This window comes from Balaenoptera ricei, chromosome 20, assembly GCF_028023285.1.
Source record: "Balaenoptera ricei isolate mBalRic1 chromosome 20, mBalRic1.hap2, whole genome shotgun sequence".
Lineage (NCBI taxonomy): Eukaryota > Metazoa > Chordata > Mammalia > Artiodactyla > Balaenopteridae > Balaenoptera > Balaenoptera ricei.
Genome location: NC_082658.1, coordinates 30,510,115 through 30,579,870, shown reverse-complemented (window position 1 = coordinate 30,579,870; position 69,756 = coordinate 30,510,115).

The window sequence follows — 69,756 nt, the reverse complement described above, 5'->3', positions numbered from 1 at the left end:
TTTCAGAGCTGACGCTATCCCTGGGCTGCCGAAGCAAAGAGGCATAGCGGCCTTTCACACTGAAGGCATGGGCTTGTTTCCCATTCAGCGAGTGTATGTGGCCCCTCCCAGGCTGGAGGCGCGTCAGGTGACACCATTTGCGCTGTGCCCCTGGAAAATGCAAGTGGCTGTACCCGATTTGGGCTGCCTGGTGAAACAACTTGCAGTCACCAGCACCCTGAGTACCCTTCCTGAAGTGTGAGTCCTAGCTAGGTAAACTCGGCCTTCGGAGGCTAGAGGGGAGCAAACATGTTCAACTGGTGGGGAAAGTCTTTGACCGATGACCAATATGCTTGTGCTTGGGCGAGGGTTAGGCAAGAACTTTCCAACACAGGGTTTTTACCTCACCGTAAGCCGTCCCTTTGGGCTGAAGCAGGCGGCGGGTCTGTCTGTATCACAGTCTGGGAAGGAGGGCCTCAGGTGAGTCTGCCCACTGACTGCCCTCCATCATAGCCAGCTGAGGAAATATGGCAAGGCTGATGGAACCCACTGACAGCGGAATGTTTCTCTTCAGAAGAGTAGGTTTTGCAACCAAACGTCAGCAGCTCCTCAGAGTGCTGTTCTGGTGTAGACTAGGGCAAGCTCCCACGGTCCGAAGATTATGAACGGCTCTTTTCCAGTTGCTTCATCCAAGAGAGAGCCAGAAGGGCTGATCTCAACAAATAGGGCGGCACACCGTGAGTGCTTCGGGCAGGGCAGTCCTGAGCCAGTGTGCCACCTAAGGAATGAAAGCCAAGTTTCCTAGCCACAGGAAAGCAGACCGAGGCCTGCTGTTTTCTCTAGGCGATTGACGTGAGCTTGAGGGTGAGGCCTATACTACGTTGTGGAAAAGCTCGGGGTCACGGCTGTCTTCCTCCCTCTCTCGGTCCCATGCCCTGGGCTCAGCCATGGGGGAATGCGGAGTGGGAGAGACTGCCTCTCTGCCGGACTCAGAAGGCTTCCTCCCTTTAGGGCAATTCCGTTTGTGTCTTACTTCGTGGAGGAGGAATGAGGGCGCCCAGAGATCTTCTGACATGAAATGGCTAACGACAGAGGACCCGGAGGAGCTGGTTTGTCAGTGGAAGGAGCCAAGAAGCCTGCATTCCTAAGGTCTCTCTGAGAACTGCCAGACGCTCTGCCGTCATAGGCCTAAGAAGTGGAAATTGTGACGGCAAGGCAACACCTGGAATCCTAGGAGGCAGTGGAAGTGCGGCTCTCAAACTGGATGGAAGAAGCTTCCAAGCATAGTGTTCTTTCATGTCCCAAAGAGAACCCAAGTGTCTGAGGCTGCTAGCCTTGTGGCTGGAGAGAACTGGCATCCCCGTGGGCCTGTCGGCTCATTTCCTCTTTCTGACCCGCGAAGGAAAGTCTTCCAAAAAGCCTTTGGGACCCGCTTAGAGAGAACAGCTGCGAAGCTGATGCACAGAACATCGACATAGAGACTAGCCCTGGGTCCCAAGCAGCCACCTATCTCTGGAGGGTACGTACCCCACCCGGGGATTCAAGCAGGGAGTTTGCCTTGTACAGCTTAGGCAGGAAACCGGGAGGAGATGGAGGGCCACTCTACCTGCGCTCACACTACCTGGCCCGGAGAAGTTATCTCGCAGCAGAATTCCACACCCTCCCACTACACGTGTGTAGCCAAAAGAGGCGCTGGGCAGTGGGTGTTCTCAGCCCAAGAGCAGTCCTTGTTCTGGGCCGCACCTGCTCCGTGGTTCAAAGGGTCTCTGAGTCTGCTCCTTTGGAGGCATTTCAGAGCTGACGCTATCCCTGGGCTGCCGAAGCAAAGAGGCATAGCGGCCTTTCACACTGAAGCCATGGGCTTGTTTCCCATTCAGCGAGTGTATGTGGTCCCTCCCAGGCTGGAGGCGCGTCAGGTGACACCATTTGCGCTGCCCCTGGAAAATGCAAGTGGCTGTACCCGATGTGGGCTGCCTGGTGAAACAACTTGCAGTCACCAGCACCCTGAGTACCTTTCCTGAAGTGTGAGTCCTAGCTAGGTAAACTCGGCCTTCGGAGGCTAGAGGGGAGCAAACATGTTCAACTGGTGGGGAAAGTCTTTGACCGATGACCAATATGCTTGTGCTTGGGCGAGGGTTAGGCAGGAACTTTCCAACACAGGGTTTTTACCTCACCGTAAGCCGTCCCTTTGGGCTGAAGCAGGCGGCGGGTCTGTCTGTATCACAGTCTGGGAAGGAGGGCCTCAGGTGAGTCTGAGTCTGCCCACTGACTGCCCTCCATCATAGCCAGCTGAGGAAATATGGCAAGGCTGATGGAACCCACTGACAGCGGAATGTTTCTCTTCAGAAGAGTAGGTTTTGCAACCAAACGTCAGCAGCTCCTCAGAGTGCTGTTCTGGTGTAGACTAGGGCAAGCTCCCACGGTCCGAAGATTATGAACGGCTCTTTTCCAGTTGCTTCATCCAAGAGAGAGCCAGAAGGGCTGATCTCAACAAATAGGGCGGCACACCGTGAGTGCTTCGGGCAGGGCAGTCCTGAGCCAGTGTGCCACCTAAGGAATGAAAGCCAAGTTTCCTAGCCACAGGAAAGCAGACCGAGGCCTGCTGTTTTCTCTAGGCGATTGACGTGAGCTTGAGGGTGAGGCCTATACTACGTTGTGGAAAAGCTCGGGGTCACGGCTGTCTTCCTCCCTCTCTCGGTCCCATGCCCTGGGCTCAGCCATGGGGGAATGCGGAGTGGGAGAGACTGCCTCTCTGCCGGACTCAGAAGGCTTCCTCCCTTTAGGGCAATTCCGTTTGTGTCTTACTTCGTGGAGGAGGAATGAGGGCGCCCAGAGATCTTCTGACATGAAATGGCTAACGACAGAGGACCCGGAGGAGCTGGTTTGTCAGTGGAAGGAGCCAAGAAGCCTGCATTCCTAAGGTCTCTCTGAGAACTGCCAGACGCTCTGCCGTCATAGGCCTAAGAAGTGGAAATTGTGACGGCAAGGCAACACCTGGAATCCTAGGAGGCAGTGGAAGTGCGGCTCTCAAACTGGATGGAAGAAGCTTCCAAGCATAGTGTTCTTTCATGTCCCAAAGAGAACCCGCGTGTCTGAGGCTGCTAGCCTTGTGGCTGGAGAGAACTGGCATCCCCGTGGGCCTGTCGGCTCATTTCCTCTTTCTGACCCGCGAAGGAAAGTCTTCCAAAAAGCCTTTGGGACCCGCTTAGAGAGAACAGCTGCGAAGCTGATGCACAGAACATCGACATAGAGACTAGCCCTGGGTCCCAAGCAGCCACCTATCTCTGGAGGGTACGTACCCCACCCGGGGATTCAAGCAGGGAGTTTGCCTTGTACAGCTTAGGCAGGAAACCGGGAGGAGATGGAGGGCCACTCTACCTGCGCTCACACTACCTGGCCCGGAGAAGTTATCTCGCAGCAGAATTCCACACCCTCCCACTACACGTGTGTAGCCAAAAGAGGCGCTGGGCAGTGGGTGTTCTCAGCCCAAGAGCAGTCCTTGTTCTGGGCCGCACCTGCTCCGTGGTTCAAAGGGTCTCTGAGTCTGCTCCTTTGGAGGCATTTCAGAGCTGACGCTATCCCTGGGCTGCCGAAGCAAAGAGGCATAGCGGCCTTTCACACTGAAGGCATGGGCTTGTTTCCCATTCAGCGAGTGTATGTGGTCCCTCCCAGGCTGGAGGCGCGTCAGGTGACACCATTTGCGCTGCCCCTGGAAAATGCAAGTGGCTGTACCCGATGTGGGCTGCCTGGTGAAACAACTTGCAGTCACCAGCACCCTGAGTACCTTTCCTGAAGTGTGAGTCCTAGCTAGGTAAACTCGGCCTTCGGAGGCTAGAGGGGAGCAAACATGTTCAACTGGTGGGGAAAGTCTTTGACCGATGACCAATATTCTTGTGCTTGGGCGAGGGTTAGGCAGGAACTTTCCAACACAGGGTTTTTACCTCACCGTAAGCCGTCCCTTTGGGCTGAAGCAGGCGGCGGGTCTGTCTGTATCACAGTCTGGGAAGGAGGGCCTCAGGTGAGTCTGCCCACTGACTGCCCTCCATCATAGCCAGCTGAGGAAATATGGCAAGGCTGATGGAACCCACTGACAGCGAAATGTTTCTCTTCAGAAGAGGAGATTTTGCAGCCAAACGTCAGCAGCTCCTCAGAGTGCTGTTCTGGTGTAGACGAGGGCAAGCTCCCACGGTCCGAAGATTATGAACGGCTCTTTTCCAGTTGCTTCATCCGAGAGAGAACCAGAAGGGCTGATCTCAACAAATAGGGCGGCACACCGTGAGTGCTTCGGGCAGGGCAGGGCAGTCCTGAGCCAGTGTGCCACCTAAGGAATGAAAGCCAAGTTTCCTAGCCACAGGAAAGCAGACCGAGGCCTGCTGTTTTCTCTAGGCGATTGACGTGAGCTTGAGGGTGAGGCCTATACTACGTTGTGGAAAAGCTCGGGGTCACGGCTGTCTTCCTCCCTCTCTCGGTCCCATGCCCTGGGCTCAGCCATGGGGGAATGCGGAGTGGGAGAGACTGCCTCTCTGCCGGACTCAGAAGGCTTCCTCCCTTTAGGGCAATTCCGTTTGTGTCTTACTTCGTGGAGGAGGAATGAGGGCGCCCAGAGATCTTCTGACATGAAATGGCTAACGACAGAGGACCTGGAGGAGCTGGTTTGTCAGTGGAAGGAGCCAAGAAGCCTGCATTCCTAAGGTCTCTCTGAGAACTGCCAGACACTCTGCCGTCATAGGCCTAAGAATTGGAAATTGTGACGGCAAGGCAACACCTGGAATCCTAGGAGGCAGTGGAAGTGCGGCTCTCAAACTGGATGGAAGAAGCTTCCAAGCATAGTGTTCTTTCATGTCCCAAAGAGAACCCAAGTGTCTGAGGCTGCTAGCCTTGTGGCTGGAGAGAACTGGCATCTCCGTGGGCCTGTCGGCTCATTTCCTCTTTCTGACCCGCGAAGGAAAGTCTTCCAAAAAGCCTTTGGGACCCGCTTAGAGAGAACAGCTGCGAAGCTGATGCACAGAACATCGACATAGAGACTAGCCCTGGGTCCCAAGCAGCCACCTATCTCTGGAGGGTACGTACCCCACCCGGGGATTCAAGCAGGGAGTTTGCCTTGTACAGCTTAGGCAGGAAACCGGGAGGAGATGGAGGGCCACTCTACCTGCGCTCACACTACCTGGCCCGGAGAAGTTATCTCGCAGCAGAATTCCACACCCTCCCACTACACGTGTGTAGCCAAAAGAGGCGCTGGGCAGTGGGTGTTCTCAGCCCAAGAGCAGTCCTTGTTCTGGGCCGCACCTGCTCCGTGGTTCAAAGGGTCTCTGAGTCTGCTCCTTTGGAGGCATTTCAGAGCTGACGCTATCCCTGGGCTGCCGAAGCAAAGAGGCATAGCGGCCTTTCACACTGAAGCCATGGGCTTGTTTCCCATTCAGCGAGTGTATGTGGCCCCTCCCAGGCTGGAGGCGCGTCAGGTGACACCATTTGCGCTGTGCCCCTGGAAAATGCAAGTGGCTGTACCCGATTTGGGCTGCCTGGTGAAACAACTTGCAGTCACCAGCACCCTGAGTACCCTTCCTGAAGTGTGAGTCCTAGCTAGGTAAACTCGGCCTTCGGAGGCTAGAGGGGAGCAAACATGTTCAACTGGTGGGGAAAGTCTTTGACCGATGACCAATATGCTTGTGCTTGGGCGAGGGTTAGGCAGGAACTTTCCAACACAGGGTTTTTACCTCACCGTAAGCCGTCCCTTTGGGCTGAAGCAGGCGGCGGGTCTGTCTGTATCACAGTCTGGGAAGGAGGGCCTCAGGTGAGTCTGCCCACTGACTGCCCTCCATCATAGCCAGCTGAGGAAATATGGCAAGGCTGATGGAACCCACTTACAGCGAAATGTTTCTCTTCAGAAGAGGAGATTTTGCAGCCAAACGTCAGCAGCTCCTCAGAGTGCTGTTCTGGTGTAGACGAGGGCAAGCTCCCACGGTCCGAAGATTATGAACGGCTCTTTTCCAGTTGCTTCATCCGAGAGAGAGCCAGAAGGGCTGATCTCAACAAATAGGGCGGCACACCGTGAGTGCTTCGGGCAGGGCAGTCCTGAGCCAGTGTGCCACCTAAGGAATGAAAGCCAAGTTTCCTAGCCACAGGAAAGCAGACCGAGGCCTGCTGTTTTCTCTAGGCGATTGACGTGAGCCTGAGGGTGAGGCCTATACTACGTTGTGGAAAAGCTCGGGGTCACGGCTGTCTTCCTCCCTCTCTCGGTCCCATGCCCTGGGCTCAGCCATGGGGGAATGCGGAGTGGGAGAGACTGCCTCTCTGCCGGACTCAGAAGGCTTCCTCCCTTTAGGGCAATTCCGTTTGTGTCTTACTTCGTGGAGGAGGAATGAGGGCGCCCAGAGATCTTCTGACATGAAATGGCTAACGACAGAGGACCTGGAGGAGCTGGTTTGTCAGTGGAAGGAGCCAAGAAGCCTGCATTCCTAAGGTCTCTCTGAGGACTGCCAGACACTCTGCCGTCATAGGCCTAAGAATTGGAAATTGTGACGGCAAGGCAACACCTGGAATCCTAGGAGGCAGTGGAAGTGCGGCTCTCAAACTGGATGGAAGAAGCTTCCAAGCATAGGGTTCTTTCATGTCCCAAAGAGAACCCAAGTGTCTGAGGCTGCTAGCCTTGTGGCTGGAGAGAACTGGCATCCCCGTGGGCCTGTCGGCTCATTTCCTCTTTCTGACCCGCGAAGGAAAGTCTTCCAAAAAGCCTTTGGGACCCGCTTAGAGAGAACAGCTGCGAAGCTGATGCACAGAACATCGACATAGAGACTAGCCCTGGGTCCCAAGCAGCCACCTATCTCTGGAGGGTACGTACCCCACCCGGGGATTCAAGCAGGGAGTTTGCCTTGTACAGCTTAGGCAGGAAACCGGGAGGAGATGGAGGGCCACTCTACCTGCGCTCACACTACCTGGCCCGGAGAAGTTATCTCGCAGCAGAATTCCACACCCTCCCACTACACGTGTGTAGCCAAAAGAGGCGCCGGGCAGTGGGTGTTCTCAGCCCAAGAGCAGTCCTTGTTCTGGGCCGCACCTGCTCCGTGGTTCAAAGGGTCTCTGAGTCTGCTCCTTTGGAGGCATTTCAGAGCTGACGCTATCCCTGGGCTGCCGAAGCAAAGAGGCATAGCGGCCTTTCACACTGAAGCCATGGGCTTGTTTCCCATTCAGCGAGTGTATGTGGCCCCTCCCAGGCTGGAGGCGCGTCAGGTGACACCATTTGCGCTGTGCCCCTGGAAAATGCAAGTGGCTGTACCCGATTTGGGCTGCCTGGTGAAACAACTTGCAGTCACCAGCACCCTGAGTACCCTTCCTGAAGTGTGAGTCCTAGCTAGGTAAACTCGGCCTTCGGAGGCTAGAGGGGAGCAAACATGTTCAACTGGTGGGGAAAGTCTTTGACCGATGACCAATATGCTTGTGCTTGGGCGAGGGTTAGGCAGGAACTTTCCAACACAGGGTTTTTACCTCACCGTAAGCCGTCCCTTTGGGCTGAAGCAGGCGGCGGGTCTGTCTGTATCACAGTCTGGGAAGGAGGGCCTCAGGTGAGTCTGAGTCTGCCCACTGACTGCCCTCCATCATAGCCGGCTGAGGAAATATGGCAAGGCTGATGGAACCCACTGACAGCGAAATGTTTCTCTTCAGAAGAGGAGGTTTTGCAACCAAACGTCAGCAGCTCCTCAGAGTGCTGTTCTGGTGTAGACGAGGGCAAGCTCCCACGGTCCGAAGATTATGAACGGCTCTTTTCCAGTTGCTTCATCCGAGAGAGAGCCAGAAGGGCTGATCTCAACAAATAGGGCGGCACACCGTGAGTGCTTCGGGCAGGGCAGTCCTGAGCCAGTGTGCCACCTAAGGAATGAAAGCCAAGTTTCCTAGCCACAGGAAAGCAGACCGAGGCCTGCTGTTTTCTCTAGGCGATTGACGTGAGCTTGAGGGTGAGGCCTATACTACGTTGTGGAAAAGCTCGGGGTCACGGCTGTCTTCCTCCCTCTCTCGGTCCCATGCCCTGGGCTCAGCCATGGGGGAATGCGGAGTGGGAGAGACTGCCTCTCTGCCGGACTCAGAAGGCTTCCTCCCTTTAGGGCAATTCCGTTTGTGTCTTACTTCGTGGAGGAGGAATGAGGGCGCCCAGAGATCTTCTGACATGAAATGGCTAACGACAGAGGACCTGGAGGAGCTGGTTTGTCAGTGGAAGGAGCCAAGAAGCCTGCATTCCTAAGGTCTCTCTGAGAACTGCCAGACGCTCTGCCGTCATAGGCCTACGAAGTGGAAATTGTGACGGCAAGGCAACACCTGGAATCCTAGGAGGCAGTGGAAGTGCGGCTCTCAAACTGGATGGAAGAAGCTTCCAAGCATAGTGTTCTTTCATGTCCCAAAGAGAACCCAAGTGTCTGAGGCTGCTAGCCTTGTGGCTGGAGAGAACTGGCATCCCCGTGGGCCTGTCGGCTCATTTCCTCTTTCTGACCCGCGAAGGAAAGTCTTCCAAAAAGCCTTTGGGACCCGCTTAGAGAGAACAGCTGCGAAGCTGATGCACAGATCATCGACATAGAGACTAGCCCTGGGTCCCAAGCAGCCACCTATCTCTGGAGGGTACGTACCCCACCCGGGGATTCAAGCAGGGAGTTTGCCTTGTACAGCTTAGGCAGGAAACCGGGAGGAGATGGAGGGCCACTCTACCTGCGCTCACACTACCTGGCCCGGAGAAGTTATCTCGCAGCAGAATTCCACACCCTCCCACTACACGTGTGTAGCCAAAAGAGGCGCTGGGCAGTGGGTGTTCTCAGCCCAAGAGCAGTCCTTGTTCTGGGCCGCACCTGCTCCGTGGTTCAAAGGGTCTCTGAGTCTGCTCCTTTGGAGGCATTTCAGAGCTGACGCTATCCCTGGGCTGCCGAAGCAAAGAGGCATAGCGGCCTTTCACACTGAAGCCATGGGCTTGTTTCCCATTCAGCGAGTGTATGTGGCCCCTCCCAGGCTGGAGGCGCGTCAGGTGACACCATTTGCGCTGTGCCCCTGGAAAATGCAAGTGGCTGTACCCGATTTGGGCTGCCTGGTGAAACAACTTGCAGTCACCAGCACCCTGAGTACCCTTCCTGAAGTGTGAGTCCTAGCTAGGTAAACTCGGCCTTCGGAGGCTAGAGGGGAGCAAACATGTTCAACTGGTGGGGAAAGTCTTTGACCGATGACCAATATGCTTGTGCTTGGGCGAGTGTTAGGCAGGAACTTTCCAACACAGGGTTTTTACCTCACCGTAAGCCGTCCCTTTGGGCTGAAGCAGGCGGCGGGTCTGTCTGTATCACAGTCTGGGAAGGAGGGCCTCAGGTGAGTCTGAGTCTGCCCACTGACTGCCCTCCATCATAGCCAGCTGAGGAAATATGGCAAGGCTGATGGAACCCACTGACAGCGAAATGTTTCTCTTCAGAAGAGGAGGTTTTGCAACCAAACGTCAGCAGCTCCTCAGAGTGCTGTTCTGGTGTAGACGAGGGCAAGCTCCCACGGTCCGAAGATTATGAACGGCTCTTTTCCAGTTGCTTCATCCGAGAGAGAGCCAGAAGGGCTGATCTCAACAAATAGGGCGGCACACCGTGAGTGCTTCGGGCAGGGCAGGGCAGTCCTGAGCCAGTGTGCCACCTAAGGAATGAAAGCCAAGTTTCCTAGCCACAGGAAAGCAGACCGAGGCCTGCTGTTTTCTCTAGGCGATTGACGTGAGCCTGAGGGTGAGGCCTATACTACGTTGTGGAAAAGCTCGGGGTCACGGCTGTCTTCCTCCCTCTCTCGGTCCCATGCCCTGGGCTCAGCCATGGGGGAATGCGGAGTGGGAGAGACTGCCTCTCTGCCGGACTCAGAAGGCCTCCTCCCTTTAGGGCAATTCCGTTTGTGTCTTACTTCGTGGAGGAGGAATGAGGGCGCCCAGAGATCTTCTGACATGAAATGGCTAACGACAGAGGACCTGGAGGAGCTGGTTTGTCAGTGGAAGGAGCCAAGAAGCCTGCATTCCTAAGGTCTCTCTGAGGACTGCCAGACACTCTGCCGTCATAGGCCTAAGAATTGGAAATTGTGACGGCAAGGCAACACCTGGAATCCTAGGAGGCAGTGGAAGTGCGGCTCTCAAACTGGATGGAAGAATCTTCCAAGCATAGGGTTCTTTCATGTCCCAAAGAGAACCCAAGTGTCTGAGGCTGCTAGCCTTGTGGCTGGAGAGAACTGGCATCCCCGTGGGCCTGTCGGCTCATTTCCTCTTTCTGACCCGCGAAGGAAAGTCTTCCAAAAAGCCTTTGGGACCCGCTTAGAGAGAACAGCTGCGAAGCTGATGCACAGAACATCGACATAGAGACTAGCCCTGGGTCCCAAGCAGCCACCTATCTCTGGAGGGTACGTACCCCACCCGGGGATTCAAGCAGGGAGTTTGCCTTGTACAGCTTAGGCAGGAAACCGGGAGGAGATGGAGGGCCACTCTACCTGCGCTCACACTACCTGGCCCGGAGAAGTTATCTCGCAGCAGAATTCCACACCCTCCCACTACACGTGTGTAGCCAAAAGAGGCGCTGGGCAGTGGGTGTTCTCAGCCCAAGAGCAGTCCTTGTTCTGGGCCGCACCTGCTCCGTGGTTCAAAGGGTCTCTGAGTCTGCTCCTTTGGAGGCATTTCAGAGCTGACGCTATCCCTGGGCTGCCGAAGCAAAGAGGCATAGCGGCCTTTCACACTGAAGGCATGGGCTTGTTTCCCATTCAGCGAGTGTATGTGGCCCCTCCCAGGCTGGAGGCGCGTCAGGTGACACCATTTGCGCTGCCCCTGGAAAATGCAAGTGGCTGTACCCGATGTGGGCTGCCTGGTGAAACAACTTGCAGTCACCAGCACCCTGAGTACCTTTCCTGAAGTGTGAGTCCTAGCTAGGTAAACTCGGCCTTCGGAGGCTAGAGGGGAGCAAACATGTTCAACTGGTGGGGAAAGTCTTTGACCGATGACCAATATGCTTGTGCTTGGGCGAGGGTTAGGCAGGAACTTTCCAACACAGGGTTTTTACCTCACCGTAAGCCGTCCCTTTGGGCTGAAGCAGGCGGCGGGTCTGTCTGTATCACAGTCTGGGAAGGAGGGCCTCAGGTGAGTCTGCCCACTGACTGCCCTCCATCATAGCCAGCTGAGGAAATATGGCAAGGCTGATGGAACCCACTTACAGCGAAATGTTTCTCTTCAGAAGAGGAGATTTTGCAGCCAAACGTCAGCAGCTCCTCAGAGTGCTGTTCTGGTGTAGACGAGGGCAAGCTCCCACGGTCCGAAGATTATGAACGGCTCTTTTCCAGTTGCTTCATCCGAGAGAGAGCCAGAAGGGCTGATCTCAACAAATAGGGCGGCACACCGTGAGTGCTTCGGGCAGGGCAGGGCAGTCCTGAGCCAGTGTGCCACCTAAGGAATGAAAGCCAAGTTTCCTAGCCACAGGAAAGCAGACCGAGGCCTGCTGTTTTCTCTAGGCGATTGACGTGAGCCTGAGGGTGAGGCCTATACTACGTTGTGGAAAAGCTCGGGGTCACGGCTGTCTTCCTCCCTCTCTCGGTCCCATGCCCTGGGCTCAGCCATGGGGGAATGCGGAGTGGGAGAGACTGCCTCTCTGCCGGACTCAGAAGGCCTCCTCCCTTTAGGGCAATTCCGTTTGTGTCTTACTTCGTGGAGGAGGAATGAGGGCGCCCAGAGATCTTCTGACATGAAATGGCTAACGACAGAGGACCTGGAGGAGCTGGTTTGTCAGTGGAAGGAGCCAAGAAGCCTGCATTCCTAAGGTCTCTCTGAGGACTGCCAGACACTCTGCCGTCATAGGCCTAAGAATTGGAAATTGTGACGGCAAGGCAACACCTGGAATCCTAGGAGGCAGTGGAAGTGCGGCTCTCAAACTGGATGGAAGAATCTTCCAAGCATAGGGTTCTTTCATGTCCCAAAGAGAACCCAAGTGTCTGAGGCTGCTAGCCTTGTGGCTGGAGAGAACTGGCATCCCCGTGGGCCTGTCGGCTCATTTCCTCTTTCTGACCCGCGAAGGAAAGTCTTCCAAAAAGCCTTTGGGACCCGCTTAGAGAGAACAGCTGCGAAGCTGATGCACAGAACATCGACATAGAGACTAGCCCTGGGTCCCAAGCAGCCACCTATCTCTGGAGGGTACGTACCCCACCCGGGGATTCAAGCAGGGAGTTTGCCTTGTACAGCTTAGGCAGGAAACCGGGAGGAGATGGAGGGCCACTCTACCTGCGCTCACACTACCTGGCCCGGAGAAGTTATCTCGCAGCAGAATTCCACACCCTCCCACTACACGTGTGTAGCCAAAAGAGGCGCTGGGCAGTGGGTGTTCTCAGCCCAAGAGCAGTCCTTGTTCTGGGCCGCACCTGCTCCGAGGTTCAAAGGGTCTCTGAGTCTGCTCCTTTGGAGGCATTTCAGAGCTGACGCTATCCCTGGGCTGCCGAAGCAAAGAGGCATAGCGGCCTTTCACACTGAAGGCATGGGCTTGTTTCCCATTCAGCGAGTGTATGTGGCCCCTCCCAGGCTGGAGGCGCGTCAGGTGACACCATTTGCGCTGCCCCTGGAAAATGCAAGTGGCTGTACCCGATGTGGGCTGCCTGGTGAAACAACTTGCAGTCACCAGCACCCTGAGTACCTTTCCTGAAGTGTGAGTCCTAGCTAGGTAAACTCGGCCTTCGGAGGCTAGAGGGGAGCAAACATGTTCAACTGGTGGGGAAAGTCTTTGACCGATGACCAATAGGCTTGTGCTTGGGCGAGGGTTAGGCAGGAACTTTCCAACACAGGGTTTTTACCTCACCGTAAGCCGTCCCTTTGGGCTGAAGCAGGCGGCGGGTCTGTCTGTATCACAGTCTGGGAAGGAGGGCCTCAGGTGAGTCTGAGTCTGCCCACTGACTGCCCTCCATCATAGCCAGCTGAGGAAATATGGCAAGGCTGATGGAACCCAATGACAGCGGAATGTTTCTCTTCAGAAGAGTAGGTTTTGCAACCAAACGTCAGCAGCTCCTCAGAGTGCTGTTCTGGTGTAGACTAGGGCAAGCTCCCACGGTCCGAAGATTATGAACGGCTCTTTTCCAGTTGCTTCATCCAAGAGAGAGCCAGAAGGGCTGATCTCAACAAATAGGGCGGCACACCGTGAGTGCTTCGGGCAGGGCAGTCCTGAGCCAGTGTGCCACCTAAGGAATGAAAGCCAAGTTTCCTAGCCACAGGAAAGCAGACCGAGGCCTGCTGTTTTCTCTAGGCGATTGACGTGAGCCTGAGGGTGAGGCCTATACTACGTTGTGGAAAAGCTCGGGGTCACGGCTGTCTTCCTCCCTCTCTCGGTCCCATGCCCTGGGCTCAGCCATGGGGGAATGCGGAGTGGGAGAGACTGCCTCTCTGCCGGACTCAGAAGGCTTCCTCCCTTTAGGGCAATTCCGTTTGTGTCTTACTTCGTGGAGGAGGAATGAGGGCGCCCAGAGATCTTCTGACATGAAATGGCTAACGACAGAGGACCCGGAGGAGCTGGTTTGTCAGTGGAAGGAGCCAAGAAGCCTGCATTCCTAAGGTCTCTCTGAGAACTGCCAGACGCTCTGCCGTCATAGGCCTAAGAAGTGGAAATTGTGACGGCAAGGCAACACCTGGAATCCTAGGAGGCAGTGGAAGTGCGGCTCTCAAACTGGATGGAAGAAGCTTCCAAGCATAGTGTTCTTTCATGTCCCAAAGAGAACCCAAGTGTCTGAGGCTGCTAGCCTTGTGGCTGGAGAGAACTGGCATCCCCGTGGGCCTGTCGGCTCATTTCCTCTTTCTGACCCGCGAAGGAAAGTCTTCCAAAAAGCCTTTGGGACCCGCTTAGAGAGAACAGCTGCGAAGCTGATGCACAGATCATCGACATAGAGACTAGCCCTGGGTCCCAAGCAGCCACCTATCTCTGGAGGGTACGTACCCCACCCGGGGATTCAAGCAGGGAGTTTGCCTTGTACAGCTTAGGCAGGAAACCGGGAGGAGATGGAGGGCCACTCTACCTGCGCTCACACTACCTGGCCCGGAGAAGTTATCTCGCAGCAGAATTCCACACCCTCCCACTACACGTGTGTAGCCAAAAGAGGCGCTGGGCAGTGGGTGTTCTCAGCCCAAGAGCAGTCCTTGTTCTGGGCCGCACCTGCTCCGTGGTTCAAAGGGTCTCTGAGTCTGCTCCTTTGGAGGCATTTCAGAGCTGACGCTATCCCTGGGCTGCCGAAGCAAAGAGGCATAGCGGCCTTTCACACTGAAGCCATGGGCTTGTTTCCCATTCAGCGAGTGTATGTGGCCCCTCCCAGGCTGGAGGCGCGTCAGGTGACACCATTTGCGCTGTGCCCCTGGAAAATGCAAGTGGCTGTACCCGATTTGGGCTGCCTGGTGAAACAACTTGCAGTCACCAGCACCCTGAGTACCCTTCCTGAAGTGTGAGTCCTAGCTAGGTAAACTCGGCCTTCGGAGGCTAGAGGGGAGCAAACATGTTCAACTGGTGGGGAAAGTCTTTGACCGATGACCAATATGCTTGTGCTTGGGCGAGGGTTAGGCAGGAACTTTCCAACACAGGGTTTTTACCTCACCGTAAGCCGTCCCTTTGGGCTGAAGCAGGCGGCGGGTCTGTCTGTATCACAGTCTGGGAAGGAGGGCCTCAGGTGAGTCTGAGTCTGCCCACTGACTGCCCTCCATCATAGCCAGCTGAGGAAATATGGCAAGGCTGATGGAACCCACTGACAGCGAAATGTTTCTCTTCAGAAGAGGAGGTTTTGCAACCAAACGTCAGCAGCTCCTCAGAGTGCTGTTCTGGTGTAGACGAGGGCAAGCTCCCACGGTCCGAAGATTATGAACGGCTCTTTTCCAGTTGCTTCATCCGAGAGAGAGCCAGAAGGGCTGATCTCAACAAATAGGGCGGCACACCGTGAGTGCTTCGGGCAGGGCAGGGCAGTCCTGAGCCAGTGTGCCACCTAAGGAATGAAAGCCAAGTTTCCTAGCCACAGGAAAGCAGACCGAGGCCTGCTGTTTTCTCTAGGCGATTGACGTGAGCCTGAGGGTGAGGCCTATACTACGTTGTGGAAAAGCTCGGGGTCACGGCTGTCTTCCTCCCTCTCTCGGTCCCATGCCCTGGGCTCAGCCATGGGGGAATGCGGAGTGGGAGAGACTGCCTCTCTGCCGGACTCAGAAGGCCTCCTCCCTTTAGGGCAATTCCGTTTGTGTCTTACTTCGTGGAGGAGGAATGAGGGCGCCCAGAGATCTTCTGACATGAAATGGCTAACGACAGAGGACCTGGAGGAGCTGGTTTGTCAGTGGAAGGAGCCAAGAAGCCTGCATTCCTAAGGTCTCTCTGAGGACTGCCAGACACTCTGCCGTCATAGGCCTAAGAATTGGAAATTGTGACGGCAAGGCAACACCTGGAATCCTAGGAGGCAGTGGAAGTGCGGCTCTCAAACTGGATGGAAGAATCTTCCAAGCATAGGGTTCTTTCATGTCCCAAAGAGAACCCAAGTGTCTGAGGCTGCTAGCCTTGTGGCTGGAGAGAACTGGCATCCCCGTGGGCCTGTCGGCTCATTTCCTCTTTCTGACCCGCGAAGGAAAGTCTTCCAAAAAGCCTTTGGGACCCGCTTAGAGAGAACAGCTGCGAAGCTGATGCACAGAACATCGACATAGAGACTAGCCCTGGGTCCCAAGCAGCCACCTATCTCTGGAGGGTACGTACCCCACCCGGGGATTCAAGCAGGGAGTTTGCCTTGTACAGCTTAGGCAGGAAACCGGGAGGAGATGGAGGGCCACTCTACCTGCGCTCACACTACCTGGCCCGGAGAAGTTATCTCGCAGCAGAATTCCACACCCTCCCACTACACGTGTGTAGCCAAAAGAGGCGCTGGGCAGTGGGTGTTCTCAGCCCAAGAGCAGTCCTTGTTCTGGGCCGCACCTGCTCCGTGGTTCAAAGGGTCTCTGAGTCTGCTCCTTTGGAGGCATTTCAGAGCTGACGCTATCCCTGGGCTGCCGAAGCAAAGAGGCATAGCGGCCTTTCACACTGAAGGCATGGGCTTGTTTCCCATTCAGCGAGTGTATGTGGCCCCTCCCAGGCTGGAGGCGCGTCAGGTGACACCATTTGCGCTGCCCCTGGAAAATGCAAGTGGCTGTACCCGATGTGGGCTGCCTGGTGAAACAACTTGCAGTCACCAGCACCCTGAGTACCTTTCCTGAAGTGTGAGTCCTAGCTAGGTAAACTCGGCCTTCGGAGGCTAGAGGGGAGCAAACATGTTCAACTGGTGGGGAAAGTCTTTGACCGATGACCAATATGCTTGTGCTTGGGCGAGGGTTAGGCAGGAACTTTCCAACACAGGGTTTTTACCTCACCGTAAGCCGTCCCTTTGGGCTGAAGCAGGCGGCGGGTCTGTCTGTATCACAGTCTGGGAAGGAGGGCCTCAGGTGAGTCTGCCCACTGACTGCCCTCCATCATAGCCAGCTGAGGAAATATGGCAAGGCTGATGGAACCCACTTACAGCGAAATGTTTCTCTTCAGAAGAGGAGATTTTGCAGCCAAACGTCAGCAGCTCCTCAGAGTGCTGTTCTGGTGTAGACGAGGGCAAGCTCCCACGGTCCGAAGATTATGAACGGCTCTTTTCCAGTTGCTTCATCCGAGAGAGAGCCAGAAGGGCTGATCTCAACAAATAGGGCGGCACACCGTGAGTGCTTCGGGCAGGGCAGGGCAGTCCTGAGCCAGTGTGCCACCTAAGGAATGAAAGCCAAGTTTCCTAGCCACAGGAAAGCAGACCGAGGCCTGCTGTTTTCTCTAGGCGATTGACGTGAGCCTGAGGGTGAGGCCTATACTACGTTGTGGAAAAGCTCGGGGTCACGGCTGTCTTCCTCCCTCTCTCGGTCCCATGCCCTGGGCTCAGCCATGGGGGAATGCGGAGTGGGAGAGACTGCCTCTCTGCCGGACTCAGAAGGCCTCCTCCCTTTAGGGCAATTCCGTTTGTGTCTTACTTCGTGGAGGAGGAATGAGGGCGCCCAGAGATCTTCTGACATGAAATGGCTAACGACAGAGGACCTGGAGGAGCTGGTTTGTCAGTGGAAGGAGCCAAGAAGCCTGCATTCCTAAGGTCTCTCTGAGGACTGCCAGACACTCTGCCGTCATAGGCCTAAGAATTGGAAATTGTGACGGCAAGGCAACACCTGGAATCCTAGGAGGCAGTGGAAGTGCGGCTCTCAAACTGGATGGAAGAATCTTCCAAGCATAGGGTTCTTTCATGTCCCAAAGAGAACCCAAGTGTCTGAGGCTGCTAGCCTTGTGGCTGGAGAGAACTGGCATCCCCGTGGGCCTGTCGGCTCATTTCCTCTTTCTGACCCGCGAAGGAAAGTCTTCCAAAAAGCCTTTGGGACCCGCTTAGAGAGAACAGCTGCGAAGCTGATGCACAGAACATCGACATAGAGACTAGCCCTGGGTCCCAAGCAGCCACCTATCTCTGGAGGGTACGTACCCCACCCGGGGATTCAAGCAGGGAGTTTGCCTTGTACAGCTTAGGCAGGAAACCGGGAGGAGATGGAGGGCCACTCTACCTGCGCTCACACTACCTGGCCCGGAGAAGTTATCTCGCAGCAGAATTCCACACCCTCCCACTACACGTGTGTAGCCAAAAGAGGCGCTGGGCAGTGGGTGTTCTCAGCCCAAGAGCAGTCCTTGTTCTGGGCCGCACCTGCTCCGTGGTTCAAAGGGTCTCTGAGTCTGCTCCTTTGGAGGCATTTCAGAGCTGACGCTATCCCTGGGCTGCCGAAGCAAAGAGGCATAGCGGCCTTTCACACTGAAGGCATGGGCTTGTTTCCCATTCAGCGAGTGTATGTGGCCCCTCCCAGGCTGGAGGCGCGTCAGGTGACACCATTTGCGCTGCCCCTGGAAAATGCAAGTGGCTGTACCCGATGTGGGCTGCCTGGTGAAACAACTTGCAGTCACCAGCACCCTGAGTACCTTTCCTGAAGTGTGAGTCCTAGCTAGGTAAACTCGGCCTTCGGAGGCTAGAGGGGAGCAAACATGTTCAACTGGTGGGGAAAGTCTTTGACCGATGACCAATAGGCTTGTGCTTGGGCGAGGGTTAGGCAGGAACTTTCCAACACAGGGTTTTTACCTCACCGTAAGCCGTCCCTTTGGGCTGAAGCAGGCGGCGGGTCTGTCTGTATCACAGTCTGGGAAGGAGGGCCTCAGGTGAGTCTGAGTCTGCCCACTGACTGCCCTCCATCATAGCCAGCTGAGGAAATATGGCAAGGCTGATGGAACCCACTGACAGCGGAATGTTTCTCTTCAGAAGAGTAGGTTTTGCAACCAAACGTCAGCAGCTCCTCAGAGTGCTGTTCTGGTGTAGACGAGGGCAAGCTCCCACGGTCCGAAGATTATGAACGGCTCTTTTCCAGTTGCTTCATCCAAGAGAGAGCCAGAAGGGCTGATCTCAACAAATAGGGCGGCACACCGTGAGTGCTTCGGGCAGGGCAGTCCTGAGCCAGTGTGCCACCTAAGGAATGAAAGCCAAGTTTCCTAGCCACAGGAAAGCAGACCGAGGCCTGCTGTTTTCTCTAGGCGATTGACGTGAGCCTGAGGGTGAGGCCTATACTACGTTGTGGAAAAGCTCGGGGTCACGGCTGTCTTCCTCCCTCTCTCGGTCCCATGCCCTGGGCTCAGCCATGGGGGAATGCGGAGTGGGAGAGACTGCCTCTCTGCCGGACTCAGAAGGCTTCCTCCCTTTAGGGCAATTCCGTTTGTGTCTTACTTCGTGGAGGAGGAATGAGGGCGCCCAGAGATCTTCTGACATGAAATGGCTAACGACAGAGGACCCGGAGGAGCTGGTTTGTCAGTGGAAGGAGCCAAGAAGCCTGCATTCCTAAGGTCTCTCTGAGAACTGCCAGACGCTCTGCCGTCATAGGCCTAAGAAGTGGAAATTGTGACGGCAAGGCAACACCTGGAATCCTAGGAGGCAGTGGAAGTGCGGCTCTCAAACTGGATGGAAGAAGCTTCCAAGCATAGTGTTCTTTCATGTCCCAAAGAGAACCCGCGTGTCTGAGGCTGCTAGCCTTGTGGCTGGAGAGAACTGGCATCCCCGTGGGCCTGTCGGCTCATTTCCTCTTTCTGACCCGCGAAGGAAAGTCTTCCAAAAAGCCTTTGGGACCCGCTTAGAGAGAACAGCTGGAAGCTGATGCACAGAACATCGACATAGAGACTAGCCCTGGGTCCCAAGCAGCCACCTATCTCTGGAGGGTACGTACCCCACCCGGGGATTCAAGCAGGGAGTTTGCCTTGTACAGCTTAGGCAGGAAACCGGGAGGAGATGGAGGGCCACTCTACCTGCGCTCACACTACCTGGCCCGGAGAAGTTATCTCGCAGCAGAATTCCACACCCTCCCACTACACGTGTGTAGCCAAAAGAGGTGCTGGGCAGTGGGTGTTCTCAGCCCAAGAGCAGTCCTTGTTCTGGGCCGCACCTGCTCCGTGGTTCAAAGGGTCTCTGAGTCTGCTCCTTTGGAGGCATTTCAGAGCTGACGCTATCCCTGGGCTGCCGAAGCAAAGAGGCATAGCGGCCTTTCACACTGAAGCCATGGGCTTGTTTCCCATTCAGCGAGTGTATGTGGTCCCTCCCAGGCTGGAGGCGCGTCAGGTGACACCATTTGCGCTGCCCCTGGAAAATGCAAGTGGCTGTACCCGATGTGGGCTGCCTGGTGAAACAACTTGCAGTCACCAGCACCCTGAGTACCTTTCCTGAAGTGTGAGTCCTAGCTAGGTAAACTCGGCCTTCGGAGGCTAGAGGGGAGCAAACATGTTCAACTGGTGGGGAAAGTCTTTGACCGATGACCAATATGCTTGTGCTTGGGCGAGGGTTAGGCAGGAACTTTCCAACACAGGGTTTTTACCTCACCGTAAGCCGTCCCTTTGGGCTGAAGCAGGCGGCGGGTCTGTCTGTATCACAGTCTGGGAAGGAGGGCCTCAGGTGAGTCTGCCCACTGACTGCCCTCCATCATAGCCAGCTGAGGAAATATGGCAAGGCTGATGGAACCCACTTACAGCGAAATGTTTCTCTTCAGAAGAGGAGATTTTGCAGCCAAACGTCAGCAGCTCCTCAGAGTGCTGTTCTGGTGTAGACGAGGGCAAGCTCCCACGGTCCGAAGATTATGAACGGCTCTTTTCCAGTTGCTTCATCCGAGAGAGAGCCAGAAGGGCTGATCTCAACAAATAGGGCGGCACACCGTGAGTGCTTCGGGCAGGGCAGTCCTGAGCCAGTGTGCCACCTAAGGAATGAAAGCCAAGTTTCCTAGCCACAGGAAAGCAGACCGAGGCCTGCTGTTTTCTCTAGGCGATTGACGTGAGCCTGAGGGTGAGGCCTATACTACGTTGTGGAAAAGCTCGGGGTCACGGCTGTCTTCCTCCCTCTCTCGGTCCCATGCCCTGGGCTCAGCCATGGGGGAATGCGGAGTGGGAGAGACTGCCTCTCTGCCGGACTCAGAAGGCCTCCTCCCTTTAGGGCAATTCCGTTTGTGTCTTACTTCGTGGAGGAGGAATGAGGGCGCCCAGAGATCTTCTGACATGAAATGGCTAACGACAGAGGACCTGGAGGAGCTGGTTTGTCAGTGGAAGGAGCCAAGAAGCCTGCATTCCTAAGGTCTCTCTGAGGACTGCCAGACACTCTGCCGTCATAGGCCTAAGAATTGGAAATTGTGACGGCAAGGCAACACCTGGAATCCTAGGAGGCAGTGGAAGTGCGGCTCTCAAACTGGATGGAAGAATCTTCCAAGCATAGGGTTCTTTCATGTCCCAAAGAGAACCCAAGTGTCTGAGGCTGCTAGCCTTGTGGCTGGAGAGAACTGGCATCCCCGTGGGCCTGTCGGCTCATTTCCTCTTTCTGACCCGCGAAGGAAAGTCTTCCAAAAAGCCTTTGGGACCCGCTTAGAGAGAACAGCTGCGAAGCTGATGCACAGAACATCGACATAGAGACTAGCCCTGGGTCCCAAGCAGCCACCTATCTCTGGAGGGTACGTACCCCACCCGGGGATTCAAGCAGGGAGTTTGCCTTGTACAGCTTAGGCAGGAAACCGGGAGGAGATGGAGGGCCACTCTACCTGCGCTCACACTACCTGGCCCGGAGAAGTTATCTCGCAGCAGAATTCCACACCCTCCCACTACACGTGTGTAGCCAAAAGAGGCGCTGGGCAGTGGGTGTTCTCAGCCCAAGAGCAGTCCTTGTTCTGGGCCGCACCTGCTCCGTGGTTCAAAGGGTCTCTGAGTCTGCTCCTTTGGAGGCATTTCAGAGCTGACGCTATCCCTGGGCTGCCGAAGCAAAGAGGCATAGCGGCCTTTCACACTGAAGGCATGGGCTTGTTTCCCATTCAGCGAGTGTATGTGGCCCCTCCCAGGCTGGAGGCGCGTCAGGTGACACCATTTGCGCTGCCCCTGGAAAATGCAAGTGGCTGTACCCGATGTGGGCTGCCTGGTGAAACAACTTGCAGTCACCAGCACCCTGAGTACCTTTCCTGAAGTGTGAGTCCTAGCTAGGTAAACTCGGCCTTCGGAGGCTAGAGGGGAGCAAACATGTTCAACTGGTGGGGAAAGTCTTTGACCGATGACCAATAGGCTTGTGCTTGGGCGAGGGTTAGGCAGGAACTTTCCAACACAGGGTTTTTACCTCACCGTAAGCCGTCCCTTTGGGCTGAAGCAGGCGGCGGGTCTGTCTGTATCACAGTCTGGGAAGGAGGGCCTCAGGTGAGTCTGAGTCTGCCCACTGACTGCCCTCCATCATAGCCAGCTGAGGAAATATGGCAAGGCTGATGGAACCCACTGACAGCGGAATGTTTCTCTTCAGAAGAGTAGGTTTTGCAACCAAACGTCAGCAGCTCCTCAGAGTGCTGTTCTGGTGTAGACTAGGGCAAGCTCCCACGGTCCGAAGATTATGAACGGCTCTTTTCCAGTTGCTTCATCCAAGAGAGAGCCAGAAGGGCTGATCTCAACAAATAGGGCGGCACACCGTGAGTGCTTCGGGCAGGGCAGTCCTGAGCCAGTGTGCCACCTAAGGAATGAAAGCCAAGTTTCCTAGCCACAGGAAAGCAGACCGAGGCCTGCTGTTTTCTCTAGGCGATTGACGTGAGCTTGAGGGTGAGGCCTATACTACGTTGTGGAAAAGCTCGGGGTCACGGCTGTCTTCCTCCCTCTCTCGGTCCCATGCCCTGGGCTCAGCCATGGGGGAATGCGGAGTGGGAGAGACTGCCTCTCTGCCGGACTCAGAAGGCTTCCTCCCTTTAGGGCAATTCCGTTTGTGTCTTACTTCGTGGAGGAGGAATGAGGGCGCCCAGAGATCTTCTGACATGAAATGGCTAACGACAGAGGACCCGGAGGAGCTGGTTTGTCAGTGGAAGGAGCCAAGAAGCCTGCATTCCTAAGGTCTCTCTGAGAACTGCCAGACGCTCTGCCGTCATAGGCCTAAGAAGTGGAAATTGTGACGGCAAGGCAACACCTGGAATCCTAGGAGGCAGTGGAAGTGCGGCTCTCAAACTGGATGGAAGAAGCTTCCAAGCATAGTGTTCTTTCATGTCCCAAAGAGAACCCAAGTGTCTGAGGCTGCTAGCCTTGTGGCTGGAGAGAACTGGCATCCCCGTGGGCCTGTCGGCTCATTTCCTCTTTCTGACCCGCGAAGGAAAGTCTTCCAAAAAGCCTTTGGGACCCGCTTAGAGAGAACAGCTGCGAAGCTGATGCACAGAACATCGACATAGAGACTAGCCCTGGGTCCCAAGCAGCCACCTATCTCTGGAGGGTACGTACCCCACCCGGGGATTCAAGCAGGGAGTTTGCCTTGTACAGCTTAGGCAGGAAACCGGGAGGAGATGGAGGGCCACTCTACCTGCGCTCACACTACCTGGCCCGGAGAAGTTATCTCGCAGCAGAATTCCACACCCTCCCACTACACGTGTGTAGCCAAAAGAGGCGCTGGGCAGTGGGTGTTCTCAGCCCAAGAGCAGTCCTTGTTCTGGGCCGCACCTGCTCCGTGGTTCAAAGGGTCTCTGAGTCTGCTCCTTTGGAGGCATTTCAGAGCTGACGCTATCCCTGGGCTGCCGAAGCAAAGAGGCATAGCGGCCTTTCACACTGAAGCCATGGGCTTGTTTCCCATTCAGCGAGTGTATGTGGTCCCTCCCAGGCTGGAGGCGCGTCAGGTGACACCATTTGCGCTGCCCCTGGAAAATGCAAGTGGCTGTACCCGATGTGGGCTGCCTGGTGAAACAACTTGCAGTCACCAGCACCCTGAGTACCTTTCCTGAAGTGTGAGTCCTAGCTAGGTAAACTCGGCCTTCGGAGGCTAGAGGGGAGCAAACATGTTCAACTGGTGGGGAAAGTCTTTGACCGATGACCAATATGCTTGTGCTTGGGCGAGGGTTAGGCAGGAACTTTCCAACACAGGGTTTTTACCTCACCGTAAGCCGTCCCTTTGGGCTGAAGCAGGCGGCGGGTCTGTCTGTATCACAGTCTGGGAAGGAGGGCCTCAGGTGAGTCTGCCCACTGACTGCCCTCCATCATAGCCAGCTGAGGAAATATGGCAAGGCTGATGGAACCCACTTACAGCGAAATGTTTCTCTTCAGAAGAGGAGATTTTGCAGCCAAACGTCAGCAGCTCCTCAGAGTGCTGTTCTGGTGTAGACGAGGGCAAGCTCCCACGGTCCGAAGATTATGAACGGCTCTTTTCCAGTTGCTTCATCCGAGAGAGAGCCAGAAGGGCTGATCTCAACAAATAGGGCGGCACACCGTGAGTGCTTCGGGCAGGGCAGGGCAGTCCTGAGCCAGTGTGCCACCTAAGGAATGAAAGCCAAGTTTCCTAGCCACAGGAAAGCAGACCGAGGCCTGCTGTTTTCTCTAGGCGATTGACGTGAGCTTGAGGGTGAGGCCTATACTACGTTGTGGAAAAGCTCGGGGTCACGGCTGTCTTCCTCCCTCTCTCGGTCCCATGCCCTGGGCTCAGCCATGGGGGAATGCGGAGTGGGAGAGACTGCCTCTCTGCCGGACTCTGAAGGCTTCCTCCCTTTAGGGCAATTCCGTTTGTGTCTTACTTCGTGGAGGAGGAATGAGGGCGCCCAGAGATCTTCTGACATGAAATGGCTAACGACAGAGGACCTGGAGGAGCTGGTTTGTCAGTGGAAGGAGCCAAGAAGCCTGCATTCCTAAGGTCTCTCTGAGAACTGCCAGACACTCTGCCGTCATAGGCCTAAGAATTGGAAATTGTGACGGCAAGGCAACACCTGGAATCCTAGGAGGCAGTGGAAGTGCGGCTCTCAAACTGGATGGAAGAAGCTTCCAAGCATAGTGTTCTTTCATGTCCCAAAGAGAACCCAAGTGTCTGAGGCTGCTAGCCTTGTGGCTGGAGAGAACTGGCATCTCCGTGGGCCTGTCGGCTCATTTCCTCTTTCTGACCCGCGAAGGAAAGTCTTCCAAAAAGCCTTTGGGACCCGCTTAGAGAGAACAGCTGCGAAGCTGATGCACAGAACATCGACATAGAGACTAGCCCTGGGTCCCAAGCAGCCACCTATCTCTGGAGGGTACGTACCCCACCCGGGGATTCAAGCAGGGAGTTTGCCTTGTACAGCTTAGGCAGGAAACCGGGAGGAGATGGAGGGCCACTCTACCTGCGCTCACACTACCTGGCCCGGAGAAGTTATCTCGCAGCAGAATTCCACACCCTCCCACTACACGTGTGTAGCCAAAAGAGGCGCTGGGCAGTGGGTGTTCTCAGCCCAAGAGCAGTCCTTGTTCTGGGCCGCACCTGCTCCGTGGTTCAAAGGGTCTCTGAGTCTGCTCCTTTGGAGGCATTTCAGAGCTGACGCTATCCCTGGGCTGCCGAAGCAAAGAGGCATAGCGGCCTTTCACACTGAAGCCATGGGCTTGTTTCCCATTCAGCGAGTGTATGTGGCCCCTCCCAGGCTGGAGGCGCGTCAGGTGACACCATTTGCGCTGTGCCCCTGGAAAATGCAAGTGGCTGTACCCGATTTGGGCTGCCTGGTGAAACAACTTGCAGTCACCAGCACCCTGAGTACCCTTCCTGAAGTGTGAGTCCTAGCTAGGTAAACTCGGCCTTCGGAGGCTAGAGGGGAGCAAACATGTTCAACTGGTGGGGAAAGTCTTTGACCGATGACCAATATGCTTGTGCTTGGGCGAGGGTTAGGCAGGAACTTTCCAACACAGGGTTTTTACCTCACCGTAAGCCGTCCCTTTGGGCTGAAGCAGGCGGCGGGTCTGTCTGTATCACAGTCTGGGAAGGAGGGCCTCAGGTGAGTCTGCCCACTGACTGCCCTCCATCATAGCCAGCTGAGGAAATATGGCAAGGCTGATGGAACCCACTTACAGCGAAATGTTTCTCTTCAGAAGAGGAGATTTTGCAGCCAAACGTCAGCAGCTCCTCAGAGTGCTGTTCTGGTGTAGACGAGGGCAAGCTCCCACGGTCCGAAGATTATGAACGGCTCTTTTCCAGTTGCTTCATCCGAGAGAGAGCCAGAAGGGCTGATCTCAACAAATAGGGCGGCACACCGTGAGTGCTTCGGGCAGGGCAGTCCTGAGCCAGTGTGCCACCTAAGGAATGAAAGCCAAGTTTCCTAGCCACAGGAAAGCAGACCGAGGCCTGCTGTTTTCTCTAGGCGATTGACGTGAGCCTGAGGGTGAGGCCTATACTACGTTGTGGAAAAGCTCGGGGTCACGGCTGTCTTCCTCCCTCTCTCGGTCCCATGCCCTGGGCTCAGCCATGGGGGAATGCGGAGTGGGAGAGACTGCCTCTCTGCCGGACTCAGAAGGCTTCCTCCCTTTAGGGCAATTCCGTTTGTGTCTTACTTCGTGGAGGAGGAATGAGGGCGCCCAGAGATCTTCTGACATGAAATGGCTAACGACAGAGGACCTGGAGGAGCTGGTTTGTCAGTGGAAGGAGCCAAGAAGCCTGCATTCCTAAGGTCTCTCTGAGGACTGCCAGACACTCTGCCGTCATAGGCCTAAGAATTGGAAATTGTGACGGCAAGGCAACACCTGGAATCCTAGGAGGCAGTGGAAGTGCGGCTCTCAAACTGGATGGAAGAAGCTTCCAAGCATAGGGTTCTTTCATGTCCCAAAGAGAACCCAAGTGTCTGAGGCTGCTAGCCTTGTGGCTGGAGAGAACTGGCATCCCCGTGGGCCTGTCGGCTCATTTCCTCTTTCTGACCCGCGAAGGAAAGTCTTCCAAAAAGCCTTTGGGACCCGCTTAGAGAGAACAGCTGCGAAGCTGATGCACAGAACATCGACATAGAGACTAGCCCTGGGTCCCAAGCAGCCACCTATCTCTGGAGGGTACGTACCCCACCCGGGGATTCAAGCAGGGAGTTTGCCTTGTACAGCTTAGGCAGGAAACCGGGAGGAGATGGAGGGCCACTCTACCTGCGCTCACACTACCTGGCCCGGAGAAGTTATCTCGCAGCAGAATTCCACACCCTCCCACTACACGTGTGTAGCCAAAAGAGGCGCCGGGCAGTGGGTGTTCTCAGCCCAAGAGCAGTCCTTGTTCTGGGCCGCACCTGCTCCGTGGTTCAAAGGGTCTCTGAGTCTGCTCCTTTGGAGGCATTTCAGAGCTGACGCTATCCCTGGGCTGCCGAAGCAAAGAGGCATAGCGGCCTTTCACACTGAAGCCATGGGCTTGTTTCCCATTCAGCGAGTGTATGTGGCCCCTCCCAGGCTGGAGGCGCGTCAGGTGACACCATTTGCGCTGTGCCCCTGGAAAATGCAAGTGGCTGTACCCGATTTGGGCTGCCTGGTGAAACAACTTGCAGTCACCAGCACCCTGAGTACCCTTCCTGAAGTGTGAGTCCTAGCTAGGTAAACTCGGCCTTCGGAGGCTAGAGGGGAGCAAACATGTTCAACTGGTGGGGAAAGTCTTTGACCGATGACCAATATGCTTGTGCTTGGGCGAGGGTTAGGCAGGAACTTTCCAACACAGGGTTTTTACCTCACCGTAAGCCGTCCCTTTGGGCTGAAGCAGGCGGCGGGTCTGTCTGTATCACAGTCTGGGAAGGAGGGCCTCAGGTGAGTCTGAGTCTGCCCACTGACTGCCCTCCATCATAGCCAGCTGAGGAAATATGGCAAGGCTGATGGAACCCACTGACAGCGAAATGTTTCTCTTCAGAAGAGGAGGTTTTGCAACCAAACGTCAGCAGCTCCTCAGAGTGCTGTTCTGGTGTAGACGAGGGCAAGCTCCCACGGTCCGAAGATTATGAACGGCTCTTTTCCAGTTGCTTCATCCGAGAGAGAGCCAGAAGGGCTGATCTCAACAAATAGGGCGGCACACCGTGAGTGCTTCGGGCAGGGCAGTCCTGACCCAGTGTGCCACCTAAGGAATGAAAGCCAAGTTTCCTAGCCACAGGAAAGCAGACCGAGGCCTGCTGTTTTCTCTAGGCGATTGACGTGAGCCTGAGGGTGAGGCCTATACTACGTTGTGGAAAAGCTCGGGGTCACGGCTGTCTTCCTCCCTCTCTCGGTCCCATGCCCTGGGCTCAGCCATGGGGGAATGCGGAGTGGGAGAGACTGCCTCTCTGCCGGACTCAGAAGGCCTCCTCCCTTTAGGGCAATTCCGTTTGTGTCTTACTTCGTGGAGGAGGAATGAGGGCGCCCAGAGATCTTCTGACATGAAATGGCTAACGACAGAGGACCTGGAGGAGCTGGTTTGTCAGTGGAAGGAGCCAAGAAGCCTGCATTCCTAAGGTCTCTCTGAGGACTGCCAGACACTCTGCCGTCATAGGCCTAAGAATTGGAAATTGTGACGGCAAGGCAACACCTGGAATCCTAGGAGGCAGTGGAAGTGCGGCTCTCAAACTGGATGGAAGAATCTTCCAAGCATAGGGTTCTTTCATGTCCCAAAGAGAACCCAAGTGTCTGAGGCTGCTAGCCTTGTGGCTGGAGAGAACTGGCATCCCCGTGGGCCTGTCGGCTCATTTCCTCTTTCTGACCCGCGAAGGAAAGTCTTCCAAAAAGCCTTTGGGACCCGCTTAGAGAGAACAGCTGCGAAGCTGATGCACAGAACATCGACATAGAGACTAGCCCTGGGTCCCAAGCAGCCACCTATCTCTGGAGGGTACGTACCCCACCCGGGGATTCAAGCAGGGAGTTTGCCTTGTACAGCTTAGGCAGGAAACCGGGAGGAGATGGAGGGCCACTCTACCTGCGCTCACACTACCTGGCCCGGAGAAGTTATCTCGCAGCAGAATTCCACACCCTCCCACTACACGTGTGTAGCCAAAAGAGGCGCTGGGCAGTGGGTGTTCTCAGCCCAAGAGCAGTCCTTGTTCTGGGCCGCACCTGCTCCGTGGTTCAAAGGGTCTCTGAGTCTGCTCCTTTGGAGGCATTTCAGAGCTGACGCTATCCCTGGGCTGCCGAAGCAAAGAGGCATAGCGGCCTTTCACACTGAAGGCATGGGCTTGTTTCCCATTCAGCGAGTGTATGTGGCCCCTCCCAGGCTGGAGGCGCGTCAGGTGACACCATTTGCGCTGCCCCTGGAAAATGCAAGTGGCTGTACCCGATGTGGGCTGCCTGGTGAAACAACTTGCAGTCACCAGCACCCTGAGTACCTTTCCTGAAGTGTGAGTCCTAGCTAGGTAAACTCGGCCTTCGGAGGCTAGAGGGGAGCAAACATGTTCAACTGGTGGGGAAAGTCTTTGACCGATGACCAATAGGCTTGTGCTTGGGCGAGGGTTAGGCAGGAACTTTCCAACACAGGGTTTTTACCTCACCGTAAGCCGTCCCTTTGGGCTGAAGCAGGCGGCGGGTCTGTCTGTATCACAGTCTGGGAAGGAGGGCCTCAGGTGAGTCTGAGTCTGCCCACTGACTGCCCTCCATCATAGCCAGCTGAGGAAATATGGCAAGGCTGATGGAACCCACTGACAGCGGAATGTTTCTCTTCAGAAGAGTAGGTTTTGCAACCAAACGTCAGCAGCTCCTCAGAGTGCTGTTCTGGTGTAGACTAGGGCAAGCTCCCACGGTCCGAAGATTATGAACGGCTCTTTTCCAGTTGCTTCATCCAAGAGAGAGCCAGAAGGGCTGATCTCAACAAATAGGGCGGCACACCGTGAGTGCTTCGGGCAGGGCAGTCCTGAGCCAGTGTGCCACCTAAGGAATGAAAGCCAAGTTTCCTAGCCACAGGAAAGCAGACCGAGGCCTGCTGTTTTCTCTAGGCGATTGACGTGAGCTTGAGGGTGAGGCCTATACTACGTTGTGGAAAAGCTCGGGGTCACGGCTGTCTTCCTCCCTCTCTCGGTCCCATGCCCTGGGCTCAGCCATGGGGGAATGCGGAGTGGGAGAGACTGCCTCTCTGCCGGACTCAGAAGGCTTCCTCCCTTTAGGGCAATTCCGTTTGTGTCTTACTTCGTGGAGGAGGAATGAGGGCGCCCAGAGATCTTCTGACATGAAATGGCTAACGACAGAGGACCCGGAGGAACTGGTTTGTCAGTGGAAGGAGCCAAGAAGCCTGCATTCCTAAGGTCTCTCTGAGAACTGCCAGACGCTCTGCCGTCATAGGCCTAAGAAGTGGAAATTGTGACGGCAAGGCAACACCTGGAATCCTAGGAGGCAGTGGAAGTGCGGCTCTCAAACTGGATGGAAGAAGCTTCCAAGCATAGTGTTCTTTCATGTCCCAAAGAGAACCCAAGTGTCTGAGGCTGCTAGCCTTGTGGCTGGAGAGAACTGGCATCCCCGTGGGCCTGTCGGCTCATTTCCTCTTTCTGACCCGCGAAGGAAAGTCTTCCAAAAAGCCTTTGGGACCCGCTTAGAGAGAACAGCTGCGAAGCTGATGCACAGAACATCGACATAGAGACTAGCCCTGGGTCCCAAGCAGCCACCTATCTCTGGAGGGTACGTACCCCACCCGGGGATTCAAGCAGGGAGTTTGCCTTGTACAGCTTAGGCAGGAAACCGGGAGGAGATGGAGGGCCACTCTACCTGCGCTCACACTACCTGGCCCGGAGAAGTTATCTCGCAGCAGAATTCCACACCCTCCCACTACACGTGTGTAGCCAAAAGAGGCGCTGGGCAGTGGGTGTTCTCAGCCCAAGAGCAGTCCTTGTTCTGGGCCGCACCTGCTCCGTGGTTCAAAGGGTCTCTGAGTCTGCTCCTTTGGAGGCATTTCAGAGCTGACGCTATCCCTGGGCTGCCGAAGCAAAGAGGCATAGCGGCCTTTCACACTGAAGCCATGGGCTTGTTTCCCATTCAGCGAGTGTATGTGGTCCCTCCCAGGCTGGAGGCGCGTCAGGTGACACCATTTGCGCTGCCCCTGGAAAATGCAAGTGGCTGTACCCGATGTGGGCTGCCTGGTGAAACAACTTGCAGTCACCAGCACCCTGAGTACCTTTCCTGAAGTGTGAGTCCTAGCTAGGTAAACTCGGCCTTCGGAGGCTAGAGGGGAGCAAACATGTTCAACTGGTGGGGAAAGTCTTTGACCGATGACCAATATGCTTGTGCTTGGGCGAGGGTTAGGCAGGAACTTTCCAACACAGGGTTTTTACCTCACCGTAAGCCGTCCCTTTGGGCTGAAGCAGGCGGCGGGTCTGTCTGTATCACAGTCTGGGAAGGAGGGCCTCAGGTGAGTCTGCCCACTGACTGCCCTCCATCATAGCCAGCTGAGGAAATATGGCAAGGCTGATGGAACCCACTGACAGCGAAATGTTTCTCTTCAAAAGAGGAGATTTTGCAGCCAAACGTCAGCAGCTCCTCAGAGTGCTGTTCTGGTGTAGACGAGGGCAAGCTCCCACGGTCCGAAGATTATGAACGGCTCTTTTCCAGTTGCTTCATCCGAGAGAGAGCCAGAAGGGCTGATCTCAACAAATAGGGCGGCACACCGTGAGTGCTTCGGGCAGGGCAGGGCAGTCCTGAGCCAGTGTGCCACCTAAGGAATGAAAGCCAAGTTTCCTAGCCACAGGAAAGCAGACCGAGGCCTGCTGTTTTCTCTAGGCGATTGACGTGAGCCTGAGGGTGAGGCCTATACTACGTTGTGGAAAAGCTCGGGGTCACGGCTGTCTTCCTCCCTCTCTCGGTCCCATGCCCTGGGCTCAGCCATGGGGGAATGCGGAGTGGGAGAGACTGCCTCTCTGCCGGACTCAGAAGGCCTCCTCCCTTTAGGGCAATTCCGTTTGTGTCTTACTTCGTGGAGGAGGAATGAGGGCGCCCAGAGATCTTCTGACATGAAATGGCTAACGACAGAGGACCTGGAGGAGCTGGTTTGTCAGTGGAAGGAGCCAAGAAGCCTGCATTCCTAAGGTCTCTCTGAGGACTGCCAGACACTCTGCCGTCATAGGCCTAAGAATTGGAAATTGTGACGGCAAGGCAACACCTGGAATCCTAGGAGGCAGTGGAAGTGCGGCTCTCAAACTGGATGGAAGAATCTTCCAAGCATAGGGTTCTTTCATGTCCCAAAGAGAACCCAAGTGTCTGAGGCTGCTAGCCTTGTGGCTGGAGAGAACTGGCATCCCCGTGGGCCTGTCGGCTCATTTCCTCTTTCTGACCCGCGAAGGAAAGTCTTCCAAAAAGCCTTTGGGACCCGCTTAGAGAGAACAGCTGCGAAGCTGATGCACAGAACATCGACATAGAGACTAGCCCTGGGTCCCAAGCAGCCACCTATCTCTGGAGGGTACGTACCCCACCCGGGGATTCAAGCAGGGAGTTTGCCTTGTACAGCTTAGGCAGGAAACCGGGAGGAGATGGAGGGCCACTCTACCTGCGCTCACACTACCTGGCCCGGAGAAGTTATCTCGCAGCAGAATTCCACACCCTCCCACTACACGTGTGTAGCCAAAAGAGGCGCCGGGCAGTGGGTGTTCTCAGCCCAAGAGCAGTCCTTGTTCTGGGCCGCACCTGCTCCGTGGTTCAAAGGGTCTCTGAGTCTGCTCCTTTGGAGGCATTTCAGAGCTGACGCTATCCCTGGGCTGCCGAAGCAAAGAGGCATAGCGGCCTTTCACACTGAAGCCATGGGCTTGTTTCCCATTCAGCGAGTGTATGTGGCCCCTCCCAGGCTGGAGGCGCGTCAGGTGACACCATTTGCGCTGTGCCCCTGGAAAATGCAAGTGGCTGTACCCGATTTGGGCTGCCTGGTGAAACAACTTGCAGTCACCAGCACCCTGAGTACCCTTCCTGAAGTGTGAGTCCTAGCTAGGTAAACTCGGCCTTCGGAGGCTAGAGGGGAGCAAACATGTTCAACTGGTGGGGAAAGTCTTTGACCGATGACCAATATGCTTGTGCTTGGGCGAGGGTTAGGCAGGAACTTTCCAACACAGGGTTTTTACCTCACCGTAAGCCGTCCCTTTGGGCTGAAGCAGGCGGCGGGTCTGTCTGTATCACAGTCTGGGAAGGAGGGCCTCAGGTGAGTCTGAGTCTGCCCACTGACTGCCCTCCATCATAGCCAGCTGAGGAAATATGGCAAGGCTGATGGAACCCACTGACAGCGAAATGTTTCTCTTCAGAAGAGGAGGTTTTGCAACCAAACGTCAGCAGCTCCTCAGAGTGCTGTTCTGGTGTAGACGAGGGCAAGCTCCCACGGTCCGAAGATTATGAACGGCTCTTTTCCAGTTGCTTCATCCGAGAGAGAGCCAGAAGGGCTGATCTCAACAAATAGGGCGGCACACCGTGAGTGCTTCGGGCAGGGCAGTCCTGAGCCAGTGTGCCACCTAAGGAATGAAAGCCAAGTTTCCTAGCCACAGGAAAGCAGACCGAGGCCTGCTGTTTTCTCTAGGCGATTGACGTGAGCTTGAGGGTGAGGCCTATACTACGTTGTGGAAAAGCTCGGGGTCACGGCTGTCTTCCTCCCTCTCTCGGTCCCATGCCCTGGGCTCAGCCATGGGGGAATGCGGAGTGGGAGAGACTGCCTCTCTGCCGGACTCAGAAGGCTTCCTCCCTTTAGGGCAATTCCGTTTGTGTCTTACTTCGTGGAGGAGGAATGAGGGCGCCCAGAGATCTTCTGACATGAAATGGCTAACGACAGAGGACCTGGAGGAGCTGGTTTGTCAGTGGAAGGAGCCAAGAAGCCTGCATTCCTAAGGTCTCTCTGAGAACTGCCAGACGCTCTGCCGTCATAGGCCTACGAAGTGGAAATTGTGACGGCAAGGCAACACCTGGAATCCTAGGAGGCAGTGGAAGTGCGGCTCTCAAACTGGATGGAAGAAGCTTCCAAGCATAGTGTTCTTTCATGTCCCAAAGAGAACCCAAGTGTCTGAGGCTGCTAGCCTTGTGGCTGGAGAGAACTGGCATCCCCGTGGGCCTGTCGGCTCATTTCCTCTTTCTGACCCGCGAAGGAAAGTCTTCCAAAAAGCCTTTGGGACCCGCTTAGAGAGAACAGCTGCGAAGCTGATGCACAGATCATCGACATAGAGACTAGCCCTGGGTCCCAAGCAGCCACCTATCTCTGGAGGGTACGTACCCCACCCGGGGATTCAAGCAGGGAGTTTGCCTTGTACAGCTTAGGCAGGAAACCGGGAGGAGATGGAGGGCCACTCTACCTGCGCTCACACTACCTGGCCCGGAGAAGTTATCTCGCAGCAGAATTCCACACCCTCCCACTACACGTGTGTAGCCAAAAGAGGCGCTGGGCAGTGGGTGTTCTCAGCCCAAGAGCAGTCCTTGTTCTGGGCCGCACCTGCTCCGTGGTTCAAAGGGTCTCTGAGTCTGCTCCTTTGGAGGCATTTCAGAGCTGACGCTATCCCTGGGCTGCCGAAGCAAAGAGGCATAGCGGCCTTTCACACTGAAGCCATGGGCTTGTTTCCCATTCAGCGAGTGTATGTGGTCCCTCCCAGGCTGGAGGCGCGTCAGGTGACACCATTTGCGCTGCCCCTGGAAAATGCAAGTGGCTGTACCCGATGTGGGCTGCCTGGTGAAACAATATGCAGTCACCAGCACCCTGAGTACCTTTCCTGAAGTGTGAGTCCTAGCTAGGTAAACTCGGCCGTCGGAGGCTAGAGGGGAGCAAACATGTTCAACTGGTGGGGAAAGTCTTTGACCGATGACCAATATGCTTGTGCTTGGGCGAGGGTTAGGCAGGAACTTTCCAACACAGGGTTTTTACCTCACCGTAAGCCGTCCCTTTGGGCTGAAGCAGGCGGCGGGTCTGTCTGTATCACAGTCTGGGAAGGAGGGCCTCAGGTGAGTCTGAGTCTGCCCACTGACTGCCCTCCATCATAGCCAGCTGAGGAAATATGGCAAGGCTGATGGAACCCACTGACAGCGAAATGTTTCTCTTCAGAAGAGGAGGTTTTGCAACCAAACGTCAGCAGCTCCTCAGAGTGCTGTTCTGGTGTAGACGAGGGCAAGCTCCCACGGTCCGAAGATTATGAACGGCTCTTTTCCAGTTGCTTCATCCGAGAGAGAGCCAGAAGGGCTGATCTCAACAAATAGGGCGGCACACCGTGAGTGCTTCGGGCAGGGCAGTCCTGAGCCAGTGTGCCACCTAAGGAATGAAAGCCAAGTTTCCTAGCCACAGGAAAGCAGACCGAGGCCTGCTGTTTTCTCTAGGCGATTGACGTGAGCCTGAGGGTGAGGCCTATACTACGTTGTGGAAAAGCTCGGGGTCACGGCTGTCTTCCTCCCTCTCTCGGTCCCATGCCCTGGGCTCAGCCATGGGGGAATGCGGAGTGGGAGAGACTGCCTCTCTGCCGGACTCAGAAGGCCTCCTCCCTTTAGGGCAATTCCGTTTGTGTCTTACTTCGTGGAGGAGGAATGAGGGCGCCCAGAGATCTTCTGACATGAAATGGCTAACGACAGAGGACCTGGAGGAGCTGGTTTGTCAGTGGAAGGAGCCAAGAAGCCTGCATTCCTAAGGTCTCTCTGAGGACTGCCAGACACTCTGCCGTCATAGGCCTAAGAATTGGAAATTGTGACGGCAAGGCAACACCTGGAATCCTAGGAGGCAGTGGAAGTGCGGCTCTCAAACTGGATGGAAGAAGCTTCCAAGCATAGTGTTCTTTCATGTCCCAAAGAGAACCCAAGTGTCTGAGGCTGCTAGCCTTGTGGCTGGAGAGAACTGGCATCCCCGTGGGCCTGTCGGCTCATTTTCTCTTTCTGACCCGCGAAGGAAAGTCTTCCAAAAACCCTTTGGGACCCGCTTGGAGAGAACAGCTGCGAAGCTGATGCACAGAACATCGACATAGAGACTAGCCCTGGGTCCCAAGCAGCCACCTATCTCTGGAGGGTACGTACCCCACCCGGGGATTCAAGCAGGGAGTTTGCCTTGTACAGCTTAGGCAGGAAACCGGGAGGAGATGGAGGGCCACTCTACCTGCGCTCACACTACCTGGCCCGGAGAAGTTATCTCGCAGCAGAATTCCACACCCTCCCACTACACGTGTGTAGCCAAAAGAGGCGCTGGGCAGTGGGTGTTCTCAGCCCAAGAGCAGTCCTTGTTCTGGGCCGCACCTGCTCCGTGGTTCAAAGGGTCTCTGAGTCTGCTCCTTTGGAGGCATTTCAGAGCTGACGCTATCCCTGGGCTGCCGAAGCAAAGAGGCATAGCGGCCTTTCACACTGAAGCCATGGGCTTGTTTCCCATTCAGCGAGTGTATGTGGCCCCTCCCAGGCTGGAGGCGCGTCAGGTGACACCATTTGCGCTGTGCCCCTGGAAAATGCAAGTGGCTGTACCCGATTTGGGCTGCCTGGTGAAACAACTTGCAGTCACCAGCACCCTGAGTACCCTTCCTGAAGTGTGAGTCCTAGCTAGGTAAACTCGGCCTTCGGAGGCTAGAGGGGAGCAAACATGTTCAACTGGTGGGGAAAGTCTTTGACCGATGACCAATATGCTTGTGCTTGGGCGAGGGTTAGGCAGGAACTTTCCAACACAGGGTTTTTACCTCACCGTAAGCCGTCCCTTTGGGCTGAAGCAGGCGGCGGGTCTGTCTGTATCACAGTCTGGGAAGGAGGGCCTCAGGTGAGTCTGCCCACTGACTGCCCTCCATCATAGCCAGCTGAGGAAATATGGCAAGGCTGATGGAACCCACTGACAGCGGAATGTTTCTCTTCAGAAGAGTAGGTTTTGCAACCAAACGTCAGCAGCTCCTCAGAGTGCTGTTCTGGTGTAGACTAGGGCAAGCTCCCACGGTCCGAAGATTATGAACGGCTCTTTTCCAGTTGCTTCATCCAAGAGAGAGCCAGAAGGGCTGATCTCAACAAATAGGGCGGCACACCGTGAGTGCTTCGGGCAGGGCAGTCCTGAGCCAGTGTGCCACCTAAGGAATGAAAGCCAAGTTTCCTAGCCACAGGAAAGCAGACCGAGGCCTGCTGTTTTCTCTAGGCGATTGACGTGAGCTTGAGGGTGAGGCCTATACTACGTTGTGGAAAAGCTCGGGGTCACGGCTGTCTTCCTCCCTCTCTCGGTCCCATGCCCTGGGCTCAGCCATGGGGGAATGCGGAGTGGGAGAGACTGCCTCTCTGCCGGACTCAGAAGGCTTCCTCCCTTTAGGGCAATTCCGTTTGTGTCTTACTTCGTGGAGGAGGAATGAGGGCGCCCAGAGATCTTCTGACATGAAATGGCTAACGACAGAGGACCCGGAGGAGCTGGTTTGTCAGTGGAAGGAGCCAAGAAGCCTGCATTCCTAAGGTCTCTCTGAGAACTGCCAGACGCTCTGCCGTCATAGGCCTAAGAAGTGGAAATTGTGACGGCAAGGCAACACCTGGAATCCTAGGAGGCAGTGGAAGTGCGGCTCTCAAACTGGATGGAAGAAGCTTCCAAGCATAGTGTTCTTTCATGTCCCAAAGAGAACCCGCGTGTCTGAGGCTGCTAGCCTTGTGGCTGGAGAGAACTGGCATCCCCGTGGGCCTGTCGGCTCATTTCCTCTTTCTGACCCGCGAAGGAAAGTCTTCCAAAAAGCCTTTGGGACCCGCTTAGAGAGAACAGCTGCGAAGCTGATGCACAGAACATCGACATAGAGACTAGCCCTGGGTCCCAAGCAGCCACCTATCTCTGGAGGGTACGTACCCCACCCGGGGATTCAAGCAGGGAGTTTGCCTTGTACAGCTTAGGCAGGAAACCGGGAGGAGATGGAGGGCCACTCTACCTGCGCTCACACTACCTGGCCCGGAGAAGTTATCTCGCAGCAGAATTCCACACCCTCCCACTACACGTGTGTAGCCAAAAGAGGCGCTGGGCAGTGGGTGTTCTCAGCCCAAGAGCAGTCCTTGTTCTGGGCCGCACCTGCTCCGTGGTTCAAAGGGTCTCTGAGTCTGCTCCTTTGGAGGCATTTCAGAGCTGACGCTATCCCTGGGCTGCCGAAGCAAAGAGGCATAGCGGCCTTTCACACTGAAGCCATGGGCTTGTTTCCCATTCAGCGAGTGTATGTGGTCCCTCCCAGGCTGGAGGCGCGTCAGGTGACACCATTTGCGCTGCCCCTGGAAAATGCAAGTGGCTGTACCCGATGTGGGCTGCCTGGTGAAACAACTTGCAGTCACCAGCACCCTGAGTACCTTTCCTGAAGTGTGAGTCCTAGCTAGGTAAACTCGGCCTTCGGAGGCTAGAGGGGAGCAAACATGTTCAACTGGTGGGGAAAGTCTTTGACCGATGACCAATATGCTTGTGCTTGGGCGAGGGTTAGGCAGGAACTTTCCAACACAGGGTTTTTACCTCACCGTAAGCCGTCCCTTTGGGCTGAAGCAGGCGGCGGGTCTGTCTGTATCACAGTCTGGGAAGGAGGGCCTCAGGTGAGTCTGCCCACTGACTGCCCTCCATCATAGCCAGCTGAGGAAATATGGCAAGGCTGATGGAACCCACTTACAGCGAAATGTTTCTCTTCAGAAGAGGAGATTTTGCAGCCAAACGTCAGCAGCTCCTCAGAGTGCTGTTCTGGTGTAGACGAGGGCAAGCTCCCACGGTCCGAAGATTATGAACGGCTCTTTTCCAGTTGCTTCATCCGAGAGAGAGCCAGAAGGGCTGATCTCAACAAATAGGGCGGCACACCGTGAGTGCTTCGGGCAGGGCAGGGCAGTCCTGAGCCAGTGTGCCACCTAAGGAATGAAAGCCAAGTTTCCTAGCCACAGGAAAGCAGACCGAGGCCTGCTGTTTTCTCTAGGCGATTGACGTGAGCCTGAGGGTGAGGCCTATACTACGTTGTGGAAAAGCTCGGGGTCACGGCTGTCTTCCTCCCTCTCTCGGTCCCATGCCCTGGGCTCAGCCATGGGGGAATGCGGAGTGGGAGAGACTGCCTCTCTGCCGGACTCAGAAGGCCTCCTCCCTTTAGGGCAATTCCGTTTGTGTCTTACTTCGTGGAGGAGGAATGAGGGCGCCCAGAGATCTTCTGACATGAAATGGCTAACGACAGAGGACCTGGAGGAGCTGGTTTGTCAGTGGAAGGAGCCAAGAAGCCTGCATTCCTAAGGTCTCTCTGAGGACTGCCAGACACTCTGCCGTCATAGGCCTAAGAATTGGAAATTGTGACGGCAAGGCAACACCTGGAATCCTAGGAGGCAGTGGAAGTGCGGCTCTCAAACTGGATGGAAGAATCTTCCAAGCATAGGGTTCTTTCATGTCCCAAAGAGAACCCAAGTGTCTGAGGCTGCTAGCCTTGTGGCTGGAGAGAACTGGCATCCCCGTGGGCCTGTCGGCTCATTTCCTCTTTCTGACCCGCGAAGGAAAGTCTTCCAAAAAGCCTTTGGGACCCGCTTAGAGAGAACAGCTGCGAAGCTGATGCACAGAACATCGACATAGAGACTAGCCCTGGGTCCCAAGCAGCCACCTATCTCTGGAGGGTACGTACCCCACCCGGGGATTCAAGCAGGGAGTTTGCCTTGTACAGCTTAGGCAGGAAACCGGGAGGAGATGGAGGGCCACTCTACCTGCGCTCACACTACCTGGCCCGGAGAAGTTATCTCGCAGCAGAATTCCACACCCTCCCACTACACGTGTGTAGCCAAAAGAGGCGCTGGGCAGTGGGTGTTCTCAGCCCAAGAGCAGTCCTTGTTCTGGGCCGCACCTGCTCCGTGGTTCAAAGGGTCTCTGAGTCTGCTCCTTTGGAGGCATTTCAGAGCTGACGCTATCCCTGGGCTGCCGAAGCAAAGAGGCATAGCGGCCTTTCACACTGAAGCCATGGGCTTGTTTCCCATTCAGCGAGTGTATGTGGCCCCTCCCAGGCTGGAGGCGCGTCAGGTGACACCATTTGCGCTGCCCCTGGAAAATGCAAGTGGCTGTACCCGATGTGGGCTGCCTGGTGAAACAACTTGCAGTCACCAGCACCCTGAGTACCTTTCCTGAAGTGTGAGTCCTAGCTAGGTAAACTCGGCCTTCGGAGGCTAGAGGGGAGCAAACATGTTCAACTGGTGGGGAAAGTCTTTGACCGATGACCAATAGGCTTGTGCTTGGGCGAGGGTTAGGCAGGAACTTTCCAACACAGGGTTTTTACCTCACCGTAAGCCGTCCCTTTGGGCTGAAGCAGGCGGCGGGTCTGTCTGTATCACAGTCTGGGAAGGAGGGCCTCAGGTGAGTCTGAGTCTGCCCACTGACTGCCCTCCATCATAGCCAGCTGAGGAAATATGGCAAGGCTGATGGAACCCACTGACAGCGGAATGTTTCTCTTCAGAAGAGTAGGTTTTGCAACCAAACGTCAGCAGCTCCTCAGAGTGCTGTTCTGGTGTAGACTAGGGCAAGCTCCCACGGTCCGAAGATTATGAACGGCTCTTTTCCAGTTGCTTCATCCAAGAGAGAGCCAGAAGGGCTGATCTCAACAAATAGGGCGGCACACCGTGAGTGCTTCGGGCAGGGCAGTCCTGAGCCAGTGTGCCACCTAAGGAATGAAAGCCAAGTTTCCTAGCCACAGGAAAGCAGACCGAGGCCTGCTGTTTTCTCTAGGCGATTGACGTGAGCTTGAGGGTGAGGCCTATACTACGTTGTGGAAAAGCTCGGGGTCACGGCTGTCTTCCTCCCTCTCTCGGTCCCATGCCCTGGGCTCAGCCATGGGGGAATGCGGAGTGGGAGAGACTGCCTCTCTGCCGGACTCAGAAGGCTTCCTCCCTTTAGGGCAATTCCGTTTGTGTCTTACTTCGTGGAGGAGGAATGAGGGCGCCCAGAGATCTTCTGACATGAAATGGCTAACGACAGAGGACCTGGAGGAGCTGGTTTGTCAGTGGAAGGAGCCAAGAAGCCTGCATTCCTAAGGTCTCTCTGAGGACTGCCAGACACTCTGCCGTCATAGGCCTAAGAATTGGAAATTGTGACGGCAAGGCAACACCTGGAATCCTAGGAGGCAGTGGAAGTGCGGCTCTCAAACTGGATGGAAGAATCTTCCAAGCATAGGGTTCTTTCATGTCCCAAAGAGAACCCAAGTGTCTGAGGCTGCTAGCCTTGTGGCTGGAGAGAACTGGCATCCCCGTGGGCCTGTCGGCTCATTTCCTCTTTCTGACCCGCGAAGGAAAGTCTTCCAAAAAGCCTTTGGGACCCGCTTAGAGAGAACAGCTGCGAAGCTGATGCACAGAACATCGACATAGAGACTAGCCCTGGGTCCCAAGCAGCCACCTATCTCTGGAGGGTACGTACCCCACCCGGGGATTCAAGCAGGGAGTTTGCCTTGTACAGCTTAGGCAGGAAACCGGGAGGAGATGGAGGGCCACTCTACCTGCGCTCACACTACCTGGCCCGGAGAAGTTATCTCGCAGCAGAATTCCACACCCTCCCACTACACGTGTGTAGCCAAAAGAGGCGCTGGGCAGTGGGTGTTCTCAGCCCAAGAGCAGTCCTTGTTCTGGGCCGCACCTGCTCCGTGGTTCAAAGGGTCTCTGAGTCTGCTCCTTTGGAGGCATTTCAGAGCTGACGCTATCCCTGGGCTGCCGAAGCAAAGAGGCATAGCGGCCTTTCACACTGAAGCCATGGGCTTGTTTCCCATTCAGCGAGTGTATGTGGCCCCTCCCAGGCTGGAGGCGCGTCAGGTGACACCATTTGCGCTGCCCCTGGAAAATGCAAGTGGCTGTACCCGATGTGGGCTGCCTGGTGAAACAACTTGCAGTCACCAGCACCCTGAGTACCTTTCCTGAAGTGTGAGTCCTAGCTAGGTAAACTCGGCCTTCGGAGGCTAGAGGGGAGCAAACATGTTCAACTGGTGGGGAAAGTCTTTGACCGATGACCAATAGGCTTGTGCTTGGGCGAGGGTTAGGCAGGAACTTTCCAACACAGGGTTTTTACCTCACCGTAAGCCGTCCCTTTGGGCTGAAGCAGGCGGCGGGTCTGTCTGTATCACAGTCTGGGAAGGAGGGCCTCAGGTGAGTCTGAGTCTGCCCACTGACTGCCCTCCATCATAGCCAGCTGAGGAAATATGGCAAGGCTGATGGAACCCACTGACAGCGGAATGTTTCTCTTCAGAAGAGTAGGTTTTGCAACCAAACGTCAGCAGCTCCTCAGAGTGCTGTTCTGGTGTAGACTAGGGCAAGCTCCCACGGTCCGAAGATTATGAACGGCTCTTTTCCAGTTGCTTCATCCAAGAGAGAGCCAGAAGGGCTGATCTCAACAAATAGGGCGGCACACCGTGAGTGCTTCGGGCAGGGCAGTCCTGAGCCAGTGTGCCACCTAAGGAATGAAAGCCAAGTTTCCTAGCCACAGGAAAGCAGACCGAGGCCTGCTGTTTTCTCTAGGCGATTGACGTGAGCTTGAGGGTGAGGCCTATACTACGTTGTGGAAAAGCTCGGGGTCACGGCTGTCTTCCTCCCTCTCTCGGTCCCATGCCCTGGGCTCAGCCATGGGGGAATGCGGAGTGGGAGAGACTGCCTCTCTGCCGGACTCAGAAGGCTTCCTCCCTTTAGGGCAATTCCGTTTGTGTCTTACTTCGTGGAGGAGGAATGAGGGCGCCCAGAGATCTTCTGACATGAAATGGCTAACGACAGAGGACCCGGAGGAGCTGGTTTGTCAGTGGAAGGAGCCAAGAAGCCTGCATTCCTAAGGTCTCTCTGAGAACTGCCAGACGCTCTGCCGTCATAGGCCTAAGAAGTGGAAATTGTGACGGCAAGGCAACACCTGGAATCCTAGGAGGCAGTGGAAGTGCGGCTCTCAAACTGGATGGAAGAAGCTTCCAAGCATAGTGTTCTTTCATGTCCCAAAGAGAACCCAAGTGTCTGAGGCTGCTAGCCTTGTGGCTGGAGAGAACTGGCATCCCCGTGGGCCTGTCGGCTCATTTCCTCTTTCTGACCCGCGAAGGAAAGTCTTCCAAAAAGCCTTTGGGACCCGCTTAGAGAGAACAGCTGCGAAGCTGATGCACAGAACATCGACATAGAGACTAGCCCTGGGTCCCAAGCAGCCACCTATCTCTGGAGGGTACGTACCCCACCCGGGGATTCAAGCAGGGAGTTTGCCTTGTACAGCTTAGGCAGGAAACCGGGAGGAGATGGAGGGCCACTCTACCTGCGCTCACACTACCTGGCCCGGAGAAGTTATCTCGCAGCAGAATTCCACACCCTCCCACTACACGTGTGTAGCCAAAAGAGGCGCTGGGCAGTGGGTGTTCTCAGCCCAAGAGCAGTCCTTGTTCTGGGCCGCACCTGCTCCGTGGTTCAAAGGGTCTCTGAGTCTGCTCCTTTGGAGGCATTTCAGAGCTGACGCTATCCCTGGGCTGCCGAAGCAAAGAGGCATAGCGGCCTTTCACACTGAAGCCATGGGCTTGTTTCCCATTCAGCGAGTGTATGTGGTCCCTCCCAGGCTGGAGGCGCGTCAGGTGACACCATTTGCGCTGCCCCTGGAAAATGCAAGTGGCTGTACCCGATGTGGGCTGCCTGGTGAAACAACTTGCAGTCACCAGCACCCTGAGTACCCTTCCTGAAGTGTGAGTCCTAGCTAGGTAAACTCGGCCTTCGGAGGCTAGAGGGGAGCAAACATGTTCAACTGGTGGGGAAAGTCTTTGACCGATGACCAATATGCTTGTGCTTGGGCGAGGGTTAGGCAGGAACTTTCCAACACAGGGTTTTTACCTCACCGTAAGCCGTCCCTTTGGGCTGAAGCAGGCGGCGGGTCTGTCTGTATCACAGTCTGGGAAGGAGGGCCTCAGGTGAGTCTGCCCACTGACTGCCCTCCATCATAGCCAGCTGAGGAAATATGGCAAGGCTGATGGAACCCACTGACAGCGAAATGTTTCTCTTCAGAAGAGGAGATTTTGCAGCCAAACGTCAGCAGCTCCTCAGAGTGCTGTTCTGGTGTAGACGAGGGCAAGCTCCCACGGTCCGAAGATTATGAACGGCTCTTTTCCAGTTGCTTCATCCGAGAGAGAGCCAGAAGGGCTGATCTCAACAAATAGGGCGGCACACCGTGAGTGCTTCGGGCAGGGCAGTCCTGAGCCAGTGTGCCACCTAAGGAATGAAAGCCAAGTTTCCTAGCCACAGGAAAGCAGACCGAGGCCTGCTGTTTTCTCTAGGCGATTGACGTGAGCCTGAGGGTGAGGCCTATACTACGTTGTGGAAAAGCTCGGGGTCACGGCTGTCTTCCTCCCTCTCTCGGTCCCATGCCCTGGGCTCAGCCATGGGGGAATGCGGAGTGGGAGAGACTGCCTCTCTGCCGGACTCAGAAGGCTTCCTCCCTTTAGGGCAATTCCGTTTGTGTCTTACTTCGTGGAGGAGGAATGAGGGCGCCCAGAGATCTTCTGACATGAAATGGCTAACGACAGAGGACCTGGAGGAGCTGGTTTGTCAGTGGAAGGAGCCAAGAAGCCTGCATTCCTAAGGTCTCTCTGAGGACTGCCAGACACTCTGCCGTCATAGGCCTAAGAATTGGAAATTGTGACGGCAAGGCAACACCTGGAATCCTAGGAGGCAGTGGAAGTGCGGCTCTCAAACTGGATGGAAGAAGCTTCCAAGCATAGTGTTCTTTCATGTCCCAAAGAGAACCCAAGTGTCTGAGGCTGCTAGCCTTGTGGCTGGAGAGAACTGGCATCCCCGTGGGCCTGTCGGCTCATTTCCTCTTTCTGACCCGCGAAGGAAAGTCTTCCAAAAAGCCTTTGGGACCCGCTTAGAGAGAACAGCTGCGAAGCTGATGCACAGAACATCGACATAGAGACTAGCCCTGGGTCCCAAGCAGCCACCTATCTCTGGAGGGTACGTACCCCACCCGGGGATTCAAGCAGGGAGTTTGCCTTGTACAGCTGAGGCAGGAAACCGGGAGGAGATGGAGGGCCACTCTACCTGCGCTCACACTACCTGGCCCGGAGAAGTTATCTCGCAGCAGAATTCCACACCCTCCCACTACACGTGTGTAGCCAAAAGAGGCGCCGGGCAGTGGGTGTTCTCAGCCCAAGAGCAGTCCTTGTTCTGGGCCGCACCTGCTCCGTGGTTCAAAGGGTCTCTGAGTCTGCTCCTTTGGAGGCATTTCAGAGCTGACGCTATCCCTGGGCTGCCGAAGCAAAGAGGCATAGCGGCCTTTCACACTGAAGCCATGGGCTTGTTTCCCATTCAGCGAGTGTATGTGGCCCCTCCCAGGCTGTAGGCGCGTCAGGTGACACCATTTGCGCTGTGCCCCTGGAAAATGCAAGTGGCTGTACCCGATTTGGGCTGCCTGGTGAAACAACTTGCAGTCACCAGCACCCTGAGTACCCTTCCTGAAGTGTGAGTCCTAGCTAGGTAAACTCGGCCTTCGGAGGCTAGAGGGGAGCAAACATGTTCAACTGGTGGGGAAAGTCTTTGACCGATGACCAATATGCTTGTGCTTGGGCGAGGGTTAGGCAGGAACTTTCCAACACAGGGTTTTTACCTCACCGTAAGCCGTCCCTTTGGGCTGAAGCAGGCGGCGGGTCTGTCTGTATCACAGTCTGGGAAGGAGGGCCTCAGGTGAGTCTGAGTCTGCCCACTGACTGCCCTCCATCATAGCCAGCTGAGGAAATATGGCAAGGCTGATGGAACCCACTGACAGCGAAATGTTTCTCTTCAGAAGAGGAGGTTTTGCAACCAAACGTCAGCAGCTCCTCAGAGTGCTGTTCTGGTGTAGACGAGGGCAAGCTCCCACGGTCCGAAGATTATGAACGGCTCTTTTCCAGTTGCTTCATCCGAGAGAGAGCCAGAAGGGCTGATCTCAACAAATAGGGCGGCACACCGTGAGTGCTTCGGGCAGGGCAGTCCTGAGCCAGTGTGCCACCTAAGGAATGAAAGCCAAGTTTCCTAGCCACAGGAAAGCAGACCGAGGCCTGCTGTTTTCTCTAGGCGATTGACGTGAGCTTGAGGGTGAGGCCTATACTACGTTGTGGAAAAGCTCGGGGTCACGGCTGTCTTCCTCCCTCTCTCGGTCCCATGCCCTGGGCTCAGCCATGGGGGAATGCGGAGTGGGAGAGACTGCCTCTCTGCCGGACTCAGAAGGCTTCCTCCCTTTAGGGCAATTCCGTTTGTGTCTTACTTCGTGGAGGAGGAATGAGGGCGCCCAGAGATCTTCTGACATGAAATGGCTAACGACAGAGGACCTGGAGGAGCTGGTTTGTCAGTGGAAGGAGCCAAGAAGCCTGCATTCCTAAGGTCTCTCTGAGAACTGCCAGACGCTCTGCCGTCATAGGCCTACGAAGTGGAAATTGTGACGGCAAGGCAACACCTGGAATCCTAGGAGGCAGTGGAAGTGCGGCTCTCAAACTGGATGGAAGAAGCTTCCAAGCATAGTGTTCTTTCATGTCCCAAAGAGAACCCAAGTGTCTGAGGCTGCTAGCCTTGTGGCTGGAGAGAACTGGCATCCCCGTGGGCCTGTCGGCTCATTTCCTCTTTCTGACCCGCGAAGGAAAGTCTTCCAAAAAGCCTTTGGGACCCGCTTAGAGAGAACAGCTGCGAAGCTGATGCACAGATCATCGACATAGAGACTAGCCCTGGGTCCCAAGCAGCCACCTATCTCTGGAGGGTACGTACCCCACCCGGGGATTCAAGCAGGGAGTTTGCCTTGTACAGCTTAGGCAGGAAACCGGGAGGAGATGGAGGGCCACTCTACCTGCGCTCACACTACCTGGCCCGGAGAAGTTATCTCGCAGCAGAATTCCACACCCTCCCACTACACGTGTGTAGCCAAAAGAGGCGCTGGGCAGTGGGTGTTCTCAGCCCAAGAGCAGTCCTTGTTCTGGGCCGCACCTGCTCCGTGGTTCAAAGGGTCTCTGAGTCTGCTCCTTTGGAGGCATTTCAGAGCTGACGCTATCCCTGGGCTGCCGAAGCAAAGAGGCATAGCGGCCTTTCACACTGAAGCCATGGGCTTGTTTCCCATTCAGCGAGTGTATGTGGTCCCTCCCAGGCTGGAGGCGCGTCAGGTGACACCATTTGCGCTGCCCCTGGAAAATGCAAGTGGCTGTACCCGATGTGGGCTGCCTGGTGAAACAATATGCAGTCACCAGCACCCTGAGTACCTTTCCTGAAGTGTGAGTCCTAGCTAGGTAAACTCGGCCGTCGGAGGCTAGAGGGGAGCAAACATGTTCAACTGGTGGGGAAAGTCTTTGACCGATGACCAATATGCTTGTGCTTGGGCGAGGGTTAGGCAGGAACTTTCCAACACAGGGTTTTTGCCTCACCGTAAGCCGTCCCTTTGGGCTGAAGCAGGCGGCGGGTCTGTCTGTATCACAGTCTGGGAAGGAGGGCCTCAGGTGAGTCTGAGTCTGCCCACTGACTGCCCTCCATCATAGCCAGCTGAGGAAATATGGCAAGGCTGATGGAACCCACTGACAGCGAAATGTTTCTCTTCAGAAGAGGAGGTTTTGCAACCAAACGTCAGCAGCTCCTCAGAGTGCTGTTCTGGTGTAGACGAGGGCAAGCTCCCACGGTCCGAAGATTATGAACGGCTCTTTTCCAGTTGCTTCATCCGAGAGAGAGCCAGAAGGGCTGATCTCAACAAATAGGGCGGCACACCGTGAGTGCTTCGGGCAGGGCAGTCCTGAGCCAGTGTGCCACCTAAGGAATGAAAGCCAAGTTTCCTAGCCACAGGAAAGCAGACCGAGGCCTGCTGTTTTCTCTAGGCGATTGACGTGAGCCTGAGGGTGAGGCCTATACTACGTTGTGGAAAAGCTCGGGGTCACGGCTGTCTTCCTCCCTCTCTCGGTCCCATGCCCTGGGCTCAGCCATGGGGGAATGCGGAGTGGGAGAGACTGCCTCTCTGCCGGACTCAGAAGGCCTCCTCCCTTTAGGGCAATTCCGTTTGTGTCTTACTTCGTGGAGGAGGAATGAGGGCGCCCAGAGATCTTCTGACATGAAATGGCTAACGACAGAGGACCTGGAGGAGCTGGTTTGTCAGTGGAAGGAGCCAAGAAGCCTGCATTCCTAAGGTCTCTCTGAGGACTGCCAGACACTCTGCCGTCATAGGCCTAAGAATTGGAAATTGTGACGGCAAGGCAACACCTGGAATCCTAGGAGGCAGTGGAAGTGCGGCTCTCAAACTGGATGGAAGAAGCTTCCAAGCATAGTGTTCTTTCATGTCCCAAAGAGAACCCAAGTGTCTGAGGCTGCTAGCCTTGTGGCTGGAGAGAACTGGCATCCCCGTGGGCCTGTCGGCTCATTTCCTCTTTCTGACCCGCGAAGGAAAGTCTTCCAAAAAGCCTTTGGGACCCGCTTGGAGAGAACAGCTGCGAAGCTGATGCACAGAACATCGACATAGAGACTAGCCCTGGGTCCCAAGCAGCCACCTATCTCTGGAGGGTACGTACCCCACCCGGGGATTCAAGCAGGGAGTTTGCCTTGTACAGCTTAGGCAGGAAACCGGGAGGAGATGGAGGGCCACTCTACCTGCGCTCACACTACCTGGCCCGGAGAAGTTATCTCGCAGCAGAATTCCACACCCTCCCACTACACGTGTGTAGCCAAAAGAGGCGCTGGGCAGTGGGTGTTCTCAGCCCAAGAGCAGTCCTTGTTCTGGGCCGCACCTGCTCCGTGGTTCAAAGGGTCTCTGAGTCTGCTCCTTTGGAGGCATTTCAGAGCTGACGCTATCCCTGGGCTGCCGAAACAAAGAGGCATAGCGGCCTTTCACACTGAAGCCATGGGCTTGTTTCCCATTCAGCGAGTGTATGTGGCCCCTCCCAGGCTGGAGGCGCGTCAGGTGACACCATTTGCGCTGTGCCCCTGGAAAATGCAAGTGGCTGTACCCGATTTGGGCTGCCTGGTGAAACAACTTGCAGTCACCAGCACCCTGAGTACCCTTCCTGAAGTGTGAGTCCTAGCTAGGTAAACTCGGCCTTCGGAGGCTAGAGGGGAGCAAACATGTTCAACTGGTGGGGAAAGTCTTTGACCGATGACCAATATGCTTGTGCTTGGGCGAGGGTTAGGCAGGAACTTTCCAACACAGGGTTTTTACCTCACCGTAAGCCGTCCCTTTGGGCTGAAGCAGGCGGCGGGTCTGTCTGTATCACAGTCTGGGAAGCAGGGCCTCAGGTGAGTCTGAGTCTGCCCACTGACTGCCCTCCATCATAGCCAGCTGAGGAAATATGGCAAGGCTGATGGAACCCACTGACAGCGAAATGTTTCTCTTCAGAAGAGGAGGTTTTGCAACCAAACGTCAGCAGCTCCTCAGAGTGCTGTTCTGGTGTAGACGAGGGCAAGCTCCCACGGTCCGAAGATTATGAACGGCTCTTTTCCAGTTGCTTCATCCGAGAGAGAGCCAGAAGGGCTGATCTCAACAAATAGGGCGGCACACCGTGAGTGCTTCGGGCAGGGCAGTCCTGAGCCAGTGTGCCACCTAAGGAATGAAAGCCAAGTTTCCTAGCCACAGGAAAGCAGACCGAGGCCTGCTGTTTTCTCTAGGCGATTGACGTGAGCTTGAGGGTGAGGCCTATACTACGTTGTGGAAAAGCTCGGGGTCACGGCTGTCTTCCTCCCTCTCTCGGTCCCATGCCCTGGGCTCAGCCATGGGGGAATGCGGAGTGGGAGAGACTGCCTCTCTGCCGGACTCAGAAGGCTTCCTCCCTTTAGAGCAATTCCGTTTGTGTCTTACTTCGTGGAGGAGGTATGAGGGCGCCCAGAGATCTTCTGACATGAAATGGCTAACGACAGAGGACCTGGAGGAGCTGGTTTGTCAGTGGAAGGAGCCAAGAAGCCTGCATTCCTAAGGTCTCTCTGAGAACTGCCAGACGCTCTGCCGTCATAGGCCTACGAAGTGGAAATTGTGACGGCAAGGCAACACCTGGAATCCTAGGAGGCAGTGGAAGTGCGGCTCTCAAACTGGATGGAAGAAGCTTCCAAGCATAGTGTTCTTTCATGTCCCAAAGAGAACCCAAGTGTCTGAGGCTGCTAGCCTTGTGGCTGGAGAGAACTGGCATCCCCGTGGGCCTGTCGGCTCATTTCCTCTTTCTGACCCGCGAAGGAAAGTCTTCCAAAAAGCCTTTGGGACCCGCTTAGAGAGAACAGCTGCGAAGCTGATGCACAGATCATCGACATAGAGACTAGCCCTGGGTCCCAAGCAGCCACCTATCTCTGGAGGGTACGTACCCCACCCGGGGATTCAAGCAGGGAGTTTGCCTTGTACAGCTTAGGCAGGAAACCGGGAGGAGATGGAGGGCCACTCTACCTGCGCTCACACTACCTGGCCCGGAGAAGTTATCTCGCAGCAGAATTCCACACCCTCCCACTACACGTGTGTAGCCAAAAGAGGCGCTGGGCAGTGGGTGTTCTCAGCCCAAGAGCAGTCCTTGTTCTGGGCCGCACCTGCTCCGTGGTTCAAAGGGTCTCTGAGTCTGCTCCTTTGGAGGCATTTCAGAGCTGACGCTATCCCTGGGCTGCCGAAGCAAAGAGGCATAGCGGCCTTTCACACTGAAGCCATGGGCTTGTTTCCCATTCAGCGAGTGTATGTGGTCCCTCCCAGGCTGGAGGCGCGTCAGGTGACACCATTTGCGCTGCCCCTGGAAAATGCAAGTGGCTGTACCCGATGTGGGCTGCCTGGTGAAACAATATGCAGTCACCAGCACCCTGAGTACCTTTCCTGAAGTGTGAGTCCTAGCTAGGTAAACTCGGCCGTCGGAGGCTAGAGGGGAGCAAACATGTTCAACTGGTGGGGAAAGTCTTTGACCGATGACCAATATGCTTGTGCTTGGGCGAGGGTTAGGCAGGAACTTTCCAACACAGGGTTTTTGCCTCACCGTAAGCCGTCCCTTTGGGCTGAAGCAGGCGGCGGGTCTGTCTGTATCACAGTCTGGGAAGGAGGGCCTCAGGTGAGTCTGAGTCTGCCCACTGACTGCCCTCCATCATAGCCAGCTGAGGAAATATGGCAAGGCTGATGGAACCCACTGACAGCGAAATGTTTCTCTTCAGAAGAGGAGGTTTTGCAACCAAACGTCAGCAGCTCCTCAGAGTGCTGTTCTGGTGTAGACGAGGGCAAGCTCCCACGGTCCGAAGATTATGAACGGCTCTTTTCCAGTTGCTTCATCCGAGAGAGAGCCAGAAGGGCTGATCTCAACAAATAGGGCGGCACACCGTGAGTGCTTCGGGCAGGGCAGTCCTGAGCCAGTGTGCCACCTAAGGAATGAAAGCCAAGTTTCCTAGCCACAGGAAAGCAGACCGAGGCCTGCTGTTTTCTCTAGGCGATTGACGTGAGCCTGAGGGTGAGGCCTATACTACGTTGTGGAAAAGCTCGGGGTCACGGCTGTCTTCCTCCCTCTCTCGGTCCCATGCCCTGGGCTCAGCCATGGGGGAATGCGGAGTGGGAGAGACTGCCTCTCTGCCGGACTCAGAAGGCCTCCTCCCTTTAGGGCAATTCCGTTTGTGTCTTACTTCGTGGAGGAGGAATGAGGGCGCCCAGAGATCTTCTGACATGAAATGGCTAACGACAGAGGACCTGGAGGAGCTGGTTTGTCAGTGGAAGGAGCCAAGAAGCCTGCATTCCTAAGGTCTCTCTGAGGACTGCCAGACACTCTGCCGTCATAGGCCTAAGAATTGGAAATTGTGACGGCAAGGCAACACCTGGAATCCTAGGAGGCAGTGGAAGTGCGGCTCTCAAACTGGATGGAAGAAGCTTCCAAGCATAGTGTTCTTTCATGTCCCAAAGAGAACCCAAGTGTCTGAGGCTGCTAGCCTTGTGGCTGGAGAGAACTGGCATCCCCGTGGGCCTGTCGGCTCATTTCCTCTTTCTGACCCGCGAAGGAAAGTCTTCCAAAAAGCCTTTGGGACCCGCTTGGAGAGAACAGCTGCGAAGCTGATGCACAGAACATCGACATAGAGACTAGCCCTGGGTCCCAAGCAGCCACCTATCTCTGGAGGGTACGTACCCCACCCGGGGATTCAAGCAGGGAGTTTGCCTTGTACAGCTTAGGCAGGAAACCGGGAGGAGATGGAGGGCCACTCTACCTGCGCTCACACTACCTGGCCCGGAGAAGTTATCTCGCAGCAGAATTCCACACCCTCCCACTACACGTGTGTAGCCAAAAGAGGCGCTGGGCAGTGGGTGTTAGCCCAAGAGCAGTCCTTGTTCTGGGCCGCACCTGCTCCGTGGTTCAAAGGGTCTCTGAGTCTGCTCCTTTGGAGGCATTTCAGAGCTGACGCTATCCCTGGGCTGCCGAAACAAAGAGGCATAGCGGCCTTTCACACTGAAGCCATGGGCTTGTTTCCCATTCAGCGAGTGTATGTGGCCCCTCCCAGGCTGGAGGCGCGTCAGGTGACACCATTTGCGCTGTGCCCCTGGAAAATGCAAGTGGCTGTACCCGATTTGGGCTGCCTGGTGAAACAACTTGCAGTCACCAGCACCCTGAGTACCCTTCCTGAAGTGTGAGTCCTAGCTAGGTAAACTCGGCCTTCGGAGGCTAGAGGGGAGCAAACATGTTCAACTGGTGGGGAAAGTCTTTGACCGATGACCAATATGCTTGTGCTTGGGCGAGGGTTAGGCAGGAACTTTCCAACACAGGGTTTTTACCTCACCGTAAGCCGTCCCTTTGGGCTGAAGCAGGCGGCGGGTCTGTCTGTATCACAGTCTGGGAAGCAGGGCCTCAGGTGAGTCTGAGTCTGCCCACTGACTGCCCTCCATCATAGCCAGCTGAGGAAATATGGCAAGGCTGATGGAACCCACTGACAGCGAAATGTTTCTCTTCAGAAGAGGAGGTTTTGCAACCAAACGTCAGCAGCTCCTCAGAGTGCTGTTCTGGTGTAGACGAGGGCAAGCTCCCACGGTCCGAAGATTATGAACGGCTCTTTACCAGTTGCTTCATCCGAGAGAGAGCCAGAAGGGCTGATCTCAACAAATAGGGCGGCACACCGTGAGTGCTTCGGGCAGGGCAGTCCTGAGCCAGTGTGCCACCTAAGGAATGAAAGCCAAGTTTCCTAGCCACAGGAAAGCAGACCGAGGCCTGCTGTTTTCTCTAGGCGATTGACGTGAGCCTGAGGGTGAGGCCTATACTACGTTGTGGAAAAGCTCGGGGTCACGGCTGTCTTCCTCCCTCTCTCGGTCCCATGCCCTGGGCTCAGCCATGGGGGAATGCGGAGTGGGAGAGACTGCCTCTCTGCCGGACTCAGAAGGCCTCCTCCCTTTAGGGCAATTCCGTTTGTGTCTTACTTCGTGGAGGAGGAATGAGGGCGCCCAGAGATCTTCTGACATGAAATGGCTAACGACAGAGGACCTGGAGGAGCTGGTTTGTCAGTGGAAGGAGCCAAGAAGCCTGCATTCCTAAGGTCTCTCTGAGAACTGCCAGACGCTCTGCCGTCATAGGCCTACGAAGTGGAAATTGTGACGGCAAGGCAACACCTGGAATCCTAGGAGGCAGTGGAAGTGCGGCTCTCAAACTGGATGGAAGAAGCTTCCAAGCATAGTGTTCTTTCATGTCCCAAAGAGAACCCAAGTGTCTGAGGCTGCTAGCCTTGTGGCTGGAGAGAACTGGCATCCCCGTGGGCCTGTCGGCTCATTTCCTCTTTCTGACCCGCGAAGGAAAGTCTTCCAAAAAGCCTTTGGGACCCGCTTAGAGAGAACAGCTGCGAAGCTGATGCACAGAACATCGACATAGAGACTAGCCCTGGGTCCCAAGCAGCCACCTATCTCTGGAGGGTACGTACCCCACCCGGGGATTCAAGCAGGGAGTTTGCCTTGTACAGCTTAGGCAGGAAACCGGGAGGAGATGGAGGGCCACTCTACCTGCGCTCACACTACCTGGCCCGGAGAAGTTATCTCGCAGCAGAATTCCACACCCTCCCACTACACGTGTGTAGCCAAAAGAGGCGCCGGGCAGTGGGTGTTCTCAGCCCAAGAGCAGTCCTTGTTCTGGGCCGCACCTGCTCCGTGGTTCAAAGGGTCTCTGAGTCTGCTCCTTTGGAGGCATTTCAGAGCTGACGCTATCCCTGGGCTGCCGAAGCAAAGAGGCATAGCGGCCTTTCACACTGAAGCCATGGGCTTGTTTCCCATTCAGCGAGTGTATGTGGTCCCTCCCAGGCTGGAGGCGCGTCAGGTGACACCATTTGCGCTGCCCCTGGAAAATGCAAGTGGCTGTACCCGATGTGGGCTGCCTGGTGAAACAACTTGCAGTCACCAGCACCCTGAGTACCTTTCCTGAAGTGTGAGTCCTAGCTAGGTAAACTCGGCCTTCGGAGGCTAGAGGGGAGCAAACATGTTCAACTGGTGGGGAAAGTCTTTGACCGATGACCAATATGCTTGTGCTTGGGCGAGGGTTAGGCAGGAACTTTCCAACACAGGGTTTTTACCTCACCGTAAGCCGTCCCTTTGGGCTGAAGCAGGCGGCGGGTCTGTCTGTATCACAGTCTGGGAAGGAGGGCCTCAGGTGAGTCTGAGTCTGCCCACTGACTGCCCTCCATCATAGCCAGCTGAGGAAATATGGCAAGGCTGATGGAACCCACTGACAGCGGAATGTTTCTCTTCAGAAGAGGAGGTTTTGCAACCAAACGTCAGCAGCTCCTCAGAGTGCTGTTCTGGTGTAGACGAGGGCAAGCTCCCACGGTCCGAAGATTATGAACGGCTCTTTTCCAGTTGCTTCATCCGAGAGAGAGCCAGAAGGGCTGATCTCAACAAATAGGGCGGCACACCGTGAGTGCTTCGGGCAGGGCAGTCCTGAGCCAGTGTGCCACCTAAGGAATGAAAGCCAAGTTTCCTAGCCACAGGAAAGCAGACCGAGGCCTGCTGTTTTCTCTAGGCGATTGACGTGAGCCTGAGGGTGAGGCCTATACTACGTTGTGGAAAAGCTCGGGGTCACGGCTGTCTTCCTCCCTCTCTCGGTCCCATGCCCTGGGCTCAGCCATGGGGGAATGCGGAGTGGGAGAGACTGCCTCTCTGCCGGACTCAGAAGGCCTCCTCCCTTTAGGGCAATTCCGTTTGTGTCTTACTTCGTGGAGGAGGAATGAGGGCGCCCAGAGATCTTCTGACATGAAATGGCTAACGACAGAGGACCTGGAGGAGCTGGTTTGTCAGTGGAAGGAGCCAAGAAGCCTGCATTCCTAAGGTCTCTCTGAGGACTGCCAGACACTCTGCCGTCATAGGCCTAAGAATTGGAAATTGTGACGGCAAGGCAACACCTGGAATCCTAGGAGGCAGTGGAAGTGCGGCTCTCAAACTGGATGGAAGAAGCTTCCAAGCATAGGGTTCTTTCATGTCCCAAAGAGAACCCAAGTGTCTGAGGCTGCTAGCCTTGTGGCTGGAGAGAACTGGCATCCCCGTGGGCCTGTCGGCTCATTTCCTCTTTCTGACCCGCGAAGGAAAGTCTTCCAAAAAGCCTTTGGGACCCGCTTAGAGAGAACAGCTGCGAAGCTGATGCACAGAACATCGACATAGAGACTAGCCCTGGGTCCCAAGCAGCCACCTATCTCTGGAGGGTACGTACCCCACCCGGGGATTCAAGCAGGGAGTTTGCCTTGTACAGCTTAGGCAGGAAACCGGGAGGAGATGGAGGGCCACTCTACCTGCGCTCACACTACCTGGCCCGGAGAAGTTATCTCGCAGCAGAATTCCACACCCTCCCACTACACGTGTGTAGCCAAAAGAGGCGCCGGGCAGTGGGTGTTCTCAGCCCAAGAGCAGTCCTTGTTCTGGGCCGCACCTGCTCCGTGGTTCAAAGGGTCTCTGAGTCTGCTCCTTTGGAGGCATTTCAGAGCTGACGCTATCCCTGGGCTGCCGAAGCAAAGAGGCATAGCGGCCTTTCACACTGAAGCCATGGGCTTGTTTCCCATTCAGCGAGTGTATGTGGCCCCTCCCAGGCTGGAGGCGCGTCAGGTGACACCATTTGCGCTGTGCCCCTGGAAAATGCAAGTGGCTGTACCCGATTTGGGCTGCCTGGTGAAACAACTTGCAGTCACCAGCACCCTGAGTACCCTTCCTGAAGTGTGAGTCCTAGCTAGGTAAACTCGGCCTTCGGAGGCTAGAGGGGAGCAAACATGTTCAACTGGTGGGGAAAGTCTTTGACCGATGACCAATATGCTTGTGCTTGGGCGAGGGTTAGGCAGGAACTTTCCAACACAGGGTTTTTACCTCACCGTAAGCCGTCCCTTTGGGCTGAAGCAGGCGGCGGGTCTGTCTGTATCACAGTCTGGGAAGGAGGGCCTCAGGTGAGTCTGAGTCTGCCCACTGACTGCCCTCCATCATAGCCAGCTGAGGAAATATGGCAAGGCTGATGGAACCCACTGACAGCGAAATGTTTCTCTTCAGAAGAGGAGGTTTTGCAACCAAACGTCAGCAGCTCCTCAGAGTGCTGTTCTGGTGTAGACGAGGGCAAGCTCCCACGGTCCGAAGATTATGAACGGCTCTTTTCCAGTTGCTTCATCCGAGAGAGAGCCAGAAGGGCTGATCTCAACAAATAGGGCGGCACACCGTGAGTGCTTCGGGCAGGGCAGTCCTGAGCCAGTGTGCCACCTAAGGAATGAAAGCCAAGTTTCCTAGCCACAGGAAAGCAGACCGAGGCCTGCTGTTTTCTCTAGGCGATTGACGTGAGCTTGAGGGTGAGGCCTATACTACGTTGTGGAAAAGCTCGGGGTCACGGCTGTCTTCCTCCCTCTCTCGGTCCCATGCCCTGGGCTCAGCCATGGGGGAATGCGGAGTGGGAGAGACTGCCTCTCTGCCGGACTCAGAAGGCTTCCTCCCTTTAGGGCAATTCCGTTTGTGTCTTACTTCGTGGAGGAGGAATGAGGGCGCCCAGAGATCTTCTGACATGAAATGGCTAACGACAGAGGACCTGGAGGAGCTGGTTTGTCAGTGGAAGGAGCCAAGAAGCCTGCATTCCTAAGGTCTCTCTGAGAACTGCCAGACGCTCTGCCGTCATAGGCCTACGAAGTGGAAATTGTGACGGCAAGGCAACACCTGGAATCCTAGGAGGCAGTGGAAGTGCGGCTCTCAAACTGGATGGAAGAAGCTTCCAAGCATAGTGTTCTTTCATGTCCCAAAGAGAACCCAAGTGTCTGAGGCTGCTAGCCTTGTGGCTGGAGAGAACTGGCATCCCCGTGGGCCTGTCGGCTCATTTCCTCTTTCTGACCCGCGAAGGAAAGTCTTCCAAAAAGCCTTTGGGACCCGCTTAGAGAGAACAGCTGCGAAGCTGATGCACAGAACATCGACATAGAGACTAGCCCTGGGTCCCAAGCAGCCACCTATCTCTGGAGGGTACGTACCCCACCCGGGGATTCAAGCAGGGAGTTTGCCTTGTACAGCTTAGGCAGGAAACCGGGAGGAGATGGAGGGCCACTCTACCTGCGCTCACACTACCTGGCCCGGAGAAGTTATCTCGCAGCAGAATTCCACACCCTCCCACTACACGTGTGTAGCCAAAAGAGGCGCCGGGCAGTGGGTGTTCTCAGCCCAAGAGCAGTCCTTGTTCTGGGCCGCACCTGCTCCGTGGTTCAAAGGGTCTCTGAGTCTGCTCCTTTGGAGGCATTTCAGAGCTGACGCTATCCCTGGGCTGCCGAAGCAAAGAGGCATAGCGGCCTTTCACACTGAAGCCATGGGCTTGTTTCCCATTCAGCGAGTGTATGTGGCCCCTCCCAGGCTGGAGGCGCGTCAGGTGACACCATTTGCGCTGTGCCCCTGGAAAATGCAAGTGGCTGTACCCGATTTGGGCTGCCTGGTGAAACAACTTGCAGTCACCAGCACCCTGAGTACCCTTCCTGAAGTGTGAGTCCTAGCTAGGTAAACTCGGCCTTCGGAGGCTAGAGGGGAGCAAACATGTTCAACTGGTGGGGAAAGTCTTTGACCGATGACCAATATGCTTGTGCTTGGGCGAGGGTTAGGCAGGAACTTTCCAACACAGGGTTTTTACCTCACCGTAAGCCGTCCCTTTGGGCTGAAGCAGGCGGCGGGTCTGTCTGTATCACAGTCTGGGAAGGAGGGCCTCAGGTGAGTCTGAGTCTGCCCACTGACTGCCCTCCATCATAGCCAGCTGAGGAAATATGGCAAGGCTGATGGAACCCACTGACAGCGAAATGTTTCTCTTCAGAAGAGGAGGTTTTGCAACCAAACGTCAGCAGCTCCTCAGAGTGCTGTTCTGGTGTAGACGAGGGCAAGCTCCCACGGTCCGAAGATTATGAACGGCTCTTTTCCAGTTGCTTCATCCGAGAGAGAGCCAGAAGGGCTGATCTCAACAAATAGGGCGGCACACCGTGAGTGCTTCGGGCAGGGCAGTCCTGAGCCAGTGTGCCACCTAAGGAATGAAAGCCAAGTTTCCTAGCCACAGGAAAGCAGACCGAGGCCTGCTGTTTTCTCTAGGCGATTGACGTGAGCTTGAGGGTGAGGCCTATACTACGTTGTGGAAAAGCTCGGGGTCACGGCTGTCTTCCTCCCTCTCTCGGTCCCATGCCCTGGGCTCAGCCATGGGGGAATGCGGAGTGGGAGAGACTGCCTCTCTGCCGGACTCAGAAGGCTTCCTCCCTTTAGGGCAATTCCGTTTGTGTCTTACTTCGTGGAGGAGGAATGAGGGCGCCCAGAGATCTTCTGACATGAAATGGCTAACGACAGAGGACCTGGAGGAGCTGGTTTGTCAGTGGAAGGAGCCAAGAAGCCTGCATTCCTAAGGTCTCTCTGAGAACTGCCAGACGCTCTGCCGTCATAGGCCTACGAAGTGGAAATTGTGACGGCAAGGCAACACCTGGAATCCTAGGAGGCAGTGGAAGTGCGGCTCTCAAACTGGATGGAAGAAGCTTCCAAGCATAGTGTTCTTTCATGTCCCAAAGAGAACCCAAGTGTCTGAGGCTGCTAGCCTTGTGGCTGGAGAGAACTGGCATCCCCGTGGGCCTGTCGGCTCATTTCCTCTTTCTGACCCGCGAAGGAAAGTCTTCCAAAAACCCTTTGGGACCCGCTTAGAGAGAACAGCTGCGAAGCTGATGCACAGAACATCGACATAGAGACTAGCCCTGGGTCCCAAGCAGCCACCTATCTCTGGAGGGTACGTACCCCACCCGGGGATTCAAGCAGGGAGTTTGCCTTGTACAGCTTAGGCAGGAAACCGGGAGGAGATGGAGGGCCACTCTACCTGCGCTCACACTACCTGGCCCGGAGAAGTTATCTCGCAGCAGAATTCCACACCCTCCCACTACACGTGTGTAGCCAAAAGAGGCGCTGGGCAGTGGGTGTTCTCAGCCCAAGAGCAGTCCTTGTTCTGGGCCGCACCTGCTCCGTGGTTCAAAGGGTCTCTGAGTCTGCTCCTTTGGAGGCATTTCAGAGCTGACGCTATCCCTGGGCTGCCGAAGCAAAGAGGCATAGCGGCCTTTCACACTGAAGCCATGGGCTTGTTTCCCATTCAGCGAGTGTATGTGGCCCCTCCCAGGCTGGAGGCGCGTCAGGTGACACCATTTGCGCTGCCCCTGGAAAATGCAAGTGGCTGTACCCGATGTGGGCTGCCTGGTGAAACAATATGCAGTCACCAGCACCCTGAGTACCTTTCCTGAAGTGTGAGTCCTAGCTAGGTAAACTCGGCCGTCGGAGGCTAGAGGGGAGCAAACATGTTCAACTGGTGGGGAAAGTCTTTGACCGATGACCAATATGCTTGTGCTTGGGCGAGGGTTAGGCAGGAACTTTCCAACACAGGGTTTTTACCTCACCGTAAGCCGTCCCTTTGGGCTGAAGCAGGCGGCGGGTCTGTCTGTATCACAGTCTGGGAAGCAGGGCCTCAGGTGAGTCTGAGTCTGCCCACTGACTGCCCTCCATCATAGCCAGCTGAGGAAATATGGCAAGGCTGATGGAACCCACTGACAGCGAAATGTTTCTCTTCAGAAGAGGAGGTTTTGCAACCAAACGTCAGCAGCTCCTCAGAGTGCTGTTCTGGTGTAGACGAGGGCAAGCTCCCACGGTCCGAAGATTATGAACGGCTCTTTTCCAGTTGCTTCATCCGAGAGAGAGCCAGAAGGGCTGATCTCAACAAATAGGGCGGCACACCGTGAGTGCTTCGGGCAGGGCAGTCCTGAGCCAGTGTGCCACCTAAGGAATGAAAGCCAAGTTTCCTAGCCACAGGAAAGCAGACCGAGGCCTGCTGTTTTCTCTAGGCGATTGACGTGAGCCTGAGGGTGAGGCCTATACTACGTTGTGGAAAAGCTCGGGGTCACGGCTGTCTTCCTCCCTCTCTCGGTCCCATGCCCTGGGCTCAGCCATGGGGGAATGCGGAGTGGGAGAGACTGCCTCTCTGCCGGACTCAGAAGGCCTCCTCCCTTTAGGGCAATTCCGTTTGTGTCTTACTTCGTGGAGGAGGAATGAGGGCGCCCAGAGATCTTCTGACATGAAATGGCTAACGACAGAGGACCTGGAGGAGCTGGTTTGTCAGTGGAAGGAGCCAAGAAGCCTGCATTCCTAAGGTCTCTCTGAGGACTGCCAGACACTCTGCCGTCATAGGCCTAAGAATTGGAAATTGTGACGGCAAGGCAACACCTGGAATCCTAGGAGGCAGTGGAAGTGCGGCTCTCAAACTGGATGGAAGAAGCTTCCAAGCATAGTGTTCTTTCATGTCCCAAAGAGAACCCAAGTGTCTGAGGCTGCTAGCCTTGTGGCTGGAGAGAACTGGCATCCCCGTGGGCCTGTCGGCTCATTTCCTCTTTCTGACCCGCGAAGGAAAGTCTTCCAAAAAGCCTTTGGGACCCGCTTAGAGAGAACAGCTGCGAAGCTGATGCACAGAACATCGACATAGAGACTAGCCCTGGGTCCCAAGCAGCCACCTATCTCTGGAGGGTACGTACCCCACCCGGGGATTCAAGCAGGGAGTTTGCCTTGTACAGCTTAGGCAGGAAACCGGGAGGAGATGGAGGGCCACTCTACCTGCGCTCACACTACCTGGCCCGGAGAAGTTATCTCGCAGCAGAATTCCACACCCTCCCACTACACGTGTGTAGCCAAAAGAGGCGCTGGGCAGTGGGTGTTCTCAGCCCAAGAGCAGTCCTTGTTCTGGGCCGCACCTGCTCCGTGGTTCAAAGGGTCTCTGAGTCTGCTCCTTTGGAGGCATTTCAGAGCTGACGCTATCCCTGGGCTGCCGAAGCAAAGAGGCATAGCGGCCTTTCACACTGAAGCCATGGGCTTGTTTCCCATTCAGCGAGTGTATGTGGCCCCTCCCAGGCTGGAGGCGCGTCAGGTGACACCATTTGCGCTGTGCCCCTGGAAAATGCAAGTGGCTGTACCCGATTTGGGCTGCCTGGTGAAACAACTTGCAGTCACCAGCACCCTGAGTACCCTTCCTGAAGTGTGAGTCCTAGCTAGGTAAACTCGGCCTTCGGAGGCTAGAGGGGAGCAAACATGTTCAACTGGTGGGGAAAGTCTTTGACCGATGACCAATATGCTTGTGCTTGGGCGAGGGTTAGGCAGGAACTTTCCAACACAGGGTTTTTACCTCACCGTAAGCCGTCCCTTTGGGCTGAAGCAGGCGGCGGGTCTGTCTGTATCACAGTCTGGGAAGGAGGGCCTCAGGTGAGTCTGAGTCTGCCCACTGACTGCCCTCCATCATAGCCAGCTGAGGAAATATGGCAAGGCTGATGGAACCCACTGACAGCGAAATGTTTCTCTTCAGAAGAGGAGGTTTTGCAACCAAACGTCAGCAGCTCCTCAGAGTGCTGTTCTGGTGTAGACGAGGGCAAGCTCCCACGGTCCGAAGATTATGAACGGCTCTTTTCCAGTTGCTTCATCCGAGAGAGAGCCAGAAGGGCTGATCTCAACAAATAGGGCGGCACACCGTGAGTGCTTCGGGCAGGGCAGGGCAGTCCTGAGCCAGTGTGCCACCTAAGGAATGAAAGCCAAGTTTCCTAGCCACAGGAAAGCAGACCGAGGCCTGCTGTTTTCTCTAGGCGATTGACGTGAGCCTGAGGGTGAGGCCTATACTACGTTGTGGAAAAGCTCGGGGTCACGGCTGTCTTCCTCCCTCTCTCGGTCCCATGCCCTGGGCTCAGCCATGGGGGAATGCGGAGTGGGAGAGACTGCCTCTCTGCCGGACTCAGAAGGCTTCCTCCCTTTAGGGCAATTCCGTTTGTGTCTTACTTCGTGGAGGAGGAATGAGGGCGCCCAGAGATCTTCTGACATGAAATGGCTAACGACAGAGGACCTGGAGGAGCTGGTTTGTCAGTGGAAGGAGCCAAGAAGCCTGCATTCCTAAGGTCTCTCTGAGGACTGCCAGACACTCTGCCGTCATAGGCCTAAGAATTGGAAATTGTGACGGCAAGGCAACACCTGGAATCCTAGGAGGCAGTGGAAGTGCGGCTCTCAAACTGGATGGAAGAAGCTTCCAAGCATAGGGTTCTTTCATGTCCCAAAGAGAACCCAAGTGTCTGAGGCTGCTAGCCTTGTGGCTGGAGAGAACTGGCATCCCCGTGGGCCTGTCGGCTCATTTCCTCTTTCTGACCCGCGAAGGAAAGTCTTCCAAAAAGCCTTTGGGACCCGCTTAGAGAGAACAGCTGCGAAGCTGATGCACAGAACATCGACATAGAGACTAGCCCTGGGTCCCAAGCAGCCACCTATCTCTGGAGGGTACGTACCCCACCCGGGGATTCAAGCAGGGAGTTTGCCTTGTACAGCTTAGGCAGGAAACCGGGAGGAGATGGAGGGCCACTCTACCTGCGCTCACACTACCTGGCCCGGAGAAGTTATCTCGCAGCAGAATTCCACACCCTCCCACTACACGTGTGTAGCCAAAAGAGGCGCCGGGCAGTGGGTGTTCTCAGCCCAAGAGCAGTCCTTGTTCTGGGCCGCACCTGCTCCGTGGTTCAAAGGGTCTCTGAGTCTGCTCCTTTGGAGGCATTTCAGAGCTGACGCTATCCCTGGGCTGCCGAAGCAAAGAGGCATAGCGGCCTTTCACACTGAAGCCATGGGCTTGTTTCCCATTCAGCGAGTGTATGTGGTCCCTCCCAGGCTGGAGGCGCGTCAGGTGACACCATTTGCGCTGCCCCTGGAAAATGCAAGTGGCTGTACCCGATGTGGGCTGCCTGGTGAAACAACTTGCAGTCACCAGCACCCTGAGTACCTTTCCTGAAGTGTGAGTCCTAGCTAGGTAAACTCGGCCTTCGGAGGCTAGAGGGGAGCAAACATGTTCAACTGGTGGGGAAAGTCTTTGACCGATGACCAATATGCTTGTGCTTGGGCGAGGGTTAGGCAGGAACTTTCCAACACAGGGTTTTTACCTCACCGTAAGCCGTCCCTTTGGGCTGAAGCAGGCGGCGGGTCTGTCTGTATCACAGTCTGGGAAGGAGGGCCTCAGGTGAGTCTGAGTCTGCCCACTGACTGCCCTCCATCATAGCCAGCTGAGGAAATATGGCAAGGCTGATGGAACCCACTGACAGCGAAATGTTTCTCTTCAGAAGAGGAGGTTTTGCAACCAAACGTCAGCAGCTCCTCAGAGTGCTGTTCTGGTGTAGACGAGGGCAAGCTCCCACGGTCCGAAGATTATGAACGGCTCTTTTCCAGTTGCTTCATCCGAGAGAGAGCCAGAAGGGCTGATCTCAACAAATAGGGCGGCACACCGTGAGTGCTTCGGGCAGGGCAGTCCTGAGCCAGTGTGCCACCTAAGGAATGAAAGCCAAGTTTCCTAGCCACAGGAAAGCAGACCGAGGCCTGCTGTTTTCTCTAGGCGATTGACGTGAGCCTGAGGGTGAGGCCTATACTACGTTGTGGAAAAGCTCGGGGTCACGGCTGTCTTCCTCCCTCTCTCGGTCCCATGCCCTGGGCTCAGCCATGGGGGAATGCGGAGTGGGAGAGACTGCCTCTCTGCCGGACTCAGAAGGCTTCCTCCCTTTAGGGCAATTCCGTTTGTGTCTTACTTCGTGGAGGAGGAATGAGGGCGCCCAGAGATCTTCTGACATGAAATGGCTAACGACAGAGGACCTGGAGGAGCTGGTTTGTCAGTGGAAGGAGCCAAGAAGCCTGCATTCCTAAGGTCTCTCTGAGGACTGCCAGACACTCTGCCGTCATAGGCCTAAGAATTGGAAATTGTGACGGCAAGGCAACACCTGGAATCCTAGGAGGCAGTGGAAGTGCGGCTCTCAAACTGGATGGAAGAAGCTTCCAAGCATAGTGTTCTTTCATGTCCCAAAGAGAACCCAAGTGTCTGAGGCTGCTAGCCTTGTGGCTGGAGAGAACTGGCATCCCCGTGGGCCTGTCGGCTCATTTCCTCTTTCTGACCCGCGAAGGAAAGTCTTCCAAAAAGCCTTTGGGACCCGCTTAGAGAGAACAGCTGCGAAGCTGATGCACAGAACATCGACATAGAGACTAGCCCTGGGTCCCAAGCAGCCACCTATCTCTGGAGGGTACGTACCCCACCCGGGGATTCAAGCAGGGAGTTTGCCTTGTACAGCTTAGGCAGGAAACCGGGAGGAGATGGAGGTCCACTCTACCTGCGCTCACACTACCTGGCCCGGAGAAGTTATCTCGCAGCAGAATTCCACACCCTCCCACTACACGTGTGTAGCCAAAAGAGGCGCTGGGCAGTGGGTGTTCTCAGCCCAAGAGCAGTCCTTGTTCTGGGCCGCACCTGCTCCGTGGTTCAAAGGGTCTCTGAGTCTGCTCCTTTGGAGGCATTTCAGAGCTGACGCTATCCCTGGGCTGCCGAAGCAAAGAGGCATAGCGGCCTTTCACACTGAAGCCATGGGCTTGTTTCCCATTCAGCGAGTGTATGTGGCCCCTCCCAGGCTGGAGGCGCGTCAGGTGACACCATTTGCGCTGTGCCCCTGGAAAATGCAAGTGGCTGTACCCGATTTGGGCTGCCTGGTGAAACAACTTGCAGTCACCAGCACCCTGAGTACCCTTCCTGAAGTGTGAGTCCTAGCTAGGTAAACTCGGCCTTCGGAGGCTAGAGGGGAGCAAACATGTTCAACTGGTGGGGAAAGTCTTTGACCGATGACCAATATGCTTGTGCTTGGGCGAGGGTTAGGCAGGAACTTTCCAACACAGGGTTTTTACCTCACCGTAAGCCGTCCCTTTGGGCTGAAGCAGGCGGCGGGTCTGTCTGTATCACAGTCTGGGAAGGAGGGCCTCAGGTGAGTCTGCCCACTGACTGCCCTCCATCATAGCCAGCTGAGGAAATATGGCAAGGCTGATGGAACCCACTGACAGCGAAATGTTTCTCTTCAGAAGAGGAGATTTTGCAGCCAAACGTCAGCAGCTCCTCAGAGTGCTGTTCTGGTGTAGACGAGGGCAAGCTCCCACGGTCCGAAGATTATGAACGGCTCTTTTCCAGTTGCTTCATCCGAGAGAGAGCCAGAAGGGCTGATCTCAACAAATAGGGCGGCACACCGTGAGTGCTTCGGGCAGGGCAGGGCAGTCCTGAGCCAGTGTGCCACCTAAGGAATGAAAGCCAAGTTTCCTAGCCACAGGAAAGCAGACCGAGGCCTGCTGTTTTCTCTAGGCGATTGACGTGAGCCTGAGGGTGAGGCCTATACTACGTTGTGGAAAAGCTCGGGGTCACGGCTGTCTTCCTCCCTCTCTCGGTCCCATGCCCTGGGCTCAGCCATGGGGGAATGCGGAGTGGGAGAGACTGCCTCTCTGCCGGACTCAGAAGGCTTCCTCCCTTTAGGGCAATTCCGTTTGTGTCTTACTTCGTGGAGGAGGAATGAGGGCGCCCAGAGATCTTCTGACATGAAATGGCTAACGACAGAGGACCTGGAGGAGCTGGTTTGTCAGTGGAAGGAGCCAAGAAGCCTGCATTCCTAAGGTCTCTCTGAGGACTGCCAGACACTCTGCCGTCATAGGCCTAAGAATTGGAAATTGTGACGGCAAGGCAACACCTGGAATCCTAGGAGGCAGTGGAAGTGCGGCTCTCAAACTGGATGGAAGAAGCTTCCAAGCATAGGGTTCTTTCATGTCCCAAAGAGAACCCAAGTGTCTGAGGCTGCTAGCCTTGTGGCTGGAGAGAACTGGCATCCCCGTGGGCCTGTCGGCTCATTTCCTCTTTCTGACCCGCGAAGGAAAGTCTTCCAAAAAGCCTTTGGGACCCGCTTAGAGAGAACAGCTGCGAAGCTGATGCACAGAACATCGACATAGAGACTAGCCCTGGGTCCCAAGCAGCCACCTATCTCTGGAGGGTACGTACCCCACCCGGGGATTCAAGCAGGGAGTTTGCCTTGTACAGCTTAGGCAGGAAACCGGGAGGAGATGGAGGGCCACTCTACCTGCGCTCACACTACCTGGCCCGGAGAAGTTATCTCGCAGCAGAATTCCACACCCTCCCACTACACGTGTGTAGCCAAAAGAGGCGCCGGGCAGTGGGTGTTCTCAGCCCAAGAGCAGTCCTTGTTCTGGGCCGCACCTGCTCCGTGGTTCAAAGGGTCTCTGAGTCTGCTCCTTTGGAGGCATTTCAGAGCTGACGCTATCCCTGGGCTGCCGAAGCAAAGAGGCATAGCGGCCTTTCACACTGAAGCCATGGGCTTGTTTCCCATTCAGCGAGTGTATGTGGCCCCTCCCAGGCTGGAGGCGCGTCAGGTGACACCATTTGCGCTGTGCCCCTGGAAAATGCAAGTGGCTGTACCCGATTTGGGCTGCCTGGTGAAACAACTTGCAGTCACCAGCACCCTGAGTACCCTTCCTGAAGTGTGAGTCCTAGCTAGGTAAACTCGGCCTTCGGAGGCTAGAGGGGAGCAAACATGTTCAACTGGTGGGGAAAGTCTTTGACCGATGACCAATATGCTTGTGCTTGGGCGAGGGTTAGGCAGGAACTTTCCAACACAGGGTTTTTACCTCACCGTAAGCCGTCCCTTTGGGCTGAAGCAGGCGGCGGGTCTGTCTGTATCACAGTCTGGGAAGGAGGGCCTCAGGTGAGTCTGAGTCTGCCCACTGACTGCCCTCCATCATAGCCAGCTGAGGAAATATGGCAAGGCTGATGGAACCCACTGACAGCGAAATGTTTCTCTTCAGAAGAGGAGGTTTTGCAACCAAACGTCAGCAGCTCCTCAGAGTGCTGTTCTGGTGTAGACGAGGGCAAGCTCCCACGGTCCGAAGATTATGAACGGCTCTTTTCCAGTTGCTTCATCCGAGAGAGAGCCAGAAGGGCTGATCTCAACAAATAGGGCGGCACACCGTGAGTGCTTCGGGCAGGGCAGTCCTGAGCCAGTGTGCCACCTAAGGAATGAAAGCCAAGTTTCCTAGCCACAGGAAAGCAGACCGAGGCCTGCTGTTTTCTCTAGGCGATTGACGTGAGCCTGAGGGTGAGGCCTATACTACGTTGTGGAAAAGCTCGGGGTCACGGCTGTCTTCCTCCCTCTCTCGGTCCCATGCCCTGGGCTCAGCCATGGGGGAATGCGGAGTGGGAGAGACTGCCTCTCTGCCGGACTCAGAAGGCCTCCTCCCTTTAGGGCAATTCCGTTTGTGTCTTACTTCGTGGAGGAGGAATGAGGGCGCCCAGAGATCTTCTGACATGAAATGGCTAACGACAGAGGACCTGGAGGAGCTGGTTTGTCAGTGGAAGGAGCCAAGAAGCCTGCATTCCTAAGGTCTCTCTGAGAACTGCCAGACGCTCTGCCGTCATAGGCCTAAGAACTGGAAATTGTGACGGCAAGGCAACACCTGGAATCCTAGGAGGCAGTGGAAGTGCGGCTCTCAAACTGGATGGAAGAAGCTTCCAAGCATAGTGTTCTTTCATGTCCCAAAGAGAACCCGCGTGTCTGAGGCTGCTAGCCTTGTGGCTGGAGAGAACTGGCATCCCCGTGGGCCTGTCGGCTCATTTCCTCTTTCTGACCCGCGAAGGAAAGTCTTCCAAAAAGCCTTTGGGACCCGCTTAGAGAGAACAGCTGCGAAGCTGATGCACAGAACATCGACATAGAGACTAGCCCTGGGTCCCAAGCAGCCACCTATCTCTGGAGGGTACGTACCCCACCCGGGGATTCAAGCAGGGAGTTTGCCTTGTACAGCTTAGGCAGGAAACCGGGAGGAGATGGAGGGCCACTCTACCTGCGCTCACACTACCTGGCCCGGAGAAGTTATCTCGCAGCAGAATTCCACACCCTCCCACTACACGTGTGTAGCCAAAAGAGGCGCTGGGCAGTGGGTGTTCTCAGCCCAAGAGCAGTCCTTGTTCTGGGCCGCACCTGCTCCGTGGTTCAAAGGGTCTCTGAGTCTGCTCCTTTGGAGGCATTTCAGAGCTGACGCTATCCCTGGGCTGCCGAAGCAAAGAGGCATAGCGGCCTTTCACACTGAAGCCATGGGCTTGTTTCCCATTCAGCGAGTGTATGTGGCCCCTCCCAGGCTGGAGGCGCGTCAGGTGACACCATTTGCGCTGTGCCCCTGGAAAATGCAAGTGGCTGTACCCGATTTGGGCTGCCTGGTGAAACAACTTGCAGTCACCAGCACCCTGAGTACCCTTCCTGAAGTGTGAGTCCTAGCTAGGTAAACTCGGCCTTCGGAGGCTAGAGGGGAGCAAACATGTTCAACTGGTGGGGAAAGTCTTTGACCGATGACCAATATGCTTGTGCTTGGGCGAGGGTTAGGCAGGAACTTTCCAACACAGGGTTTTTACCTCACCGTAAGCCGTCCCTTTGGGCTGAAGCAGGCGGCGGGTCTGTCTGTATCACAGTCTGGGAAGGAGGGCCTCAGGTGAGTCTGAGTCTGCCCACTGACTGCCCTCCATCATAGCCAGCTGAGGAAATATGGCAAGGCTGATGGAACCCACTGACAGCGAAATGTTTCTCTTCAGAAGAGGAGGTTTTGCAACCAAACGTCAGCAGCTCCTCAGAGTGCTGTTCTGGTGTAGACGAGGGCAAGCTCCCACGGTCCGAAGATTATGAACGGCTCTTTTCCAGTTGCTTCATCCGAGAGAGAGCCAGAAGGGCTGATCTCAACAAATAGGGCGGCACACCGTGAGTGCTTCGGGCAGGGCAGTCCTGAGCCAGTGTGCCACCTAAGGAATGAAAGCCAAGTTTCCTAGCCACAGGAAAGCAGACCGAGGCCTGCTGTTTTCTCTAGGCGATTGACGTGAGCCTGAGGGTGAGGCCTATACTACGTTGTGGAAAAGCTCGGGGTCACGGCTGTCTTCCTCCCTCTCTCGGTCCCATGCCCTGGGCTCAGCCATGGGGGAATGCGGAGTGGGAGAGACTGCCTCTCTGCCGGACTCAGAAGGCCTCCTCCCTTTAGGGCAATTCCGTTTGTGTCTTACTTCGTGGAGGAGGAATGAGGGCGCCCAGAGATCTTCTGACATGAAATGGCTAACGACAGAGGACCTGGAGGAGCTGGTTTGTCAGTGGAAGGAGCCAAGAAGCCTGCATTCCTAAGGTCTCTCTGAGAACTGCCAGACGCTCTGCCGTCATAGGCCTAAGAACTGGAAATTGTGACGGCAAGGCAACACCTGGAATCCTAGGAGGCAGTGGAAGTGCGGCTCTCAAACTGGATGGAAGAAGCTTCCAAGCATAGTGTTCTTTCATGTCCCAAAGAGAACCCAAGTGTCTGAGGCTGCTAGCCTTGTGGCTGGAGAGAACTGGCATCCCCGTGGGCCTGTCGGCTCATTTCCTCTTTCTGACCCGCGAAGGAAAGTCTTCCAAAAAGCCTTTGGGACCCGCTTAGAGAGAACAGCTGCGAAGCTGATGCACAGAACATCGACATAGAGACTAGCCCTGGGTCCCAAGCAGCCACCTATCTCTGGAGGGTACGTACCCCACCCGGGGATTCAAGCAGGGAGTTTGCCTTGTACAGCTTAGGCAGGAAACCGGGAGGAGATGGAGGGCCACTCTACCTGCGCTCACACTACCTGGCCCGGAGAAGTTATCTCGCAGCAGAATTCCACACCCTCCCACTACACGTGTGTAGCCAAAAGAGGCGCTGGGCAGTGGGTGTTCTCAGCCCAAGAGCAGTCCTTGTTCTGGGCCGCACCTGCTCCGTGGTTCAAAGGGTCTCTGAGTCTGCTCCTTTGGAGGCATTTCAGAGCTGACGCTATCCCTGGGCTGCCGAAGCAAAGAGGCATAGCGGCCTTTCACACTGAAGCCATGGGCTTGTTTCCCATTCAGCGAGTGTATGTGGTCCCTCCCAGGCTGGAGGCGCGTCAGGTGACACCATTTGCGCTGCCCCTGGAAAATGCAAGTGGCTGTACCCGATGTGGGCTGCCTGGTGAAACAACTTGCAGTCACCAGCACCCTGAGTACCTTTCCTGAAGTGTGAGTCCTAGCTAGGTAAACTCGGCCTTCGGAGGCTAGAGGGGAGCAAACATGTTCAACTGGTGGGGAAAGTCTTTGACCGATGACCAATATGCTTGTGCTTGGGCGAGGGTTAGGCAGGAACTTTCCAACACAGGGTTTTTACCTCACCGTAAGCCGTCCCTTTGGGCTGAAGCAGGCGGCGGGTCTGTCTGTATCACAGTCTGGGAAGGAGGGCCTCAGGTGAGTCTGCCCACTGACTGCCCTCCATCATAGCCAGCTGAGGAAATATGGCAAGGCTGATGGAACCCACTGACAGCGAAATGTTTCTCTTCAGAAGAGGAGATTTTGCAACCAAACGTCAGCAGCTCCTCAGAGTGCTGTTCTGGTGTAGACGAGGGCAAGCTCCCACGGTCCGAAGATTATGAAC